Source organism: Rattus norvegicus, chromosome 10 (genome assembly GCF_021556685.1).
Source record: "Rattus norvegicus strain SHRSP/BbbUtx chromosome 10, alternate assembly SHRSP_T2T, whole genome shotgun sequence".
Classification (NCBI taxonomy): Eukaryota; Metazoa; Chordata; class Mammalia; order Rodentia; family Muridae; genus Rattus; species Rattus norvegicus.
The window spans coordinates 91,131,721-91,203,809 of NC_141543.1; the positions used below are offsets into that span (position 1 = coordinate 91,131,721).

Sequence of the window (72,089 nt, forward strand, 5' to 3'; positions counted from 1 at the left end):
GTACTTTCCAGAAGCCTCAGAGTTGAATCTTATTATTTCTACAAATCCACCAGGGTTTGAAAACAGTTCTTGCAACTTCAGAAACCTTGCTTAAATGGAAGAAGATAAGGACGCCTTTGGGGCATGTAAAATTTATTATCTCCATGAGTCAGATAAGTATGCATATTTATCATGATTTTAAGTCTAAAACTGAAATTCTTCTGCTGTCTTAATAAGCCATGAATTCTAAGAGGAAGTCAAATAAATAAGGCCACTTATTTTTTTTGACCACAAGAATTACAAATATGTTTCAATCTCAGACCTGGAAAATGGACTATACGCAGCCTTCTAGGGTAAGAGAGGCGCCTTAGATGTTCTGACAGCACTGAAACTTTGGTTTCTTTTCAGTCGTGGGTGGAATATGAATAGGAAGGACATTGTTGCTTGGAGACATGTCATTTTCACGTCTGTCTGACATTTGCTTCTGAGAAACAATGCGGTATATCTCTGTTGGAATTGTCTGAAAAGCAGCTTCAACATTTGTCCAATCTAGAGCAGATGTCTCAACGAACGCAAACCATTCTTCTCTGCAAAAGCCCTGAGATGACGTAAATCACTCTTATTGCCCACAAGCATGATAACAATGTTACTATCAGCATGATCTCTCAGTTCTTCCAGCCACCGCTCTACGTTTTCATATGTGAGATGCTTAGCAATGTCACAAACCAGTCAGGCACCTACTGCTCCAAGACAGTATGCAGACAGTATAGCCCTGTACCACTCCCGCCCTGCTGTGTTCCATAGCTGTGCTCTTATTGGTTTCCCATCAACCTGGATGCTTCTTGTTGCAAACTCTGCTTCAATGGTACTCTTGCTTTCCAGATTAAACTCGTTCCGGGTAAATCGAGACAGGAGGTTACTCTTTCCAACACCAGAATCTCCAATAAGGACAAAACCAAGAAACTGAGGGGCGGGAGCAGGGGTAGCAACGGGGGCAGGACCGGGGATCAGTGGGTCATCTCTACAGAGGTCAATAAGGTCACTTTTTAAATGAAAGGCGAGTGCGAGTGGCAGCATTGTCTCCTGGAATCTCCTGAATTCATACTGAAACCCATTGCTTGCCTGAAGACCTGGAAGACTCAGAGAACGACCCCCCCCCCCTGTACTCCGTTTGGATAGGCAATGTCGGTGCGTTTATCTCTGCCTCCCCTTCATCAAAACTACCATAGTTCACTATTCCTCCCTCATCTAAGATACATATAGTATAAATTGCCAACTGAGCCAGAATGAGTTTTGCTACCCTCAGTGCTATTTCTTTAAAATGTGTCCTTGTCCGTTTTGTGTTGCTATAACAACACATCTATGACCAGACAGTTTATAGAGGAAAGAGGTTCATATGGCCGATGACTCAGGTGTCAGAAAACTCCAAACAGTATCAGAATCTGCATCCCAGGAGGGCTCCTCGGCAATCATAACGTGGCAGAGAAGTAGAGGGAGACAGTATGTGTTGCTTACCTAGTGCGAGACGAATCAAGAGACTGACTCGACGAAAAGCAAACTTGCTGCATGACAACCTGTTCTCTCAGGAGCTGGTTCAGCCCTATAAACCCCACCCATTTCCTGGAGCCAATACCAATCAATTCATGAGGGCCATTCCCACAATCTAATTATCTTCCACAAGACCCTACTTCATAAAGGCCCTACTGCTTTGGCACTACCCACCAGAGACCAAGACGCTAGTCCATAAACCTTGGAGAGATGAACCCTACCCCAGCCACAGCAGGATGTTGTTACATGACTCTGCAGTGTGTAACCTAATAATTACTGTCCACCATTCCACACTCACCCATAATACTGTTAGCCTGTGGTTTGGGCAGGAACGTGCTTTAGAAAAACCTACACAAAGAGCCACATCAAATCCAAACTGAATCATGGAAGACTGATTGAATCTTGACAGATTGGGAACCAATTTTATTGGAGAATGTGAGGGAAATATAAAACTGAAAGTTAAATTCTGGAATTAGAATTGTTCCATAAAGAGAAACAGCATAAAAGTCAGTCGAACTCAATGCCACAGACATGGGATCAGAATCACATTAAATTGTCCTCAGAGGTACAGATGAAGTGAAGATTTGGACATTGATATTTGTTTTTAAAAATAGTATCAATTATAACAACAATAATAATAAGATCACCCCATAACATAAAGAAAAGAATACTGTAAATTTCAACATTTTAAAGTTATAACAGCTAAGACAATAAGGAAGAGAAAAATCCTAGCTACTCTGATGAGAGAAATATATGACACAAAGTATTGTAATTGTGGAATATTAAGTTGTCCCTGCTGTATCAAGAAATTACAAATATGTCCACTATATTGACAGTTTAAGACAGGTTACTTAAAATTCTCTCAAAACTCTTCTTGGTAAATCGTTAAAATAATGAAGGAATTTGGATGCAAAACAATATACATACATGAGTTGTTTTCCACATTTCAGGTAGCTAAGAATTAACATTACAGTATGCATATTGGCACAAAAGATAGGATACCTACAAATAAATCTAATAGACATTATGCAAGGCTTCTCAATGTAGTATTATAGAAATTTGAATAAGGAATTTCTTAAATTTTTATTTTTATTTTTAATGTGTCTATGCATATGTGTGTGTATGCATGTGTGTGTGAGCCCCACACATGCTAAAGACAAAGTGTGTGCTCACTCATAAGTGAACGCTGGCAGTTAAAGGATAATCGTGTTACAATCCAAAGACCCAGAGAGGCTAAGTAAGAAGGACAGCTCAGGAGGAATACATGGATCTTTCCAGGAAGGGGAAATAGAATGGATTTTGCTAGTAGACTGGGGATGTGAGGGTGGATGGGAAGGTTGGAAGGAGAGACTACTAGGAGAGACAACAGGAGTTGGGGGAAGGGGCATTTGAGGGATGATGTGAAAACCTGTGATAACTTCCTGGAGTCTACAAGAGTGACCTTAGCAAAGAGTCCTAGTAACTGGGGTTATGGAGGCTGAACAGGCCACCTTCTATAACCAAGCAAGGCTCCCAGCATTGGAAGAGGGACACCAATCCAGCCACAGAGGCCTTGACCTACAATCTGTCCTGCCTGCAAGATGTGCTGAGGTGATGGTGGCGCAAAACTTGTGGAAGTGACCAACCAATGACTGGTCCAAGTTGAGGTTCATGTACTGCCTGGATGGCCAGGAACCAGAAGCAGGACAACCCAGAGAGCCTAGGCTAGAACCAAGCAGGACTGAAAGAAAATCGATTAAATGAGTTCTAATGATATTCTGATATGGTTATAGATCAGTGCCTGACCCAATTATCATCAGAAAGGCATCATCCAATAAATGATGGGAGCAGATAAACCAGGGCCAAGCACTCGGCAGAGCTCAGGGAACCCTGCAGAAGTGAGAAGGGATTATAGGAGCCACAGGAGTGGAGGACACCATGAGAACACAGCCCACAGAATCAACTAAGCAGGGCTCACAGAGATTGAAGGGACAGTCACAGGCCCTGCATGGGTCTGCACCAGGTCCTTTTCATATTCATTATGGTTGTGTAGCTTGGTGTTCTTGTGGTGTCCTAACAGTGGGAGAAGGGGTGTCTCGGACTCTTTTGCCTGCTCTTGGGACCCTTTCCCTCCTACTGGGTTGCCTCATTCAGCCTTGATATGAGGGTCTGTGCCTAGTTTTCATGTATCTTATGTGATGTTCAGTCAATATCACTGGGAGGCCTGCTTTGTTCTGAGGAAAAATGGAGGGGAAGTGCATCAGAGGAGAGATAGGTTGGGGAGGAATTGGGAGAAGTTGAGGTAGGGAAACTGTGGTCAGGATGTAAAGTATGAGAGAATAATTTTTAAAATGCTTAAAAATAAAAACTAATAAAAATTGTAAAAAAAAAAAAGAGTCAGAAAAGGTTGTTGGATCCCCTGGAGTTACAGGCAATTAGGAGCCATCTGAACTAGGTACTGTTACCTGAACTCAGGTCTTCTGCAAGGGTTGCAAGTGCTCTTAAGGGCCAATTCACCTCTCCAGTCACCAACTAAGCAAATTTATGAACAATTCTATTCCTAGGCATTTTACTTTTAAAAAGAAATCCATATATTAATGAAAATATCTCTTCACAACTTCTAGAACAGAATTATTTTAATATTTTAATAACCTTGAATTTCTAACTATACCGTGTGACCATGAACAGCAGAGGACAGAAATTATGTCCTATCCATTCACTGGGAGATTATAAACCAATGATAATGAATGAATTACCTGGATGAACTGACGGTAATAGTGTGTGTGTGTATATATATATATATATATATATGTATATATATATATATATATAAAATTCTGTACTACTTTGCTCATATGAAGTTTATACGCATAGACACAGCTGGCAGTAACGTATAATCTCACTTTATTAATAAGCAGATGTGAGGAGATTCTACTCTGAAAAGATGGTGCTAAGTTCAATTTCTCATTGTGCTCAGAGTGACTCAGGCATGTTCCTCTTGTGATGAGCTTGTAAACTAATGATTTCAACACTTTTCTAATGAATGGTGTGCTGGAGATAGTTTTATGTCAACTTGACACAAGGTAAAGTCATCTGAGAGGAGGGAACCTCGATTATTAAAATGTCTTCATAAAATTGGCTATTCAGAAGCCCAGAGGGTATTTTCTTAGTGATTGATAGAAGGCCCCAGCCCATTGGGGATGGGATCAACCCTGGGCTGGTGGTGCTGAGTTCTATAAGAAAGCAGACTGAGCAAGCCATGAGGAGCAATCCAGTAAGCAACATCCCTCCATGGCCTCTGCATCAGTTCCTGATTCCTGTCCTGTTTGGGTTCCTGTCCTATTTGAGTTCCTGCCCTCACTGTCTTTGACAATGAATGTTATATGGAACTATGAATGAAACAAACCCTTTCCCTTCACGACTTGCTTTTGGTTGTGGTGTTTCATCACAGCAATGGAAACCCTAACTAAGACAAATGCTATAATTCAGAAAAGTTTTGAATATACTGTAACTTACATATAATCCACACATCATCCCCCTCTAAAGTATTCGCTTGTTCACACGGAAGAACAAAGGAAAAGACAAGTCAGTCACCCAAGATCACTGATTGGTACTGTTCTGCATAGGAATGCATTTTACCTACCATCTTACCAGTGCCGGGGACACACGGTGGGGGTGGTGGGGAGGCTGATACATTCCCATGTGCATACACTACTCCTGGGATGGTAGTTGCAGGCACGAAGAGACATGGAAGAGAACAAGACATTGCATAGCTGGGAAGATCACACAAGACATTGCATAGCTTGCTGGGAAGATCACACAATCAGGCCCCTCCCCAGAAATGCTTCCTACTCTAAGCACAAAGAAACAAACCTGTAGAAAGAACAACCCTGACCCTTCCGGGCGGCAACCACCACGTAACCAAATGATGATGTGACTCTCTCCTTTGGTCTGAAACAGTTGTGAGTTCATCTCAACTCACAGATATAAATAGTTACCTTTGAAAACCCCATTAACATTTTGTAAACCATTTCCACTGTGTAGGTCACTGATCTGAATATAGGAAAAATAAAAACAGCAACAAGGAAATCACTCACTGGTTGGTGCACATCTTGAAAGCCCCAGGTGTAAAAAGGCAGTGAGAGGAAGTCATCCCATCCTAGAAATTTATAAACAAAGCCCACATCAACATCATGACCCACTCCTGCTGCTCTCCTTGCTGCCCTCCATCCAACTCCTGTAGGAACACCTGCTGGGAACCAACCTGTGTGACCATCTGCTGCAGGACCACCTGCTGCCAGCCCAGCTGCCTCCAACCAATGTGCTGTGAGGCCACCTGTCTCCTAAGACAACTTGTGCGGTTGTCTGCTGCAGCGCACCCTGCTGCCAGCCCCGCTGCTGTGCGCCCCTGTGCTGCCAGCCCTGTGGCTGCTAACCATCTTCCCATGTAAACACCAACACATTGTGTTTATGTCATTGCCAGCCTTGTCATATCAGACCAAATCCACTTTTGGTGGATTTTGAAAGCCACCATAATCCCAGCAGAAATCTTTAAATTTACCTCCTTTTTAAAAAAGAATGATTCCCTCACCCTCTTACCCTCCTCTTGCTGGGGATGGTGGCCCCAGTGACAGCTTCATAGATGACACGGTACTGGCCTGCCCTTACATTCTGAGTCAAGATCTTAACAGCTCCTTATAAGTAACTTTGGAAAACACTGTCATTAAAATTTCCATGGGTTGATGCAATCCTCTTTTTCAAACCAGAAACAAAGCATCGTCTCGCAGTCATGGAGGATGGAAATCCAATGGGCTAATATGACTGCACTGGAAGAGACATTCCATCCTGAAATCCAGAGAATGATGACTTCTACATTCTCACCTGTCCCAGCATCTAGACATCCCTCCCCGACCAGGATCATGACCTGTGCCCCCAGCTTCAAAGCCAGTAGCACTGAGTAGCTCTTTTTTTTTCCCCCCGGAGCTGGGGACCGAACCCAGGGCCTTGCGCTTCCTAGGCAAGCGCTCTACCACTGAGCCAAATCCCCAACCCCCACTGAGTATCTCTTGCTCTTCTTCCATACTCACCTCTCTTCCTCCGGACACAGCCACCGAAAGCCTCTACAACCAAGCATCGCCATAATCACATCTTCTGCACTGTATGCACAGCTCTTGTACACTATGTTCTCCTTCTTGTTTACTTTGTATTTCTTTCCCTGGAACTCTTAATTAATTGTAATGAATCCTTAAATTATTCATTCCAAATTATCTCCCATCACTATGCCCTATTAAGTCCCTTGACATGATATGTGCACATTGGTAGATGTTTAAGCATAAAATATGCTATATCACACTCTAGGCATGATACTGCCTGCCCAACAGATCTCTAGATGTTTGTGTCCTGGCTTAACTGAAAGTTAATACAGTTAATACCAGCTTTCCTTGGTTCCTCCTACTCCAGCCTCTGGAAACCGCCCTTTCTTCTCTGATTCTGACTCTGACTTTTCTAAAGATCATTGGAGTGGACTCAGCAATGCACCTTGTGTCTCGTTTCCTCCATCAACTTATCTGTTCATGGACACTTTGCTTATTCCCACATCTGGCCTGTCTTTCATGAACATGACAGGGCTAGATCTTTTCAAGATCCTGACTTCAATCACTGCTGGCCCATGTCCTGAAGTATGCCAGAGGATCATTCAGCATTGTTGTCTTTCGTTTTTTCCCTGAGGAACGTTTCTTTTCCCTTCCAGACCATTTCACATTCCACTCCCAGCATCTCCACACCTCACCAACACCTCTGTCCCTTGCTTTTCTGACAATAAGCAGACATACTACTTCAATCACTCAAGGGTTAAATGGTGTTCTAGTGTTGACTGAAATCCCATGCAGTGAAATCGAAGTATGCCCTATTATAATAAGATAGAAGACCAAGGAAAGATGCCCCTCTCCTGCACAGTGTTCAGCTCCTCACTACCAATGGTTCCAGGAGTGGATCATACAACCCTAAACTTCTGTCTTTCCACACCCAGCTCTTTTGAGATCTGGGTTTTTGTTGTAGTCTTCTGAGAAATACACATTAATTTTTTTATTTACCCTCTCATATATTCTCATATATTCATTTCAACTGCAGTTTCACCTCGCTCCACTCCTACAAGTCCCTCCTCCCACCTCTCTTCTGCCCAAAAACTTCATTCATTTTAACAAAAGCTTCAGACAGACTGGAGTCCACTCTATGAGTCTGGACACCATTCCTTCTCTTGAAGTTACCTTTGCACTAACCAGCCCTTCTCCTATTAGGGTTACTATTGAGTTGTACTTTTAAGGGGAGGTGTGGCTTTATTTCCTTATTGGAGATATTTCTTATGAGAATTTTTCTTACTTATTTATTCATTCATTTCATTTTACATCCTGATCATAACCCCTGTCCCTCCTCTCTTCCCAGCCCCACCCTTACAAATCCTTCCTTCCATTGCATCCTCCTCATCTCCTCAGAGAAACAGAGCACCCCCCTTGGGTACCACTCCACACTGGGACATATAGTCTCTATAGGACTAGACATATCCTCTCCCTCTGAGACCCAACTAGTCAGTCCAGATAGGGGGAAAGGGCCAAGAACAGAGACTGAGATAGCCCCCACATACCCTGCTCCACTGGTTAGGGGACCCACATGAAGACCAGTGGCACATTTTCTGTAAATACATAGGGAGTCTAGTTTTTGATCTTAGCCATTCTGACAGCTATAGGGTGGAATCTCAGGGTCATTTTGATTTGCATTTCCCTTATGAGTAAGGACATTGAACATTTCTTTTAGTGCTTCTCAGTCATTCAAGATTCCTTTGTTGAGAATTTTCTGTTTAGTTCTATACTCCATTTTTAAATTGAGTTATCTGATTTGTTGATGTCTACTTTCCTCAATTCTTTATAAATTTTTGGATATTAGCACTCTGTCAGATATAGGGTTAGTGGAGATCTTTTCCCAATCTGTAGGCTGCTGTTTTGTTCTATTGACAGTGTCCTTTGCCTTCCTTTTCAGTTTCATGATGTCCCATTTATTAATTGTTGATTTTAGAGTCTGCATAGAGAAAATGGCCATCTTTCCAAAAGAAATCTACACAGTCAATGCAATTCCCACCAAAATTCCTACACAATTCTTTACAGACCTTGGAAAGCAATTTGCAACTTCATATGGAAATGGAAAAGCAAACATAAAACAATAAAATAAACAAACAAACAAAAACCAGGGTAGCTAAAACAACTGTGAACAGTAAAAGAACTTCTGGAGGTATGACCATCCCTGATCTCATGCTGTACCAGAGAACAATAGCAACCAAAACTGCACTGTATATGTATAGGAACAGACAGCTTGATAGAAAGGATTGAGTTGAAGACCCTGATATAAAACCCACACACTCATGGACACTTGATTTTTGACAAAGAAGGAGAAAACCACACAATGGTAAAAAGAAAGCGTCTTCAACAAGTGGCGCTGGTTTAACCGGATGTCTGCATGTAGAAGAATAAATATAGATCCATCTTTATCACCCTGTACAAAATTCAAGTCCAAGTGGATCAAAGACCTCAACATAAAGCTGGATCCAATAAATCTTATAGAACAGAAAGTGGGGAATACCCTTGAATGCCTTGGTACAAGAAACAACTTCCTGAACAGAATACCAATGACTCAGGCTCTAAGAGCATTAAATGTTGATACAAGATAAAGACAGTCTCCACTTGTTTTATTTGATTCAGATCAGATCTACCTTTCCAGTGTTTATGGCTTTTCCTTGTGAGGCATAAAATTCATGCCACGCAGGACACTGACAGCAAGACAAAGGAACAATCCTCCCCATGTCCACCTTAGTGCACTGAGTGGTTCATTGGTGTTCTTTACAGAGCATGGACAACTCATAGGCCAGCATGGGTCACATTCATGAAAGCCACACCTTGGAACTCCCTTCAGAACACTCAGCTTCTGGCCTCAAAGGTCTTCTCTTCCTAGGATTATCATTGGTTCCAGAACCTTGGAGAAGGATCTTGCTACTCTTGTAACTTTCACAACCTACATGATTCTATTAAGTTTCGTTTATTCCTAGGCTAGGAAGTGTCACTCTGGGAGAGGAAATTTCAATTCTGAGTAGCCCGCCACACAGATGTTCAGGACCTGGCTATTCCTGGGAAGGCTGATACCAGGTCAAAGAGAGCTCAGGCCTAAGGATGCTCTGCTGACCTGTTATTCACCCCCAGACTCATTGTCATCTCATTTTAATACACTAGCCTAGTAAAATTCCTCTCTGACTGGGTCATCTTGGCCTAGCATCCTTTCAAACAGATTCTGACCAGTTCACATGAGCATTAAAGAAGAGGAAGTGTTACCCCTGAACGGAAGTGTTACCTGACTCTCTCCATAAAAAGTTCAAGGAAAATATCTCTGCTTGTTTTCTAAACACCTCCCTCACCTGAGTGTTAAAGACCCCCTCACCCTTAACCGGAATGAAAGACTGTTTCACTAATGACTGCTCCTTCCTCTAGCTAAAAATAAACCTTCCTTCATGGCTCAACTAAATCTCAGTTTTGCTATTGTGTCTCAACACCACGAAGAAGAAAGAACCCAGTTAGATGACTAACCCTTTTGGACTATTCCTTTGAGACATGGTGTTTAGAGCCAGTAGTAAAGGGACCTACTGTACTAATTGAAATGTTTGGTTTCCTTTAACAAGGAGTTGATATTACTATTTAGAGATGGGTTTAACTTCTCTTCTTTTTACGATTAATAATGTCTAGAAAGGGTTCCCTCTGTCATAGTCCCCCAAGTCAGAAAATAGCAGTTTATATTTGTTTAAAAATGCATGGAAGACCGAAAAAAGATAAAGTTTTTATCCCTCACAGGCAAATTAGATAAGATCTCAAGTAATCACAGTCCCTAATTCTAACCCAAAGATAAGAAAGTGATAATGCAGCTGTTAGAAAGGGAAAGAGAAATAACAAGGTGGAGAGATAGAGAGAAGAAAGAAAGATCCCTGCTGCAGAATGCACATTTTCTCAAGGGTTCATCGAAAAAAAAATCTCCAAAGTGATCATGTCCTAGCATATACCAGCAAGTCTGAATGATCATAAAGCCTTAAATATTTCATTATATCTCAATGCATCACTTTGGAATCATAGTGCAAGGTAGAGCAGAAGAAACAAGACAAACACATGAAAATGGAACAATTTGTACACTATGCACTGTGTGTGTGTGTGTGTGTGTGTGTGTGTGTGTGTGTGTGTCCCCTCATGTGTGAGTGCAGGTGATCACAGGCTGTGGTGAACATGAGGTTGGCAGAAGATAAGACAGCCCCACTTGTCAATCCTTACCGCTGCCTTGTTTGAGACAGTATCTATGGCTGCTTGATACACCAACCTAGTTGACCTTTCTGATGATTCTTCTGCCTCCACTTCCTGTCTTCTATAGGAGCTTTGAGACTTCAGATGTGTGTGCCCATGTGTCTGGCTTTATATCAGCCCTGGGGATCTGAACTCAAATTCTCACACTACCACAGCAAGGGCTTTACACACTAAGCCATCCCTCCAACTGAAAGATGCCTTTTTGAATCATTAATAGGTCACTAAAAAAATCATAGAGGTTAGTGTAAAACTTCTAAATGAAAATTAAGCATGAGACAATAAGATCTGAATGTACACTTAACAAAAGAGTTTGTGATTATGGGTGCTTACATTAATAGATTATTTCAAAAAAATAACCTTATTGTACATGGCAAGGTATTAGATAAACAATAATAATCCAAGCCGAACACTGGTAAAGGAAAGAATTGAGAGAGAGAAAGAGAGAGAGAGAGAATTATGAGATTAAATAATAAAAGAACACTATGCTCAATGAGGGAAAATGAAAATCAAGAATGGTGCAGAAATGTCCACTTTTACTATTCTCATTAAAAATGGTGTTTGGAGGGATGGAGTGAGGGCTCAGCCGTTAAACAGTGGAATAGAATTGAAGACCCAGAAATGAACCCACACACCTATGGTCACTTGATTTTTTACAGAGGAGCCAAAACCATCCAATGGAAAAAAGATAGCATTTTCAGCAAATGGTGCTGGTTCAACTGGAGGGCAACATGTAGAAGAATGCAGATCGATCCATGCTTATCACCCTGTACAAAGCTTAAGTCCAAGTGGATCAAGGACCTCCTCATCAAACCAGATACACTCAAACTAATAGAAGAAAAAGTGGGGAAGAGTCTCGAACACATGGGCACTGGAGAAAATTTCCTGAACAAAACACCAATGGCTTATGCTCTAAGATCAAAAATCAACAAATGGGATCTCATGAAACTGCAAAGCTTCTGTAAGGCAAAGAACACTGTTAGGACAAAACGGCAACGAACAGATTGGGAAAACATCTTTACCAATCCTACAACTGATAGAGGGCTCATATCTAAAATATACAAAGAACTCATGAAGTTAGATGGCAGGGAGACAAATAACCCTATTAAAAATGGGGTTCAGGGGGTTGGGGATTTAGCTCAGTGGTAGAGCACTTGCCTAGGAAGCGCAAGGCCCTGGGTTCGGTCCCCAGCTCCGAAAAAAAGAACCAAAAAAAATGGGGTTCAGAGCTAAAAAAAAAAACAAAAAAAAAACAAAAAAAACGAATTCACAGCTGAGCAATGCCATATGAATGAGAAGCACCTAAAGAAATGTTCAACATCTTTAGTCATAATGGAAATGCAAATCAAACAACCCTGAGATTCCACCTCACACCAGTCAGAATGGCTAAAATCAAAAACTCCAGCGACAGCAGATGCTGGCGAGGATGTGGAGAAAGAGGAACACTCCTCCATTGTTGGTGGGATTGCAGACTGGTGCAACCGTTCTGGAAATCAGTCTGGAGGTTCCTCAGAAAATTGGACATTGAACTGCCTGAGGATCCAGCTATACCTCTCTTGGGCATATACCCAAAAGATGCCCCAACATATAAAAAAGACACGTGCCCCACTATGTTCATAACAGCCTTATTTATAATAACCAGAAGCTGGAAAGAACCCAGATGCCCTTCAACAGAGGAATGGATACAGAAAATGTGGTACATCTACACAATGGAATATTACTCAGCTATCAAAAACAATGCCTTTATGAAATTCATAGGCAAATGGATGGAACTGGAAAATATCATCCTGAGTGAGGTAATCCAATCACAGAAAAACACACATGGTATGCACTCATTGATAAGTGAATATTAGCCCAAATGCTCAAATTACCCTAGATGCATAGAACACATGAAAGTCAAGAAGGATGACCAAAATGCAAATGCTTCACTACTTTAAAAGGGGAACAAGAATACCCTTGGGAGGGAATAGGGAGGCAAAGTTTAGAACAGAGACTGAAGGAACGCCCATTCAGAGCCTGCCCCACATGTGCCCCATACATATACAGCCACCAAACTAGATAAGATGGATGAAGCAAAGAAGTGCAGGCTGAGAGGAACCGGATGTAGATCTCTTCTGAGAGACACAGTCAGGATATGGCAAATACATAGGCGAATGCCAGCAACAAACCACGGAACTAAGAACGGGACCCCCATTGAAGGAATCAGAGAAAGGGCTGAAAGAGCTTGAAGGGACTTGAGACCCCATATGAACAACAATGCCAACCAACCAGAGCTTCCAGGGACTAAGCCACTACCCAAAGACTATTCGTGGACTGACCCTGGGATCCCACCCCATAGGTAGCAATGAATAGCCTAGTAAGAGCACCAGTGGGAGGGGAAGCCCTGGGTCCTGCCAAGACTGTACCCCCAGTGAACTAGTCTATGGGGGGAGGGCGGCAATGGGGGGGAGGGTTGGGAGGGGAACACCCATATAGAAGGGGAGAGGGAGGGGTTAGGGGGATGTTGGCCTGGAAACTGGGAAAGGGAATAACAATTGTAATGTAAATAAGAAATGCCCAATTTAATAAAGATGAACAAAAAAAAAGATTTCAATGTTGTAATCATACTAATGTCCAGTAACAAATCAATAGTGAGTGACATCTCATATGATCAAAGTCAAAGGTGCGATGTTCCTGATGACTTGGAAGACGCAGTAGACTTGTCTCTTCTCTGTCTCCTGCTCAGGTAGGTATCATCAACAAGTACAGGTATGGCTCACCAATGCTAAACATCCACAATGGACTACCCACACATGCTTTGAGTGATACATACTTATTTTTCAAAGTCCTCAATTAAAGTGTTGTACGCTCTACTAATCTTGAAGTCATTCGTTCTTTCAAGTTGTCCTTGCACAATTAGGCTTTACTCCTACCTACATTGCTGCTGAGCTCAACTTTCCAAGGATAATCTAACCTATTGATTTTCTATCTTCAGGCACCTCAGCCCACAGCCCTGGGGCTGATGTTTCTGATGTATAATAGGAAAGTAGTGCTATTGGGTAAGAATGCTCATGACCCAGAGAAATGATGCTTTTAGACAGAGTTCTCTTTCAGACCTATCACCTGCCTTGCCAGCACCACAGACAACCTGGGACCATGCAAAAGCAGGTTCTATGCTGCCCTGCTATTCACCACCAGGTTCATTACAATCTTCACTGGAATACGTTCTCCTAGTGCAGTCTTCCCAACAGTGTGTGTGTGTGTGTGTGTGTGTGTGTGTGTGTGTGTGTAACATATATGAGATTTAAATGTTAAAATCAAAAGAAAAGGTAATCCAATCACTAAATAGTCCTATTATTTGGAGACATTTTTAAAAACTACAAATGATTAAAAGAATACATGAAAAAATTGTTCAAATACATTAGCCATCAGACAATACAACCCAAAAGTTCCTTGAAATTCTATATCAATCCTGTCAAGAAAAGCACGCGCGCACACACACACACAGAGAGAGAGAGAGAGAGAGAGAGAGAGAGAGAGAGAGAGAGACCAATAAAGAACAAGAAAAAAACAATAACAAGTGTTGTTGAGGATACAGAGGAAAAGGAAATCTTTACACACTGTTGATGGTAATGTAAATTAGCACAGGCTATTTGGAAATTAGCTAGGATTTTTCAAAAAACTAAAATTAGAACTACCATATGACCTTCCTAAACTACTATATAGTACATACAAGAAAGAAGTAGGTATACATAAAAGAAAAGGTATACATAAAAAAATGGTATACATAAAGAAGGATAAAAAATAGGTGAAATTTGGAGATCTTATTAAGTGAAGTAAGTTGAATTCAAAAAGCAAAATATTATGTTTCACTAATGTAAGGAGGGGTGGGTACACGAAAGGACAATAAGAGTATTTGGGAAGAGAAAATGATTCAGAAGGCAGCCATGGGGGCCATAGAGATGGCAGCAATGAGTGAATTTGATAATACTATGCTATATGCGTAAAGGAAAACGCGATCAAATGCACTATTTTGTAGAATCAATGCATGCTAGTACAAACTGACCATTTTCTCTACGTCATAAGAAATGAAAATGTTTTAAACTAAAACACATGTAGTATAATTAAAAAAGAAAATATCCGAGAATAAACCTAGTGAAAAGGGGTTAGGCTCTTGCAAAGGAATGTACAAATATCTCATGAGAAGCAAGTTTCCAAGTACCCAGTCCTGTGTACTCTGGAATAGTGCTTAAAACAGTAATGTTTGTAGCAGGGCGCTTCCGTATAATTCCAAACTGTAAACAGCTCATAAGGTCATGAGGGTGAAGACTGTCCCCTACACACAAAGACACAGACTTAGTTTGGTTTGCAAAGAGGTTAGAAGTGATGTCAAGTGTTCAAGACAGACCCTGGATGGCAGTAAGAAACAACCTTTGGGGATGGGCAACAGGAAATGGTTGGTAGGAACTGGATTAATTTCCATTATTTTCATACTGGTATGGCTGTGTTCGCTCTTTATTCTCTCAAGTGAGAAATTAATAATCTACATTTTTTAATATGAATAGTAGAAAAAGAGGAGAGCATGTATTAGTCCTCATGGATAAAATGGGTAATGAATTATTAATTATTATTATTATTAATGGGTAATTTTTCCATTGAATAGAAAGAAAAGAAATAAAAAACAGAAGGAAAAAGATCAGACAGAGAGATGGGATTAGACAGAGAAAGCCGGGCACAGGGAAGGAACGTCAGGGAGGATCACCAGTCTGAGATTGCTGACACTGCAGTCAGCCATTGTTCACTGGAGAACCCTGCTCACCCTCATTTGTCTGGATCTGAAGGTATAAGGTCTTCCTGCCCAGGACAGGCAGTAAGGCTGATGTCGACCACACATTGCTCGCTGATGCCGTCTTATTCTCAACGGGTTCGTTCTTTTTATTCCCACCTGGTTGTACTCTGCTTTGGAACATTATTCCAGACACCACCAGCACACGGCACTTTCAATGAGCCACAGACACACAGGTACAAGAATTTATGAAGATATTGATACCAGAGACAGTTTGGAATTGGGCTCTGTGGGCAAATAGACAGGGAAATAGGCCTTGAGCCCATGATTGTGAATACAGCACATTCCTGTGCAGAGACATTTATACTTCTAACTGTGGATACTAGGAGAAAGTTGCAAGAACAAGATAATCTTGACTTTCTCATAGAGTCAGTCAGAAAACTAACAAAGGCCCAGCTGACCATCAGAGTTACAACAAAGCTGATGGGATAAACACCTGATTTCTTGGAAAAACTTCAAGCCTGTTATCACCAGATAAGTAATGGATGCTTTCAAATGATTCAGAGCATTGGGTGAGAAATTCTTCCTTGATGAACACAAATTAAATATGGAAAATTATAAACAAGTCCTTCTGATTGGTCCAAACCTTGGAGGCCTGTTGTATAAAAGGCCCTGACTGGAAGACCTTGCTATATTGTAGAAGCCTCACCTGGGAACAGACTCTCACCCTCCACTCCTGACAACATGACCCACACCTGTCAGCCAAGCTGCTGCAAGACCACCTGCTGCAGGACCAGCAGCTCTGAATCCAGCTCTGAATCCAGCTGCCCTGTGCTCATCTGCTGCCAGCCTTGCTGCTCCCCAAGTTGGTGCAGCATTCCCTGCTGCTGCAAGTCTATCTGCTGCCACAGCACCAAAACTGTCAACAGCTCTTCCCAGCTGTGCTGCCCACCAGCCTGCTGTGACAGCAAATGTTGCAAACCAACCTGTGTGAGCATCTGCTGCAGCACACCCTGCTGCCAGCCCAGCTGCTGCGTGCCCAGCTGCTGCGTGCCCAGCTGCTGCCAGCCCAGCTGCTGCCAGCTCTGCTTCCTACCAACTTGCTGTGAAACCAGCTGCTGCAAGACCACCTCGATTAAACCCACCTGTGTGGTCCTTGGCTGCAGCACACCCTGCTGCCAGCCCTGCTGTGTGTGCCCACCTGAGGATGATGACCAGTTCCCAAAGGAGCCGCCAGCAGCAGCCGCCACACCATGTGGCCACAAAACCACCTCTTAAGTGTTGCCTGGCCAACTTCATGTTATCACCAGGAGACCTGACAAAGTCTTTCTTAGGAGATGAAATGAATTGAGGAAGGATGGAGTCCCTCACCCTCACCCTCACCCTCACCCTCTCATCTCCAGAGATTGTGGATCTTGTGCTATCTTGTGGCTGATGTGAAGATCTGGTATCAGCTTAAGTTCTGAGCCAGGATCTGTACACCTCCCACTTCCCCCCTAAGAATAACTTAATCTAACTTGTTATCTTCTCGACTGTATTTTCTTCTTAGTCACCCCAGATTTTTTGTGTACCATTTTCTTCTTTCTGCTCACTTATGAGTTCTGTACCTAGAAGCGAGCACTTTTAATAAACTCTGTGCTATCATTCACTCCATTTTGTCCATCATTGTATTTTGGTAAACCACATAATAAAATCCACACAACCAATAGATTTTTAAATGCTCCATATGGTGCCCTTGTATCAGTGATACTATGAGCAGTGTTGAACACCAGATCCATGAATGGTTTTTATCTGGCATAACTGAAGTTTCACACTAACTGATTGCTATCTTCCTAGCTCATCTATCTACAGCTGCCATAATCCAATGGTCTGTTCTCTCCTCTTCTATCTTTGGCTTTTATAAATATTGTTGGTGTGGGATCACATGGCAATTGCCTCCTGCCACACTTTTTTATCCATTTGCTTGATGATGGGCATCCCAGTTTTGACACATCCATTGTTAATGGGACTGGCACAAATTTTCAAGTGCCAATATTCCAACCATATCATTGCTAGGAAATGGCTGCATAAGAGATTATCATATGGAGTGAAACAAAAGAACTCAGGAAGACAAATTGCCGACTAGGTGCTTAGACACTTCAAATCTTATGGACTGTCTGTGAGAATAGGGTCAACTAGTACGACGCGGAGGAACAAATGTCATCAGAGAGCATGAGTACATGGTGTACTTAAAAGAACTATAAAGTCCCTCATTACATTCAATAAATGGGCACAAGTAAAAATAAAAGTATAAATTTAAAAAGATCATGATTTCTATTAAATTAAATATCCTGATACAGCTTCTGAGTCATAATGGACTTTCATATTTCTGGTGAGGTTGTTTTGTTTTGCTTTTTTTAAAAGAACTCTCTGTAGTGTTCTGCACCCCTATTGTTCTACTTCAAATCCTACTGTTGTGTAAGAGTCCATATTTCTGGGCTAGAGAGATGGCTCGATGGTTAAAATCCCACATTGTTCTTCAGGTAGACCTGTGTTCAGTTCCCAGCATTCACATAGCAACTCACAACCACCCATAATTCTAGTTCCAGGGCAGCTAATGCCATCCTCTGACATTCCTGGGCACCAGGCATGTATGTACTATACATACATACATACATACATACATACATACATACATACATACATACATACAGGCAAAACACTGGGGTTATCTTGTGTGTGTGGCATGTGTAGCCACCTAAGGCCATGTTGAGGCATGTGACCCTGTATAGGTGCTGAGAACCATGAGTTAGTGGTTGTGACACAGCCGAGGGCTCTGTTAATGTCTGAAGTCTTTGTTACCACTAAAGCTCATATGCATGTCTGAGCTTACATGAGGCTGCCTGAAGCCTTGTTAATGACAATGGGTGCTGAAGAGCAGGCCCCACTCTTTGATGGAGAGCTGGTGCTCCCCCTTTCAAAATCAGCACAGGTCTCCTCAGTTCATAGCTTCTGGCTTGGATGCAGGAAGAGAAAGGTGCATTCTCCCTGTCATATGCTGGCCATTGGGAATTTTACCATGCTCCTGTAGGTACATGGACTTACACACAAAATAGACTCTCTTTAGAGCTTTGTGTGTTTGTTTTGTTGGTTTGGTTTATTGGAGAGGAGGAAGTAATGGAGGGGTGGGGCTGACATGAGAAGACTGGGAAGTAAATGCAATTGGAGGGCATCCTGTGAGATTTTAAAGTAATCAAACTAAAATAGATTTAAAAGATTTTAAGAAGAAATGATGTATTACAGGACTGTGTGTATAACAAAGAAAGAAAAATGGGATGTTACTCAGCTATTTAAGACAATAACATCATGAAAATTGCAGGCAAATGGATGGAACTAGGAACTATCATCCTTGATGAAGTAACCCAGACCCAGAAAGACAAACATGGTATAGACTCACTTATACATGGATATTAACCATAAAATAAAGAATAACTATACTACCATTCACAGACCCAAAGAGCTAAGTAACATGGAGGGCTCAGGGGTGGGCTCCCTCTCATGGCATGGGTTTCAAGCTAGACAAGTTATTTGTTGGCCATTCCCTTAATTTCTGCTCCATCTCTACCCCTGAATATCTGTAAGCAGGACAAATTATTGGTTGAAGGTTTTGTGGCTTGGTTTGTATTCTAATCTCTTCATTAGAAGTCTTGCTTGATTACAGGAGATGGCCAGTTTAGGCTCCATATTTTTGAAGGATATACAATCATATTGTGAACCCCAAGATTGTGAAGTAGAAAAACTGTTGTGGTATGGTTCAGCCCTAGTACCCATCTTTAATCTAAGAGCTAAACAAAGTCAACTCTAGGTCAAGGAGCAGAGCAAGCAACCAGTTGACAAGTAGTGAACATAAGCAAACAGAAAGAAAAGACATTGAGTGGGGAGTTATTTAAGACAGTGTAGACAAGGGGGGGATGCTTTTTCCCTCTGGGACATTAGTTGAGTAAAAAGGTCAGCTCAGTGCTGTCTCTGCCTCTCTGGACTAACAGGTTTTCACCCCAGTATCTGGCTCCTGGGTCTTCATTGGTAAAATTAAATGACTGAGATTTTTATTTAAAAAACAACATTTTATGTGCTCCAACTTGTAGCATTACTCCATGATAAGAAGATCACTCCAGCTGTAGACAAACTGAGAAGCCATCAGATTTGGTAAGTCACCTGGAAGTCCTCAAGGCAAGAGTGAAGAATAGGAAGTACCATAATAGAAGGCTTTAAGACCCTGAACAGTGATACATTAGATGGCTTGAAAAATAGAAAAAAAAAAAAAAACTTCCCTGAATCAGTTGCTAGGTGAAGGCCAATATGCAGAGTTAAAAAGTCTGCTTGAATTTGATGATCACACCTTAATACTACATTATTTAGCAGATTTAAATGCTTGGGATAAGGTTAAAGAATCGTAAAAGAGCTCCTAGTCATTTACTAAATTATACAAGGCCCAAAAAAATCCTTCACTGATTTTTTGCAAAGATCAACTTCAGCTGTAGATAGAATAGTGTCACATTCCAAAGTCAGAAAAATACCAATTGAATTTTTGGCTTTTGAAAATGCTAATTTAGAATGGAAAGGGGTGATTAGGCCTTTAAAGGCAAGAACAGAACCAATGGAGCAACGGATTAGAGATACAGCAGATATTGGATCTCACTTTTATGATGCTAATCTGAGAGGAGAAATAATTTCTAAAACTCTTAAGAAAATTCAAAATGACAGGTGTTTTAATTGTGATAAGCAAGGTTATTTGAAAACAGATTGTAGGCAAGGCATTTCTAGAAACAATGTTTTCGTTTTTTGTTTTTTGTTTTTTTGTTTTTTTCTTCTAGAAATATTCCAAAAAGAAAGTCTCAGCCTTCTGGAGTATGCAGAAGGTGTGGCAAAGGTCAGCATTAGATTGATGAATACAGATCAACAAGGGATAGGATTTCCCTTTACCTTTGGGAAATGCCCTAGAGGGCCTCCTGCAGACCCCAATATCAAGTTAAATTCATTCTTTCCCTGTCAGCAATGGAGAAACTCAGTCACATAGCAATGAAAAGATTTAATGCTTGCTGTTAAAACAATACTGCTCTTGATATAATCAAGGTCAGAAAAGCTTCAGTAGATAAAACAAAAAATTCAGGAGAGACAAGAAAACAAGTACTATGGCAAAGTGCTGAAAATGATCAGAGACTTAAGCCAAAAAATACTAATAAATAGCATTAAAATTGAAGATTTAACAGACACAGGAGCAGATGTAGAAATAATTTCACCAAAATCTTGGCATTCAGACTGGCCTCTTCAGGAGGAAAATATTCAGCTTCTAGGGATTGGAACTTTATGCCAGATCAAACAGTGTGCATGATGGGTCAAGTGATAGAGCCAGGAGAACAAATAGGTAAATTAAAACCATGTAGCTAATATAGCCATGGATTTACAGGATTTGACTTGATGCAGCAATGAAAAACACAGATTAACATTCCGCCAATCTAAGAAGCAAACCATAAAATAAAGAAGGCTTCTGAGAAAAGCATTAAAAGATATTAGCAGTCACATACTGCCCAAGTTGTCCATAGTCAGGGCACAATATAAGTTGATCTGCTGAGGGTTTCCGTTTGCACCCTGAGCTGACCCTGTGCAACATGAGTTGATCTTTCATAGATACCAACTGCCCTGCCTTTAAAGTTAATTTAACAAAGGCATACTTGCCTTACTGACATAAAATGAAAAATAGGTTTTCTTAAATCATCTGTTCTAATTCTGTTAGAATGTTAGAATGTAGATGGCCACATAGCCCATACCATCCACACCTTCTTAGACATCAGTTCTTGAGTTTTCTTCTTTAAAAAAAAAAAAATGATACTTTTGTTGTTTATCATTAAAAGTGCAGGTAAGAGATTTAAAATGTTTTAAGAAAATTCAAAGGGTTACTACAGTGCAAACTTGTTTAAGATTTGGAATGATTTGGAGATAAGGTAAAATATTTGAGCAGGGTGGTGATAGGCAACTCATGCCTTTAATCCCAGCACAGACAAGCAGATCTCTATAAATGAGTTGGTTTCCAGATTCTAGAACTACAGTGAACAAGGTGGTAGTGGTTCCCATCTTTAATCCCAGCACTTGCAAGGCACAAACTATGACCCCACACGTGGGAGGCAGAGGCAGTCATTTATGAATTGCAGTGATTCAAATTTAAAAGCTGCTTGCAAAAGGTAGACTGAAATTTTAAAAAAGTCCTTTGTGATCTAAAAATATACTTAAACCTTGAATATATAGATTCAAGAATGAATCTATATATTCAAAAGAAATTTTAACTTTGATCGAAAGATTATACATTTCTATTGCCAAAAAGCATTTTTCTCTAGGAAAGATATAACCTGCCAAAAAGGAACCCCCATCCCCAGAGTTAGGGTTAGGGCAGGGTTTTGTTTTTATCTTTCCAGGAGAATAAAGCGTCCAACTAAGGAATCTGGAGGCCACTGAACAAGTGAAGAAAAAGGATGGATAATCAAGAGAAAATGTCCCAGGGTTGGGGATTTAGCTCAGTGGTAGAGCGCTTGCCTAGGAAGTGCAAGGCCCTGGGTTCGGTCCCCAGCTCCGGAAAAAAAAAAGAACAAAAAAAAAAAAAAAAGATAAAATGTCCCAAGAAAAAGAGTAAATAGCCAAGTGGTACCACTGCCCACTACAGACATAAGGGGTAAATAATTTTTATGTGATCCCAATTCAATTAAAAATTAAGGCTGACTTTGTGGTTGGAGCATGGCTATCTCCTTCTCTAAATCAATACATTCTTGTTAAAGGAAAATTCAAAATCTCTATCTCGTATCAGAAGAGGACATACCATATCTGCTATAGGACAGAGAAAAAAAATAAGAGACTATTCTGTTGCCACTAATCTACTAATCGTTTTGACTCTCCAAAACTTTTCTCAAAATGTATATAATTTTATTACAAATATAAACTTTTCTCATGATACTGGTAGTCATACAGAGCATTAACTAATTCTAGAAATAAATTTCATTTAGCTTTCCATACTTGTTTTCAGGTGTGAGCCTAAAGCAAGTAATTAGGAACAAAGTTTGTGTACTTTGAATGTACTTAATAGATAATAGTCCTCAACCCTTTTGCGATCTGCTGAATATGGCATTTAAAATATATAGATTTTCTACCATTCCTAACAGTTATCTTTTAGGTGTTCAAAAAGGTGATGGGTCCCACAATAACAAGTCTACCTGAATTAGGTAATGATACCACTGGGTAAAACCACCCCACTTCATATGAGACTGACAAGAACATTCTACAGAACACTGAACTCAAACATACTTAATCCTGAATGCCAAATACAACTAAGCTGGGCATTGTGGAAAGCTTGGCAGAAATAGCTTCATTATTGTAAGTAGTTTTACTGTATTTGAGCTAAAATCTTTCCTTTTTATTTAGACAAAAAGCAGGATATAGGAATAATATAGGATCAATAGGAAAAGGGCATACATTATTGAATCTACGCTTATAGATCTTTGTATATTGACATGAAATTAAAATTATATTTTGGTTAAAACATACTATATATCAACTCTTTTTAAGGTATTATACCCATATAATTCTGAAAAAATGCAATGTGGAGTTCTAGGGTTTTTTTTTTTTCTGAAAGCTACCATTACAAAAAAATGTTTAGCTTGATAAAGAAGTGCAAGTTAATAGTTGGCCAATCAAACTTGTGGTTTTGTCAGGTACTAGTTTAGTTAATCAAAGATGCTTTCTAAGTTAATCAGGCGGCAAATAGCTAGAGACAAGCAACATTTGCCTATTCAAGTTTATTAAGATAGTTAGATGGTCTTCAAAAACATCAGAAATCTGTAGGATATGACATTTAAAGATGTTTTATTAATTTAGGACTTTTTGTTAAAATGAGACATGTCAGTTCCTGGCAGTACCTCCATTTTGCTCAAAGGAGATGATGTGCATTGAGGAACATCCATGCATATGGAGTTTGCTTCAAATACAGCAAGCTTTCACTGGGCAAGAAACTGCCCTTCCTTCAACTGCTGACAATATGTTGTTGAAGCTGTGGACAAGCAGGACACAAAGAACTCTGCCAGGATGAGGTAGAGAAGTCCTTTACAATTCCTGCCTCACAGAAAAGTCTGTCAGATATTCTGGGCCAGTAAGCCGAAGGGATGGGTGCTCCAACATTGCAAAGGAGCCTTGGGAAACTGTTAGGCATTTCTGCCATTTGTATAGTTTTGGAAGCTGCTTGTTCTGCACTTCCTGTTTGTTTAGGAAATATTTATCCTTTTCAGGTCTCTGATGGGGTTGAAGACTACATGATGATAGTCTCACAGTTAACTTGTTTAGAATTTAAGAAAATGTTTTAAGGTGTAAAAAGATGCTTATGCTTTGAGGTTGGTAAATGCAAGTTATGATAGAAAGTGATTTAGATACAGAACTTTAGACTCAGTAAGATAGGATAGATAGTAAAGTACTTTCTCCATGGTTGCCAAATACAAATTGACTAGACACTGTTAACGTAATTCTTAACAGATAGTATATAGTGTATTGATGTTAGAGAAAGAATCTTTTATTTTAGACAAAAGGGGAAATGTTGCAGGATATTTGATCATATTGTGAACCCCAAGATAGTGGGAAAACTGGAAAAATCTTATTGGGGTGCTGCTCAGTCCTAGCATACAACTTTAATCCAAGAGCTAAATAAAGTCAACCCTAAGTCAAGAGGCAGAACAAGCAACCAGCTGACAGGGAGTGAACATAAGTGAACAGAAAAGGAGGGACACTGGGTAGAAAGGTATTTAAGACATCATGGAGAAGGAAAAGGAACCTTTTTCTTCTGGGACATTAGTGGAGTAGGAAGATCAGCTGAACTAGTAAGTTTTCACCCCAGCATATGACTCCTGAGTCTTCACAGGTAAAATCAGACTGCTCAGATTTTTGTTTAAAAATCAACACCATATCCCCCACTGCTTAGGAGGCTTAAGTAGAGTCACCCTCACAGATTTCTGAGAATTTGTTGGGTCCACCCAGCAATAACATTTAAAACAGAAACATTCTGAATAGCATAGATTTTTAATAGCCCCAAACTGTAAACAACCTGTTTTCTCAGAAATAAACAAACAAAAAACACCAACTGATGAGCTGTGTCAAATTCATTCAGTGGAAGATTACACAGAAATGAGAGGAAATAAACTACAGGACATCAGGGAGAAGACAATCCCAACTATCCTATAAGCAAAGATGCAGACTAATTTTGACTGGCAAGTATGTTAAAAAGTGATGCCACGTTGGAAGATAGACGCTGGATGGCAATAGAAACAGTCTGTGGAAATGGGTGACAGGAGATGATTTGTAAGGGCCAGTGATGATTTCCTTTCCTTTGATAATGGTATGGCTGTGTTTGCCTTTATTCTTTTAAATGGGAAATTAATCTCTTATGTCTTTTGTAGTATGAATAGTAGACTGTGAGAGAATGGTATGGCTGTGTTTGCCTTTATTCTTTTAAATGGGAAATTAACCTCTTATGTCTTTTGTAGTATGAATAGTAGACTGTGAGAGAAAGACAGAAGATGAGAGAGGAGAAAGAAAAAATATGCACATCCTAGTTCTCATAGATAAATAAGATAATAAGTTAGGCATGTCTCAAATAATCATAATTCTCTCATTGAATAGAAGGAAAAGAAATAAAAGTGTGAAGAAAGTGAAGGAGAAAGATGAAATGGGAGAAATGGGAATACACATAAAGAGAGTCGGGCAGAATGAAAATCAGGAAAAGATCACCAGTCCAAGATCCCTGACACTACTTCCAGCCAGGTGTGCCCTAGGGTCACCTGCTCACTCTGGTTTGTCTGGATCTGAAGCTAAAAGCGCTCCCTCCCCATGATGTCCCCAGTACTGTGCAGATTTTGGAGATCCTGCTTGAGATTTAATAATACAAATGGAGATGAGATATCTGTATAGTTTAAAGCTGTTAGACTTTTGCTAGAACCATCACTCAGCTAGATTCTAACTTAACCAGACTTCTCTACCATAGCCTCCCTCCAGATGGTTCTCATTGTTCTACCTCCCTGCCTTGTCCTAGGACCTCATTGTGCAAAGCAATCAATTTCTCTCTCTCTCTCTCTCTCTCTCTCTCTCTCTCTCTCTCTCTCTCTCTCTCTCTCTCTCTGGCACACACACACACACACACACACACACTGTCTTCTGGTTCTTCCTGCCACCCTGGCTTCAAGCTTCTAACCCTTTATTATGCAAAAGTCACACTCCTTACACAATCCCTTGGCTTTGGGGGCTGTATGACCTCAGCACAGCAGCTTGTCTCTGTTTTATAGGCATTTGAAGAAGCTACATTTACATATCCTGCTAGCCTCTTGCTGGCCAGTTCCAATTAACAATTCAGAACTCATGAACACACTTTTCATAGCCAGAAAATACATATCTGTGGGTCATCCCACCATCCCAGGAGTAGACAGAAAGTCAGGATTGATGGTCACCATACATCCTCTGGTGCCTCCTTATTCCTAACGTGCTGTTTCTTTTCATACCCACCAGTCCTGGTTTACACTGCTATGAAACAGGTTATTCTAGACACCCTTCTCTCACAGCACCTTTACTGTGCCACAGATACACAGATACACAAATTTATGTAGATATCAACAACTAAGACAGTTTGGAATTGGACTTTGTGGGCAAACAGACAGGGAAATAGGTGTTGAGTGCATGATTGTGAAGACAGCACACTCATCCCCAGAAACATTTATGCATCGAAGTAGAAATAAAGGAAGAAAGTTGCAAGAACACAGTAATCTTGACCTTCTCATACAGTCAGGAGCTACAGAGTTACAATATGATGGGATGAAACCCTGATTTCTTGGGAAAACTTCAAGCCTGTTATCACCAGATAAGTAGTGGATGCTTTCAAATGATTCAGAGCATTGGGTGAGAAATTCTTCCTTGATGAACACAAATTAAATATGGAAATGACAAACAAGAAGGAAAATTCCTTCTGATTGGTCCAAACCTTGGAGGCCTGTTGTATAAAAGGCCCTGACTGGAAGACCTTGCTACATTGTAGAAGCCTCACCTGGGAACAGACTCTCACCCTCCACTCCTGACAACATGACCCACACCTGTCAGCCAAGCTGCTGCAAGACCACCTGCTGCAGGACCAGCAGCTCTGAATCCAGCTCTGAATCCAGCTGCCCTGTGCTCATCTGCTGCCAGCCTTGCTGCACCCCGACTTGGTGCAGCATTCCCTGCTGCTGCAAGTCTGTCTGCTGCCACAGCACCAAAACTGTCAACAGCTCTTCCCAGCTGTGCTGCCCACCAGCCTGCTGTGACACTGCCTGCTGTGACAGCAAATGTTGCAAACCAACCTATTTGACCATCTACTGCAGCACACCCTGCTGCCAGCCCAGCTGCTGCGTGCCCAGCTGCTGCCAGCCTAGCCTCTTCCAGCTCTGCTGCCTTCCAACTTGCTGTGAAACAAGCTGCTGCAAGACCACCTCGATTAAACCCACCTGTGTGATCATTGGCTGCAGCACACCCTGCTGCCAGCCCTGCTGTGTGTGCCCACCTGCTGCTGATGACCAGCTCCCAAAGAATCTTTGCAAAGCCATCCTCCAGTAAGAACTGTCATGGCCTGTCTGCTCAAAACCACCTTTTAACCTTTGCTGCCTACCTTCATGCTCTCACCAGGGGACCTGACAAATATAGACTTTCTTAAGAGATGAAATGCTTTGAGGAAGGATGGAGTCCCTCACCTTCACTCTCCTCATTGCCACAGAATGTGGATCTTGTCCTGTCATTATGGCTGCCTGCTATGAAGGTCTGGTATCAGTTTCAGGTCTGAACCACATTCTTTACATCTCTCACCAAATAACTTACAAAAACACTCTTGCCCTAAGAACTTTATTTTACCCATTATCTTCTCATTTTCTGTATTTTCTTCTGAGCTACCCCAGATCTTTGTGTACTATCTTCTTCCTTCTGCTCACTTAGGAGCTGTGTATGTAGAAGCGAGCAATTTTAATAAACTCTGTTCAATCATTTGTTTTATTTTATCTGTCATTTTTTATAAGTCACTTAATGAAGAATCTATATAAGCAATAGACTTTTAATTGTTCAATGTGGTGCTCTCATACCATTGACACTAAGCACAATGTTGAACATCAGATCCATGGAAGGTCTTTATCTGACATAACTAATGCTTAATAACCATTAATAACTATCTTTCTGGTTCCTTTAGCCTCACTCCCATAAACCAATGTTCTCTCCTGTTCTGTTCTCTCCTTTTCTGTCTTTGGCTATTATAACCATCGCTGGTGTGGGATCACATAGCAATGGCCTCCGGTCACACTTTCTTTATCCTTTTACTTCTCAATGGGCATCTCAGTGTCGGCATATTATTCATGGGATTGGCATAAACTTGCAAGTGTCAATATCCCTTTAAAGGTGTGATTTCAATCATATCATTTCCTAGGAAATGGGTGCATATAAGATGAACATATTGACGAAAACAAACCGAAATCCGAAAAACAAATTATCAACCAAGTGCTCTCGTTTGTAAACCCAGGATTTTATACAGAAACTTCAAATCTGATGGATTGTCTGTGAGAGAGAGGGCAATTAGTGGAGCACGGAGGAGCAAATGTCATCAGAGTACATGAGTGTGTGGTATCCTACAGAGTCCCTCACTACAGTCAATAAATGGGCACAAGTAAAAATAAAAATTGAAAAGGTTTTGATTTCAATTAACGTAAAAAATATACTGAGACACAACAACTGAGTCATAAAGAACTGTTATTTCTATTTTTTTTGGAGAAATCTTCATTGTATTCTTCAAATCTATGATTCTAGTTCATATTCCCACTGCTGTGTAAGTTTCTAGGGCTAAAGGGATGGAAATGTTTAAGAACATATGTTGCTCTTAAGAAGGATATAGGTTTAGTTCTCAATGTCCACGTACCAGCTTACAACCACTCATAACTAGTTTCAAGACATCTAACACTGTATTCTGACCTACATGGGAGTGAAGTACGCATGCTGGCAAACATGGGGAGCATTGTATGTGAATGTAAATCGTCCCTTAATGAAATATAATCAAACAGATAGAGGAAACGAATAAAATTGATCAAGACCTGAAAATGAAAATAGAAGCAACTGAAACAGAATGAAAGAAAGAGAGAAAGAAAGAAAGGAAGAAAGAAAGAAAGAAAGAAAGAAAGAAAGAAAGAAAGAAAGAAAGAAAGAAAGAAAGAGAGAGAAACTGAGGGAATCCTAGAAGTGGAAAATCCAGGTAACTGAACAGGAACTACAGAAACAAGTATCACCAACAGAAATCAAGAGATGGACAAGAGACTCTTAGGCATAGAAGATACTGATAATTTGGTCAAAGAAAATGTTACATCTAAAATGTTCTTGGCCCAAAACATTCACTACAAGTTGGACACTATAAAAAGACCAAACCTAAGAATAATAGGAATAGAAGAAGATTCCCAGCTCAAAGGACCAGAAAATATTTTCCACAAAATCATAGAAAATTTTCTGCCCTAAATAAAGAAATTTTTATAAACATACAAGAAACTTACAGAACACCAAATAGATTGCACCAGAAAAGAAAACCTCCTCACCATACAATAACCAAAATACTAAATGTATAAAACAAAGAAAGAATATTAAGAGTTGCAAAGTAAATGGCCAAGTATCATATGAAGGTAGATGCATTAAAATTACACCTGATTTTTCAACATAGACTTTAAAAGCCAGAGGGGCCTGGGCAGATGTCTTGAAAACTCTAAGAGACCACAGATGTTAGTCCAGGCTAAAAAGTAGCCCAGCAAAATTTTCAATCACAATAAATGGAGAAAAAAATATCCATAACAAAACCAAATATAGATACATTTATCCATAAATCCAGCCCTACCAAAGATAGTAGAAGAAAAACTTCAATTCATGGAGGTTAACCACACTCAGGAAAACACAGGATATAAATAAATTTCCATCAGCAAAACAAAACAAACAAAGAAGGGAGGAGTACACACACACACACACACACACACACACACACACACACACACTCACAAAACCAACAACAACATCAAAATAACAGAAATTAGCAGTCATTGATCATTAATATCTCTCAACATCAATGGTCTCAATTCTACAATAAAAAGACACAGGGTAACAGAAGAGATGAAAAATCATGTTCTATCATCCTGCTGCATACAAGAAACATACTTAAATATCAAAGATAGACATTGCCTCAGAGTAAAGGGCAGGAAAATAATTTCCAAGAAAATGGACACAAAATGATGCATCCATTCTATTTTAATATTTAAGATCATAGACTTTCAGCCAAAATTAATCAAAAGAGAAGGCACTTCATACTCACCGAAGAAAAAGTCCACCAAGATCAATCCTATATATCTATGCCCCAAATGCAAGGGCAAGCATAATTGCGAAAGAAATGTAACTAAGACTTAAATCATACATTGATCCACATACATTGATAGAGAGAGACCTCAACACTCAACTCTCAACAGTGGACAGGTCAACTAGACAAAAACTAAACAGAGAAATGGATATAACAGACATTATGACTCATGTAGACCCAATAGATTTCTATATAACATTTCACCCAAATACAGAAGAATATACCTTCTTCTCAGCTCCTCACAGAACCTTCTCCAAAATTGTTCATGTACTTGACCGTGGAGCAAGTCTCAACAAATTCAAGAAAATGTAAATAACCCCCGTACTTTATCAGGTCACCATGGATTAAAGCTGGACTTCAAAAACAACAGAAACAAAGGAAAAGCCTATATACTCATGGAAAATGAACAACTCTCTACTCAGTGACCACTCAGTCTAGGAAGAAATAAATAAAGAAAAACCTCTCTAGAATTTAAGGAAAACGAATGCACAATATACCCAAGTAGTGTTAATAGTAAAGTTCATAAAAGAAAAAAAGTTACTGAGATCTCATACTAGTCACTTAGCAGCACACCTGAAAACCTAGAGGGAAAAAAAGAAGCAAACACAGCCAAGAGAATATACAGGAGACAATAGTCAAACTCAGAGCTGAAATCAATACAATAGAAAGAAAGGGAACAATTAAAAAAAATCAGTAAAATAAAGAGTCGGTTGTTTGTGAAAGATCAACAAAATAGACAAACATTTAGACAAACTAACCAAAAGGCATTGAAAGAATATCCAAATTTACAAAATCAGAAATGAAAAGAGGGACATAACAGACACAGAGGAAATCCAAAGAACCATTAGATCTTACTTTAAAATCCTGTACTCCACAACATTGAAAAATCTCAAAGAAATGGAGAATTTTCTTCATAGATTCTACTAATGAAGTAAAATCAAGATCAGACTCACAATCTAAATAGATCTATAAGCCCAGAGCCAGATGATTTTAGTGAAGAATTCTTTCAAAGAAGAAATCAGACTTTCAAAGGAGAGCTAATACAAATTCTCCTCAAGTTATTTTTGAGAATAGAAACAGAAAGAACATTGTTAAATTCATTTTATGTGACTACAATCATGCTGATGTCTAAACCACAGACTCAACAAAGAAAGACAATTTTAAGCCAATTTCCCTCATGAATCTTAATTGAAAAGTACTCAATAAAATGCTCATGAGTCAAATTCAAAAGCACACCAAAGAGATCATTAACCATGATCAAGTAGTCTTTCATCCAAGAGATGCAGGAATGGTTCAATATAAGAAAATGTATCAGTATAATCCACCATATAAACAAACAATTTTTTAAAAAACCACATGATAATCTCATTAGATGCTGAAAAGGCTTTTGATAAAATTCAACACCCTTTCATGATAAAAGTCTTAAAGAGATCAGGAATAAAAGGCACAGATCTAAACATACTAAAAAATATATACACCAAGCAGATAGCCAGCATCAAATTAAATGGAGAGAAACTTAAAGTAATTCCACTAAAATTGGGGGCAGCATAAGTCTTTCTACTTTCTCCATAGCTATTCAATATGATACTTGATGTTTTAGCTAGAACAATAAGAAAACTAGAGGAGATCAAGAAGATACAAATTGAAAGGTAATAAGTCAAAGAGTCAATATTTGCAGATAATTTAATAGTATGTATAAGTGATCCCAAAAATTCTACCAGGGAACTCTTACAGCTGATAAACACCTTAAGCAAAGTATCTAGATACACAATTCACTCAAAAAATTCAGTAGCCCTCCTATATATAAACAATAAATGGACTGAGAAAGAAATTCTGAAAACAACACCCTTCACAATAGCCACAAATAATATAAAATATTTTGGGATAACTCTAACCAAGAAAGTGAAAGACATGTAGGACAAGAACTTTAAATCTTTGAAGAAAGAAATTGAAAAAAATCAAAAAATGGAAACATCTCCAATGCTCATAAATTTGTGGAATTAACCTAGTAAAAATGGCCATTTTACCAAAAACAATCTACAGATTCAAGGCAATTCACATCAAAATTCCAACACGATTCTTTGCAAACCTTTAAAGAACAACATTCAACTTCATATGGAAAAAGAAAAAAACCCACCATAGCTAAAAGGATCATGTACAATAAAGGAACTTCTAGAGGTATTACCATATCTGATATCAAGCTGTACGACAGAGACATAAGTAAAAACCTCAAGGTACTGGCATAACAGACAGGTTGATCGATGGAATTGAATCAAAACCAAGAAGTAAATCCACACACAGCAATGGACACTTGATTTTTTTATTAAAAAAAAGCCAAAATTATACAATGGAAAACTAGAAAGCATCTTCAACAGATGGTGCTGAAGGTCTTCATATAAAATATTGCAAATAGATTCATATCTGTCAATCTTCATAAAACTTAAGTCTAAGTGGATCAAAAACCTCAACATAAAACCAGATACACTTCACCTCATAGAAAGGAAAAATGGGGAATAGCCTTGAATACATTGGTACAGGCAACAACAGAACACCAACAGCTTAGGCACTAAGATAAAAAATTAATAAATGGGACCTCATGAAACTGAAAAGCTCCTGAAAGGCAGACATCACCAAAAGGACAAAGCAGCAGCCTGCAGGATGGGAAAGGATCTTCACCCACATCTTGCAGAGAACTGATACAAAATACAAATAAAGAATACAAGAAACTAGATGTCAACAAATCAAACAACTCAATTTAAAATTGGGGTACAGATCTAAACAGAGAATTATTACTGGAGGAATCTCTAATGGCCAGGAAGCACTTAAAGAAATGTTCAGCATCCTTAGTCATCAGGGAAATGCAAATAAAAATGACTCTGAGACTCTACCTTAGACCTATCAGAATGGCTAAGATCAAAAACTCAAGCTACAGCTTATGCTGATGAGGATGTGGAGCAAGGGGAACCCTCCTCCATTATTGATGGGTGTGCAAACTTGTACAGCCACTTTGGAAATCAATTTGATGGTTTCTCAGAAAATTAGGAATAGAGCATGTCATTGGTGTTCTGTTCAGGAAAATTTCCCCTGTACCCATGTATTCAAGGCTCTTCCCCACTTTCTCTTCTGTTAGTTTTGGCATATCTGGTTTTATGTGGAGGTCTTTGATCCACTTGGACTTGAGCTTTGTACAAGGAGATAAGAATGGGTCAATTTGCATTCTTCTACATGCTGACCTCCAGTTGAACCAGCACCATTTGTTGAAAATGCTGTCTTTTTTCCACTGGATGGTGTTAGCATCTTTGCCAAAGATCAAGTGACCATAGGTGTGCGGGTTCATTTCTGGGTCTTCAATTCTATTCCAATGATCTACCTGCCTGTCTCTGTACCAATACCATGCAGTTTTTATCACTATTGCTCTGTAATATAGCTTGAGGTCAGGGGTGGTGATTCCACCCAGAAGTTTTTTTTATTTTGAGAATAGTTTTCACTATCCTGAGTTTATTTTTATTCCAAATAAATTTGCAAATGGCTCCTTCTAACTCTATGAAGAATTGAGTTGGAATTTTGATGGGGATTGCATTGAATCTGTAGATTGTTTTACGCAAGATGGCTATTTTTACTATATTAATCCTGCCAATCCATGAGCATGGGAGATCAGTCCATCTTCTGAGATCTTTGATTTCTTTCTTCAGAGACTTGAAGTTCTTGTCATACAGATCTTTCACTTACTTGGTTAGAGTCACACCAAGGTATTTTACATTATTTGTGACTATTTGAAGGGTGTCATTTCCCTGATTTCGTTCTCCTGTTTATCCCTGATTTGTTTGAGTTAATTTTATATCCAGCCACTTTGCTGAAGTTGTTTACCAACTGTGGGAGTTCTCTGGTGGAATTTATGGGGCCATTTAAGTATACTATTATATCAGCTGAAAATAGTGATATTTTGACTTCTTCCTTTCCAATTTGTGTCTCTTTGACCTCTTTTTGTTGTCCAGTTGCTCTGGCTAGGACTTCAAGTACTATATTGAATAGGTAGGGAGAGAGTGGGCAGCCTTGGTTAGTTCCTGATTTTAGTAGTATTGCTTCAAGTTTCTCTCCTTTTAGTTGGAAGTTGGCTACTGATTTGCTGTATATTGCTTTTACTATATTTAGGCATGGGCCTTGAATTCCTGATTTTTCCAAGACGTGTTGAATTTTGTCAAATGCTTTCTCAGCATCTAATAAGGTGATCATGTGTTTTTTTCTTTGAGTTTATTTATATAGTGAATTACATTGATGGATTTCCATATATTGAACCATCCCTGCATCCCTGGGATGAAGCCTACTTGATCATGATGGATGATCATTTTGATATATTCTTGAATTCGGTTTGTGAGAATTTTATTGAGTATTTTTGCATGGATATTCACAAGGGAAATTGGTCTCCCGAGAGGCTCTGCCAGAATCTGACAAACACAGAGGTGGATGCTCACAGCCAACCATTGAGAATGGCCTCCAATGGAGGAGTAAGAGAAAGGACTGATGGAGCTCAAGGGGCTTGCAACCCCATAGGAAGAACAACAATATCGACAACCAATCAGACCCCCATAGCTCCCAGGGACTCAACCACTACCAAAAGAGTACACATGGAGCAACCCATGGCTCCAGCCACATATGTACCAGAGAATGGTCTTGTTGGGCATTAGTGGGAGGAGAGACCCTTGGTCCTGTGAAGGCTCGAAGCCCCAGTGTAGGGGAATGCCAGGGCTGGGAGGTGGGAGGCAGGGTGTGGGTGGGTTGGGGAGTACCTTCATAGAAGCAGGACGGGGGGGGGGGAGGGGGGGCGGGGCTGGAATAGGGCATTTCCAAAGGGGAAACCAGGAAAAGGGATAACATTTGAAATGTAAATTAAAAAATCAACAAAAAGAAAAAAACAATCAGAAAGAAAGAAAGAAAGAAAGAAAGAAAGAAAGAAAGAAAGAAAGAAAGAAAGAAAGAAAAAGAAAATTAGGAATAGATCTACTTCAAGACCCAGCTATACAACTCCTAGGCATATACCCAAAGGATGATCCACCACACCATAAACATACTTGCTCAATTATGTTCATAACATCTTTATTCATAATAGCCAGAAACTGGAAATAATTTAACTGCCCCTTATCAGAAGAATGAATGAAGAAAATGCGATGCATTTACACAATAAAGTACTACTCAGCTGTTAACAACAATGACATTATGAATTTTGCAGGAAAATGATGGAACTAGGAAAGATCATCGCTAAGTGAAGTAACCAAGACTCAGAGAAGCAAAACTGTGTGAACTTATTTATAAGTGAACATTAGCCAAAAAGTAAAGGATAGTCATGTTAAAATGCACAGACCCAAATAAACTAAGTAACAAGGAGGGCTCAGGGGGATGAAGAGGTTGGGGGGATTACCCGAATCTCATTGAGAAGTGGAAATAGAGTAGACATCTTAGGTTGATGTCGATAGAGGACTAGATCGGGTTGTGGGGATGGGAATGGGAGGGATCAGGTAGGGAGAAGGAAGGCGAGAGTACTGAGAGGGCCCATTGGAATCCTGGAGGTGGATTTATAAGGGTAACCCTAGCTAAGATTCCTAGCAATAGGGTATATGGAACTTGAACCAGCCATGTCCTATAACCAGGCAAGACTTCCAGTGGAGGGACTGGAACACAAAACCAGCCACTTGAGTTCAAGAACCTCATGGTCTCTTCTGGTTTTACTTGTCCCCTGTACACACACAGTGAATTCAAACTCATACAGGTGCGAACACAGAGACATACATACATAATAGCCAAATAAATTTTTAAAACTCTTGAAACTGATGAAGAACTATAACAGAGTGGAAAGATACAAGTAAACAATCAACACACCAGAGGCTGAGTTCAAGGCCAGCCTTGACAATTATCCGTAGAGTTGGCATGAAATGGAGATTCTTGTATTTCCCAAAAATTCTTATTTCTGCTATTTTATAAAATTTCTTGAAATGCAGATTGGGGGTCACATGTACCTTTTCCTTTTGATTGCGTCCATAATCATTTACATACCTGCTGTAGCATTCCACATTGCTGCCAACATAAAATGTATTCACCTCCTTGTTAATACATTTATTCTTACTTTACTGATATTAGGAATAAAATTTCAATGTTGTAATCATCTTAACATCAAGCAATATATCAATAGTGAGCGACATCTCACATGATCAAAGTCAAAGGTGCAATGTTCTGATGACTAGGAGGACGCAGTAGACTTGTCTCTTCTCTGTCTCCTGCTCAGGTAGGTATCATCAACAAGTACAGGTATGGCTCACCAATGCTAAACATCCACGATGGACTACCCACACATGCTTTGAGTGATACATGCTTATTTTTCAAAGTCCTCAATTAAAGTGTTGTACGCTCTACTAATCTTGAAGTCATTCGTTCTTTCAAGTTGTCCTTGCACAATTAGGCTTTACTCCTACCGACATTGCTGCTGAGCTCAACTTTCCAAGGATAATCTAACCTATTGATTTTCTATCTTCAGGCACCTCAGCCCACAGCCCCGGGGCTGATGTTTCTGATGTATAAAAGGAAAGTAGTGCTACTGGATAAGAAAGCTCATGACCCAGAGAAATGATGCTTTTAGACAGAGTTCTCTTTCAGACCTATCACCTGCCTTGCCAGCCCCACAGACAACCTGGGACCATGCCAAACAGATTCATGTTTTATGCTGCCCTGGCTCACCACCAGGTTCACTATCATCTTATTGGAATACATTCTCCTAGTGCAATACTCCCAGCAGTGTTGTCTTGACCTAGAATGTTTCTAACTCAGAAAAAGTTCACGGCACTTGAAGGTAGAAGACATAGGATGCCCACCCAAGAGACTGGCATGAACCTCTCTCATGAAAAGTTAAAAGAAAAAGCATTCCATTGCTTACAACAAGTCTCTCCCTTTCCCCTTGCCCTAAAATAATCCTCATCCTTTGAATGAGAAGTTGATTTTCCCATCACTTCTCTCTCCTCCTAACATCTACCAAAAACTAAACCTTTCTAACACAAATACATGAGAGGAGAGTCTCTACAGAGCCAAGATACAGGCTAGATGTCAATCATTCGTTCTATTACTATGGATACCACAGCAGCATGTTCATCTTGCAATGAACTCTTAAATCTAATTACAGGTAAAGATCAACATTGGAGAAGATCACAAAAACCCTTCCAAACAGCAGATGTGTGACCACATGAACAGACAATGATCTGAGCAGGAATGCTGTCAACTAGCTACCAAACAGACAGTTAATATCCATGTGTGTGTGTGTGTGTGTGTGTGTGTGTGTGTGTGTGTGTGTGTGTATGGATGTATATATGTATTCACATATATATTTGTGTATCCATGTATATGTATAATATAATACATATATATTTATATATACACACATATGTATATAGATAAATAAACTCCATATAAATTGTTTGTAAATAAATATATTGTATTATACACACATTGATATAAATAAATATATATGTGTGTGCATACATAAATATATATTGTATTATACACGCATCTATACACATATGTGTATATATTCACATGTATGTGTGTATATACAAATATATAAATGTATAAATAAATAAATATATATATAAGAACTTAAAAGTTTACATTTAAAAAGGTAATGCAATAACTAGTCATATTTATTTGAAGACTTTTTAAAACCAAAAATTACAAATGATTAAAAGAACACATGAAAAGATATTCAACACCATTAGCCATGAGAAAATACAAATCAAAAGTTCTTTGAAATTCTACCACATTCTTGTCAAGAACAGCTATCATCAAGAAAACAAACAATAGCAAGTGCTGGTGAGGATATGGGGTGGGAGGGGGGAAACTTTACACACAGTTAATGGGAATGTAAATAGTACAATTGTATGGAAATTAGCTTGTGGGATCTTTAAAAAACTAAAATTAGAACCACCATATGAGCCATCTAAACTACAATGCATAAAATACAGAAAATACATAAAATACCGAAGCAGCTGTGTGTCTGTTGGTAGATGAATAGACGAACGAATGCATAAATAAAACGTAGTCACATAAGGAAGGACAAAATGATGTCACTAGTCAGGAAAATGGGTTAAATGTGGAGATCATCTTAAGTAAGTCAGACTCAAAAAAAAAAAAAACAAATTTCATGTTTCCTCCTCGAAGGAGGGGAGGGCACACAAAAGAACAATAAGACTATTTGGGAAGAGAAAATTATTCCAAAGGCAGCCACAGGGGCCATAAGAGAGGGTAGTGACTTTCCATATGTCATAAGAAACAAAAATGAAGGTTATAAATTGAAACAAATGCAGTGCAATAGAAAAAGAAAATGTTCAAGAAGAAATCTATTGAAAAAGGAGCTAGGCTCCTGCAAAGGAAAATACAAACATTTCTTGAGAGGCAAGTTTCCAGGTACCCAGTTCTGTACAATTGGCAGTAGCTTTTAAAATAGAAACACTTGTAGCAGCACGGTTATAAATCGTCCCAAATTGTAAAAACAACCTGTTTTCTTTTAAAAAAATCTTCAGCCAATGAGCTGTATCAAATTCATCCAGCAGAAGTGTACACAGGAATCAGAGAGCCCACACTTGGGGTCACGATAGTGAAGATTGTCACAATCATCCCATGACCAAAGACAGACTAATTCTGATTTGCAAAGAGGCTAAAAGTGATGCCCAGATTGGAAGACAGACCCCGGTGGCAGAAGGAAACAGCTTTTGGGGATGGGTGACAGATTTGTAGGAACTGGGTTAATTTCCATTTCTTTGACACTGATAATGGCTGTGCTTGCTCTTATTCTTTCAAATGAGAAAATAATATTTTACATTTTTAGCATGAGTAGTAGAAAAAAAGACGGGGGCAGGGGGGCGCACATCTCACTCCTCACTGGTGAAATGGGCAATAAATTAGTACATGAATTTTTTTCATTGAATAGAAAGAAAAGAAATAAAAACTGAAGGAGAAAGGCTAGAGAAAGAGATGGGGATAGAGGTAGATAGGGAAGATAATGGAAAAGACCTAAGATCCCAGAGGCTGTAGTCACCCTTTGTGCACGGGCGTTACCTGCTCACCATGATTTGTCTGGATCTGAGACTAAAAGTACATCTTGCTCAGCAGCTTCCCAGGTGAGAGTCAGGACTGAGGCTCACCCACACATCCTCCCATGTCTGTTTACTCCTAAATGCTGGGTGTTTCCTTCTGTGTTTCTTTTCATGCCCTCCAGTCCTGCTGACTCTGCTATGAAACAGGATACTCCAAAAACCCTATCTCGCAGCACTTTTATTTTGCCTCAGATACACAGGTACAAAAAGTTACGTAGAGATTGACAACTAAGACAATATGGAATTGAACTTTGTGGGCAAACAGACAGGGAAATAGGTGTTGAGTCCATGATTGTGAAGACAGCACACTCATTCCCAGAAACATTTATGCATCTAAGTAGAAATAAAGGAAGAAAGTTGCAAGAACACAGTAATCTTGACCTTCTCATATAGTCAGGAGCTACAGAGTTACAATAAAGATGATGCGATGAAACCCCGATTTCTTGGGGAAACTTCAAGTAAGTTATCACCAGATAAGTAGTGGATGCTTTCATGATTCAGAGCATTGGGTGAGAAATTCTTCCTTGATGAACACAAATTAAATATGGAAAATTATAAACAAGTCCTTCTGATTGGTCCAAACCTTGGAGGCCTGTTGTATAAAAGGCCCTGACTGGAAGACCTTGCTACATTGTAGAAGCCTCACCTGGGAACAGACTCTCACCCTCCACTCCTGACAACATGACCCACACCTGTCAGCCAAGCTGCTGCAAGACCACCTGCTGCAGGACCAGCAGCTCTGAATCCAGCTCTGAATCCAGCTGCCCTGTGCTCATCTGCTGCCAGCCTTGCTGCACCCCGACTTGGTGCAGCATTCCCTGCTGCTGCAAGTCTGTCTGCTGCCACAGCACCAAAACTGTCAACAGCTCTTCCCAGCTGTGCTGCCCACCAGCCTGCTGTGACACTGCCTGCTGTGACAGCAAATGTTGCAAACCAACCTGTGTGAGCATCTGCTGCAGCACACCCTGCTGCCAGCCCAGCTGCTGTGTGCCCAGCTGCTGTGTGCCCAGCTGCTGCCAGCCCAGCTGCTGCCAGCTCTGCTTCCTACCAACTTGCTGTGAAACCAGCTGCTGCAAGACCACCTCGATTAAACCCACCTGTGTGGTCCTTGGCTGCAGCACGCCCTGCTGCCAGCCCTGCTGTGTGTGCCCACCTGAGGATGATGACCAGTTCCCAAAGGAGCCGCCAGCAGCAGCCGCCACACCATGTGGCCACAAAGCCACCTCTTAAGCTTTGCCTGGCCAACTTCATGTTATCACCAGGAGACCTGACAAATGTAGTCTTTCTTAAGAGATGAAATACTTTGAGGAAGGATGGAGTCCCTCATCCTCACCCTCTCATCTCCAGAGATTGTTTTCCTAAACGGCTGGTGTGAAGATTTGGCATCAATTTAAGTTCCGAGCCAGAATCTTTACATCTCTCACCAAAGAACTTCGCAAAAAAAAATCTTTATTTAACCTGTATTTTCTTCTGAGTTACCCCAATTTCTGTGTATGCTTTTTCTTCTTTCTGCTCACTTCTGATTTGTATCACTAGAAACAAGCAATTTTAATAAACTCTCTGCTGTCATTCATTCCACATTGTCTGTCATTATAGTTTGATAAATCACTTACTGTAAAATCTACTTAATTGATGCTTAAGTACTCAACAAGGTGCCCGTGTGTCAGTGACACACAGCATGGTATTGAACATCAGATCCATGGAAGGTTTTTATCTGGCATAAATGAAATCTAATACCAACTGAATTATATCTTCCTAGTTCCTCCAGCCTCAGTTCCCATAAACCAATGGTCTGTTCTCTCCTTTTCTGTCTGGCTTTTATACACATCATTTAAGTGGATCACATAGCAATGGCCTCCTGTCATATTTTCTTTATCCATTTATTTGTTGATGGGCATCTCGGTTCCCACACATCTTATCTATTGGTTAAGAGGACGGGCATAAACTCGCAAGTGTCAACCTCCTTTTAGTATTCTGATTTTAGCTGAATCAATTGCTAGCAAATGAGTGCATCTGAGATTATCATATTAAGTGACACAAATCAAACGCGGACCGACAAATTATCAGCCAAGTGCTTTCATTTGCAAACCCAAGATTTTGTAAAGAAACTTCATATCCTATGGGAAGTCTGTGAGAAGCAGGGCAGCTATTTGGGGTATGTGGGGACAGAAGAGCAAATATCTTCAAAATACATGAACGCATGAGAGATTAAAAGGGCTGTATAGAGTCCTTCACTACTTTCAATAAATAGCCATAAGTAAAATTTTTAAAAGATTTAAAAAGATTTAAAAAGATTCGGATCTCTGTTAGCTGAAATACCCTAAGATACAGCTACTGAGTCACAAATTACCTTTATGTTTTTTTGTTTGTTTGCTTGTCTGCCTGCCTGCCTGCCTGCCTGCCTGCCTGCCTGCTTGCTTGTTGCAGAATCTTTGTAATGTTCTGCAGCCCCACCACTCTACTTCATGTCCTACTGCTGGGTAAGAGACCCAGTTTCTGGGACTAGAGAGATGGCTCAGTGGTTAAGAGTATATGTTGCTGTTAAGAAGGACCCAGGTTCAGTTCCCAGCATCCACATAGCAGCTACAACCACTTAGAGTTTTAGATCCAGGGCACCCAATCCCCTCTTCTAACATCCCTGGGTACCAGGCACCATACATACATGCAGGCAGGCAAGACATTCATAAACATAAAATATAATAAATAAATATTTTTTAAAGTTTTAAGAGTCCTAATCTTCACATAACTGTCAATACTTTTTTATCTCTTCTTTTTCTGATACTAGACAGACAACATTCTAACACTGCGATTTTTATCCAGCTAAATAATATTCAGTGTTTGGCTTATCTCATGCTAGCAGGGCCAAACGAAGGAGCCTACAAAGGAACAGTGTCCCTCCTCTGTGCTGCCCTGAGTGGGGCACTAAGATTATGTAACTCCACCCTCTCTCTGTATCTGTTATCTGTGGGGAAATGGTATTCCTTCCTATCGACCACACCAGAGCCTGCTCTCCTAAGACCAGAGTTGTGAATCTGATGATAATCTTGTAGCATCAGCTTTTTCGCTATATTTAGTGACCAATAATACTTCTCCAACTTCTCTCCAGTTAGTTTAGCTGACAAATCCCTAAACAGAGTTTGCCTTTTTAAGTGAAAATAAGACCAAAGGTAGAATGCTATAACATGTACATATTCAAAAGAAATGTCAGCATATGCAAAACATCAGTGTGCTACTAGGCATCCAGGCATAGACCCTTTACAGAATGGCTAGACCTCCATAATGTGCCTTTGCACACGATAGTTCTGTAGAAACTTGTGCTACTTTTCTTTCCCTTTCCCTCTCCCTCTCCCTCTCCCTCTCCCTCTCCCTCTCCCTCTCCCTCTCCCTCTCCCTCTCCCTTTCCCTCTCCCTCTCCCTCTCCCTCTCCCTGTCCTCTCTCTCCTTCCTCTCCCCCTCTCCATCTCTTTCTCTAGCTCTATCTCTCTGAGACAGGGTCTTTTTATGCAGTCCTGGCTGTCCTGGAGTCTGCTATGGAAACCAGACAAGTCTTGAACTCACAGAGATCTGTCTGCTTCTGACTCCTGAGTGCTGGGATCAAAGATGTCCATCACTATGCTTGGCTAACTTGTGCCACTTTTAAGTTGCACCCACCAAAGGGAATCTGAACTCTTGATTTCTGTCTTGGGCTCCTGGGTGTGCAGTATTAATGGCACTATTTCTGACTTAGTGTAAACCTATGTTACCATTTAGAGCCCTCCCAAACACAGAAAAAAAATCTCTTTCTTGAAGCCAGAATTCTGCTTTCATAAATGACATCTCTTTAGCCAGCCATGAAGACATCCAGGACCTTGGCTATTCTTGGGAAACCAAGTACAGTAAGAAGCTAACTAAAACAGGTTTCTGCCCTAAATGACATTCTGCTGGCCAGATGTCCACCTCCAGATTCATTAGCATCCCATTGTACATCGCCCTTGTACATTCCTGCCTGGCAGTATCATCTAGTGCAAACCAGCTTTCAACCTAGATCCTTCAAGGTCATAGAAGGGTTACAGGAAAAGGAAGTCTGCCGATGCTGTATTCCCATCCTGGGAAGTTCAAGGAAGGTGTTCTTATTCATTATCTAACATCCTTCCCTGTATTCCCTGACCTTCAGAAGAGCCTTTCATCCTTTGTTTATATGAAAAGTCACTTAGCCAATCATTTCCCCCTTCTTGTTCTCTGGCCAAGAATAAGGTCTACCATGGCTCAGGAGTATCTCAGCTTTTTCCATGATTCCCAGAGAGATAAGATGGCCTGGATTGGTGTCAGAGAATAGAAAGCCTTTTATTTTATCCCTTCACTACATGCTTTAAGCCAATGATGAGTTTGTCTGTGAGGCAAGTCAAAGATTTATGAACGTATAGATGTATGAACGTTTACCTACAGGTATTATGTGCATCCTATGTGTATGGTGCATGCAGAGGCAAGAAGAGGGCATCTCATTCCCTGGGACTAGAGTTACAGGTGGTTGTAAGTTGCCATATGGGTGCTGGGAACTGAATCTGGGCCTTCTGTAAAAGCATTCAATGCTCTTAACAGGGTCATCTCCCCAGCCCCAAAATATATTCTTCAGCATCTTAGAGTTTCATCTATGATGTCTTTGAAAATCTGACTGTCTCTGTCAGTAGAGTAGCTAGCTGTCTCCCCAAAGACCTGGGAACTGCTTGTTTTATGTGGTTGTGGATCTGGTGGTAATCTGGTGGCACCAGCCTTTTGGCTTTATTTAGTTAGCAGGAAACACTTCTCCAACTTCTCTCCAGCAAGTTGAGCTGACACATCCTTTTCTAAAACCTTTAAACAGAGTTTTACTTTATAAGTGAAAGAGACCAAAAGCAGAATGCTATAACATATACATGCTCAAAAGAAATATCAACATATGTAAAACATTAATGCATTTCTATGCATCTAAGCATAGACTCTTTCAGAATGGCTGAATTCCCTCTTTTACTTTTTGAGTAGTAGTAGTAGTAGTAATAGTAATAATAATAATAATAATAATAATAGTTTTATTCTATTATAATTAATAGTTTTATTTATATACTTATTTTTATTATTGTTGCTATTACTATTAAATTTGCTCTCTGAAAGTTTCAAACAGGTATAGAATACACTGATTTCTCTCACCCCCTACTTTCCCTTACTTTCCTGCTGTTCATTTCTACCCATCCTCTTCCATAAAATATCTTTTTCATACTCCTTTTTATTTGTCTTGGTTTGTGGCCCAAAGAGTTTGACCAGGGCTGTCCCTGTGATCACAGGCTTAAAGCTACCCACTGGAGCCTGGTGGGTGCGTAACTGAGGACAAAGACTCTTCGTCTCCCAGAATCTATCAAAAGTTCAGCAAAATCAAGAGGTCGGCAATAAAGCATAGGGTCTTCTGAGCCGCTCCACCACCCAGCATTAGTTATTGGCAAGACCAGTCTGGGGCAGGCCCAGTGAACGCACCCACAGCTGCTGTGCTTCCAGCCTTTCTCCCTATTTCCTAATCATAAGCTCTTGCACTCTTTCTGCCTCTCCTCTGAAGCATTCTCTGAGTTTTATAGGGAGTGCTATGGTTGTCTTGCTTAATGCTGGCCTCCCCATCATTAGGTAGTCTCAGTATCTTGGGCAGCCTTTGAGTCCCTGCATCCCTGCCATTCACTCCTGAAAGACTCCTCTGATTAGGGCTAAGAGTAGCTTTTGTCTATGGGTATGAACACAGAGACTTGGGAGGCAGTTTCATGGTATGTCAAGTTAGTTAAACAACAGTAGTGTAAGTCCCTTTATTTTCCCAAGGCAGGGTATCTCTGTGTAGCCCTGACTGTCCTGAAACTTGCTCTGTAGACCAGGCTGGCCTCAAACTCACAGAGATCCACCTGCCTCTGCCTTCTGAGTGCTGGGATTAAAGGTGTGCACCAGCACCACCTGTGAACATTCCAGCCTTGGGTGGCTGGATGGATTTATAATGCGAGGAATGGATTCCTTTCTGGGCTGTAGGCCTTCTTGTAATTGAAGAGCATAAATATTTGTGTCCGCTGTTACACAGGTAGACACATCTGGCCAGGCGGGTTGGTTTGGTGGTTTGTAGTGTTCACAGCTAGGAAAGACTATTGATAACTACCGCCACCATCACCAGTCCAGGGACATATATACCTCCTCCTCCATAGGAAGGAAGCTTCCAGCTCAGTTCCACACTGCTTTCTCTGTGTCTTTGCCCAAGGTATGAGCTATCTGCAGTCATATGATCTTATTCTCTATTTCTGATGGCCACCTGAGAGGACCAATAAGAGCTTCTACAGTTCAGGGAGCCTCTGTCTCAAAAGAGATAAGTCTGATAATGACACCTGAGATTGTAGGCTAGCTGCTGGTGTGTACACACACACACACACACACACACACACACACACACACACACACACAAGTACACAATGTGTATACATACATGCATGCAGTGGAAAGTACTAAAAAATATATTGATGAAAAACACAGCCCCTTTTACCATAGCACTGAGAAATTGTACAAGACATAAACTATATCCCTGTCTCTCTCTCTAGGCTGAAGCCAGCTTAGCCTCATTCTAGCCGCAATGCATGCCTTTTCTCACATGTGAATCCAAGTTTTGAAATTTTTACCTTTTTATCTTGGGTATTCTATTTGTTTATATTTCAACTGTTATCCCCTTTCCCCCCTCATCCATCCCTCATCACCCATCCTCTCTCCCCTCCCTCTGCTTCTAGGAAGATGCTCCCACTCCCACCCACCCACTCCTACCTCAACACCCTGGCATTCTCCTCCACTGGGGAAACAAACCTTCACAAGACGAAGGGCTTCTCCTCCATTGATGCCAGACAATGCCATCCTCTGCTACTTATGCTACTGGAACCATGGTTCCATGTGTACTCTTTGGTTGATGGTTTAATCCTCTGGAACTCTGGGGAATCTGGTTGGTTGATATTGTGGCTCTTCCTATGGGGTTGCAAACCCCTTCAGTTCCTTCAGTCCTTTCTCTAACTCCTCCATTGGAGTCCCCTTGCTCAGTTCAACGGTTAGCTACAAGCATCCTCATCTGTATCAGGAAGGCTCTGTCGGAGCCTCTCAGGAGACATCCATATCAGGCTCCTGTCAGCAAGCACTTCTTAGCATCAGCAATAGTGACAACTGGGTTTGATGGTTGCATATGGGATGGATCCCTATGTGGGGCAGTCTCTGAGTGACCTTTCCTTCCGTCCCTGCTCCACTCAATCCCTGTATTTCTTCTCGTGAGTATTTTGTTCTCCCTTCTAAGAAGGAATGAAGCATCCACATTTTGGCCTTCCTCCTTCTTGAGCTTCATATGGTCTGTGAATTGTTCCCTGGGTATTCCAAACTTTTGGGCTAATATCCATTTATCAGTGAGTGCATACCATGTGTGTTCTTTTGTGACTGGGTAACATCAGTCAGGATGATATTTTCTAGTTCCATCCATGTGCCTATGAATTTCATGAAGACATTGTTTTTAATGTGCTCCATTATGTAAATGTACCACAATTTCTGTATCCATTCCTCTGTTGAAGAACATCAGGCTTCTTTCCAGCTTCTGGCTATTATAAATAAGGCTGCTATAAACATAGTGGAGCATGTGTCCTTATTATAGTTTGGAGCATCTTTTGGGTATATGCCCAGGAGTGGTATAGTTAAGTCCTCAGGTAGTACTATGTCCAATTTTCTGAAGAACCTCCAGACTGTTTTCCAGAGTAGTTGTGCCAGCTTGCAATCCCACCAACTGTGGAGGAGTGTTCCTCTTTCTCCACATCCTCACCAGCGTCTGCTCTCACCTGAGTTTTTGATCTTAGCCATTCCGACTGTTGTGAGGAGGCATCTCAGGGTTGTTTTGATTTGCATTTCCCTGATGACTAAGGATGTTGAACATTTCTTTAGGTGCTTTTCAGTCATTTGATATCCTTAGTTGAGAATTCTTTGTTTAGCTTAGGACCTCATTTTTTAATACGATTATTTGGTTCTCTGGAGTTTAACTTCTTGAGTTCATTGTCTACCTTAGATATGAGCCCTCTATCAGATGTAGGACTGGTAAAGATCTTTTTCCAATCTGTTGGTTGCCAGTTTATCATATTGAGAGTATTTTTTGCCTTACAGAAGCTTTGCAATTTTATGAGGTCCCATTTGTTGATTCTTGATCTTAGGGTATAAGTCATTGATATTCTGTTCAGGAAATTTTCCCCTATGCCCATGTGTTCGAGGCTCCTCCACACTTTCTCTTTATTAGTTTCAGTGTATCTGGTTTTATGTGGAGGTCTTTGATCCACTTGGACTTGAGCTTTGTACAAGGAGATAAGAATGGGTCAATTTGCATTCTTCTACATGCTGACCTCCAGTTGAACCAGCACCATTTGTTGAAAATGCTGTCTTTTTTCCACTGGATGGTGTTAGCATCTTTGCCAAAGATCAAGTGACCATAGGTGTGCGGGTTCATTTCTGGGTCTTCAATTCTATTCCAATGATCTACCTGCCTGTCTCTGTACCAATACCATGCAGTTTTTATCACTATTGCTCTGTAATATAGCTTGAGGTCAGGGGTGGTGATTCCACCCAGAAGTTTTTTTATTTTGAGAATAGTTTTCACTATCCTGAGTTTATTTTTATTCCAAATAAATTTGCAAATGGCTCCTTCTAACTCTATGAAGAATTGAGTTGGAATTTTGATGGGGATTGCATTGAATCTGTAAATAGCTTTTGGCAAGATGGCTATTTTTACTATATTAATCCTGCCAGTCCATGAGCATGGGAGATCTTTCCATCTTCTGAGATCTTTGATTTCTTTCTTCAGAGACTTGAAGTTCTCGTCATACAGATTTTTCACTTACTTAGCTATAGTCACACCAAGGTATTTTACATTATTTGTGTCTATTGTGAAGGGTATTGTTTCCCTTATTTCTTTTTCAGCCTGTTTATCCTTTGAGTAGAGGGAAGCTACTGATTTGTTTGAGTTAAGTTTATATCCAGTCACCTTGCTGAAGTTGTTTATCAGCTGTAGGAGTTCCCTGGTGGAATTTTTGGGGCCACTTAAGTATACCATCATATCATCTGCAAATAGTGATATTTTGATTTCTTCCTTTCCAATTTGTATCCCTTTTTGACTTCTTTTTGTTGTCTAATTGCTCTGGCTAGGACTTCAAGTACTATATTGAATAGCTATGGAGAGAGTGGGCAGCCCTGTTTAGTCCCTGATTTTAGTGGAATTGTTTTATGTTTCTCTCCATTTAGTTTGAAGTTGGCTACTGATTTGATGTATATTGCTTTTACTATGTTTAGGTATGGACCTTGAATTCCTGATCCTTCCCAGAGGTGTTGAATTTTGTCAATTGCTTTCTCAGTATCTAATGAGATGATCATGTGGGCTTTTTTCTTCGAGTGTGTTTATATTGTGTATTATGCTGATGGATTTCTGTATATTGAACCATCCCTGCATTTCTGGGACGAAACAAACCTACTTATTCATGGTGAATGATCATTTTGATATATTTTTGGATTCAGTTTGTGAGAATTTTATTGAGTATTCCATAGATATTCATAAGGGAAATTGGTCTGAAGTTCTTTTATAAAGTCTTTGCATGGTTTATGTATAAGAGTAATTGTGGCTTCAAAGAACAAACTGGCAGTGATCCTTCTGTTTCTATTTTGTGGAATAGTTTGAAAAGTATTGATATTAGGTCTTCTTTGAAGGTTTGATAGAATTCTGCACTAAAACCATCTGGTCCTGGGCTTTTTTGGTTGAGAGACTTTTAATGACTGCTTGTATTTCTTTAGGGGTTATGTTTAGACAGTTTATCTGATCCTGATTTAACTTTGGTACCTAGTATTTGTCTAGAAAATTGTCCATTTCCTCCAGATTTTCTAGTTTTGTTGAGTATAGGCTTTTGCAATAGGATCTGATGATTTTCTTAATTTCCTTAGTTTCTGTTGTTTTGTCTTCCTTTTCATTTCTAATTTTGTTAAATTGGATACTATCTCTGTACCCTCTGGTTAGTCTGGCTAAGGGTTTATCTATCTTGTTGATTTTTTTCAAAGAACCAGCTCCTGGTTTTGTTCTTTGTATAGTTCTTTTTGTTTCTACTTGTTGATTTTAGCTTTGAGTTTCATTATTTCCTGCCATCTACTCCTCTTGTGTGTATTTGCTTCAAGAGCTTTTAGGTGTACTGTCAAGCTGTTAGTGTATCCTCTCTCAGGTTTCTCTTTGGAAGCACTCAGAGCTATGAGTTTTCCTCTTAGTACTGCTTTCATTGTATCCCCTAAGTTTGGGTAAGCTGTTCCTTCATTTTCATTAAATTCTAAAACAGTCTTTAATTTTTTCTTTATTTCTTCTTTGATCAAGTTATCATTGATTAGAGAGATGTTCAGCTTCCATTTATATGTAGACTTTCTGTTGTTTTTGTTGTTATTGAAGACCAGCCTTAGTCCATGGTGATCTGATAGGATGCTTGGGATTTTGGAATTCCTGTAGATGGCAGGGGGAAGACAGGGGACAGGGGTGTGGGAAGATCTTTAAAAAAGGGAAGATTAGAATGCATGCTAAATAAAAATAGAGAAGAAACTAGAGTAGAAATCTTTCAGGGGAGACAGGATTAGGGTGATAAGGAATAAGATGGGGTTGAGGGGAGAGTTAATCAAAACTAAGGGTATATTAAAGGTCATGTGGAGATCTATTATTTTGTAAGCTAGCTAGCAAGTATAATCAAAGAAGACTCCGGAATAGTGCAGCTCCAAGAAGCTATAGGCAATTAAATAAAAATCTTAGTGTCAGGTATGTTATCCAACCCTACGGGAAACCCTAGGTCTCCAAAAAAATAATACACACTATTAGCATTCTGTTTGCTTGTCCACCAGACCCAGATAGTAAGACCCTACTTACTGCTAAAGCCACCATATACTTTGGTTACAGGAATAGAGAAACCAAAGTGGAACTGAACTGGGTGCTTCCTTCCTGCTAGGTAGCTTCATGGTGCGAGAAAGATGATGCAAGTGGTCAGGGAAGAAAAGTCTTATCCAGCTACAAATCCTACAAGCTACAATATCAACTTATCAGGAAAGATGTACCCACTGGGGCAATGGTGGCATGAGTATTATGGCAGTGACCAACCACTGTTTCACTGGATGAAACTCCTTTCAGAAGAGAAATTCTTACATGACAGGTACTGTAAACCTGGTCAGAAGCCCACAGCTGGGAGCTCAAAGACCCTAGGACAGAAACTACATTTCAGTGGATAATGATGGTTATGACAGAGACATATAACTGCTTAGAGTGCTCAAAGTAATCAATTGCCGAGTGCTCAGCCCTAAACAGGGTATCCATACTATCCCCTCTAGGTCTCAGGGGACAGCTTGAAAGAGGGGACAGAGAGAATGGAGGATGGGGAGGAATGGTGTGAAACACATCCTTCTGGACAAGATAGGTCCCATAATACGCCATCATAGGTAAAGGAGAGACCTGTGAGAGACCCATGAGACTCCTCCTTGAAGAACTATGGCTGCTGGGGGAGAAAGAGTACTCTTCTTTAGCAGTGTAACCAGGGTCATAATTCATGCTCATGAAACCCTAATTAAACTCAGTGGGATGGACACAGGGACACACACATACACACATTTAATATAGGAGGGAGACTTTGAGGGAAGAAAAGGGGTTCAGGGGAAGAGAGATTAGAGAGAGTAGTGAGAAAATGAAGTAATCAGGATAGCGTGTGTGTGTGTGTGTGTGTGTGTGTGTGTGTGTGTGTTTGTGTGTGTGAAATTGTTACCAGGCATAGTGAAATGAGTCTTTAATTCCAGTATTCAAGAGACAGAGGCAAGCAAAGTTTTGTGAGATTAAGGCCAGCCTGGTCTGCATAGGGAATTCCAGCCAGGGCTATATAGTAAGATCTCGTGTTGAAAGAAAAAAATAAAAGAAATAGTGAATCAAAGAATAATGAGGAAAATAGAAGAATCTTATATAAAACTTACAATCATGAAGCAATTTGAAAAAAAGAAACACTTCAGGGCATGGGCACAAGCAGTAAGATTTTCAACAGCTCTGCAGTAGCTCAGAAAATAACAACAAGAAATGATAGATGTAAGCGCATCAAATTAAATAGCTTCTCCACAAATAAGGAAACAATGAACAAGCTAAAAGACAGGCAACGGAATGGAAAAACAGAAAGAAACCCATTCTCAGCTACCCATCCAGGGCACTACTATTCAGAATATACAAAGAGTTAACAAAACTAGCAACAGAATAGAAAGTAACCCAATCCATAAATGGGCCAATGATCAGAATCTTTCTTAAAAAAAAAAAAAAGAAAAGAAAAGAAAAAGTACAGATATCCAGCAAACGCATGAAAAAATTGACATAAGTGGTCATCAGGGTAATGCAAATCCAAGCTATCTATGAAATTCTGTCTGACTGCAGTCAGGAATGTGGCCATCAAGGAAACAAAGAATAAATGCTGAGGATAAAGGGAGGGGGAAAATTAAAAAACAAAAATCCTCTTACTCTGTTGTTGAGAATGTAAATTTGCATAATACCTATGCAGATCAGTTTGGAGTTTCCTTCAAAAGCTAAGAATAAAACAGCCACATGATCCAGCTGCGTGACTCCTCTGTAAGCACTCAATTAAGTCAAAGTCAATCTACGATGGAGAAATGTCTGCTACCGTGGCCTGCGAGGGACCATTACATTTTTCAGTTTGTGAAATCGGCCAGGACTTAGCGGATAAGTAAGATGTGTAATGTATAAGTGACCGAAATAAGTTAGGCTAACGAATAAAATTATGTGATTGGTGGAGAAATGGTTGGAAATAAGGCTGCCATATTAAATGAAGTAAACCAGACTCAGCGTGGCAAGTAGTCATATGGAAATGAGAATAAAAGAGTGATTGTTTTTATAAAAATAACAAGAGATAAAAATAGAGCTGAGAGAAGCAGAGGCGAGCGAGGCAGAAGGCAGCATGCCAAGGTTGAGTGTGGTAAGAGTGTGCTGTGCACAGGGAGAGAGGTGCCACAATCAACTATAGAATTTTGTAAAATTAACATATACTAATAAACACTAATAAAAATTAATCTTTTGATACTTCAGAAGCAGCAGAAATGAGCTTTTTGATCAGAACACATCTTCTAGCAGAAAAGTTAAATATCTAAGAATAAATCTAGTCAACTACATCATATCAACCCATTTAGAAGACATGATTATTTTTATAAACGCGTTTGAGGATGTGGAGGGCACAATAATATGAATTTTTTCTTTCTTTTGATTAAAACTACATCTAATCATTTTCGTGCAGTGTTATTTAATATGTAAATTCTATTGCTTTACATGAAGTATGACTAAAAATACACAGAGGAATAAACATTTCATAAAAGAATCTTATAACTAATTATCCACATACATAGTTATGCATGCCAGGAAAATGTTCAACTCTACTTGCCAAAAGTAGCATATAAGGTTTTTGTCATGCCATTAATTTTAATTGACTCAAGCTGAAAACAGCTGCATTTTTTGTAGAAGAGAGATCCACACATAGATTGTGTCAAATGTATCCTTTGGGAGATTACAGGCCAATGAAAAAGAGAAAGAATAGGTCATCACAGTGAAGGGTTGAACAATCATAAGCTGAATGGAGATGTCAGTTATAACTTTGATTTGCAAAGAAGCCAAAGATGGCACCATTGGCCAAAAAGTAAACTTGATACAAAGCGATCATCTCTCCTTGAGAAAGAGTGAGAGGATGCTATTTGTAAAAATTAGATGAATTTATATTTCTTACCTGATTAGTAATGAAACAGGCATGTTCATTTTGGGATATCCTCTCCACCATAACTTAATTTGTCCCTTTCAACATGTACAGTAGACCTTCCAAATGTTTTAAATACATTTGCCATCGCAAACAAATTAGGAATCATTTCAACCTGTTTTTAACCCATCTTTGTGAGAAAGAGAATAAAGAAAGGATAACAAAATGAGAGAGTAGGAGAGAAGGACAGGCAGGCAGACAGAAGGAAGAAGATTAAAAAGACCAGGGAAGAACACTGTGTATGTGCACTTTGGTATCTTCTCATCCCATGTCCATATCACTCTAGTCTGCCCTGATAAGGAGCATATTGGGTCAGATATCTTCATCCCAAGTACGTTTGGTTAAAAAACAAATGCCTGGGCTAATCTGAAGTGAGGATTTGTGAAAAAGGACAGAGACGCAGCCTGGTTGTCACTGTGAGTATAGCACTATCTTTCAGAGATACCTCATAAGCTAAGTATGGATGAAAGGTTGATAAGCAGGTACTCTGACTCTCCCAAGACTTCAAGGGCTACCACATGATCAGATGACGATCAAGGATACAATGAGACTAGTAGTACAATACCCTCGCCTCTGTTGAAAGAGTTCCCATGAGTTACTCTGGAATAAGAATCAACTTACAAATGATGCATAACATTGAGAAACACTTCCTTATAAAACACAAACTGAATATGGAAAACAGTGTAAACAACATCAAGGAAAAGTCCTGCTGATTGGTCCAAACTTTGAAGGCCTGGCATATATAAGGTCCAGAATGCAAGAACTCATCATACTGTAGAAAACTCACCTGTTAACAGGAACACACAACCACCCTAACACCATGGCCAACTCTTGCTGCTCCCCTTGCTGTCAGCTTACTTGCTGCAGGACCAGTTGCTGCAGACCAACCTGTGTGGCCAGCTGCAGTCCATCCTGCTACCAGCCCAGCTGCTGTAAAACCACTTGCTGTAGGACCACCTACTGTAAGCCAACTCCTGTGACCGGCTGCTGCAGCACACCCTGTTGTCAGCCCAGCAGTTGTAAAACCACCTGCTGTAGCACCATCTGCTGTAAGCCAACCTGTGTGACCAAGTGCTGCCAACCCAGCTGCTGTGAAACCACCTGTTGTAAGACCACCTGCTGTAAGCCAACCTGTGTGACCAGCTGCTGCAGCACGCCCTGTTGCCAGCCTAGTTGCTGTGAAACCACCTGTTGTAAGACCACCTGCTGTAAGCCAACCTGTGTGGCCAGCTGCTGCAGCCCAATCTGCTGTGAAACCACCTGCTGCAAACCAGCCTGTGTGACCAGCTGCTGCAGCCCACCCTGTTGCCAGCCTAGCTGCTGTGAAACCACCTGTTGTAAGACCACCTGCTGTAAGCCAACCTGTGTGGCCAGCTGCTGCAGCCCAATCTGCTGTGAAACCACCTGCTGCAAACCAGCCTGTATGACTAACTGCTGCAGCCCACCTTGCTGCCAGCCCAGCTGCTATGAAACCACCTGCTGTAGGACCACCTGCTGTAAGCCAACCTGTGTGACCAGCTGCTGCAACCCAATCTGCTGTGAAACCACCTGCTGCAAACCAGCCTGTGTGACCAGCTGCTGCAGCACACCCTGTTGCCAGCCTAGCTGCTGTGAAACCACCTGCTGTAAGACCACCTGCTGTAAGCCAACCTGTGTGACCAGCTGCTGCAGCCCAATCTGCTGTGAAACCACCTGTTGCAAACCAGCCTGTGTGACTAACTGCTGCAGCCCACCTTGCTGCCAGCCCAGCTGCTGTGAAACCACCTGCTGTAGAACCACCTGCTGTAAGCCAACCTGTGTGACCAGCTGCTGCCAGCCCAGCTGCTGTGAAACCACCTGCTGCAAGCCAGCCTGCGTGACCAACTGCTGTAGCACACCCTGTTGCCAGCCTAGTTGCTGTGAAAGCACCTGCTGTAAGACCACCTGCTGTAAGCCAACCTGTGTGACCAGCTGCTGCAGCACACCCTGTTGCCAGCCTAGCTGCTGTGAAACCACCTGTTGTAAGACCACCTGCTGTAAGCCAACCTGTGTGACCAGCTGCTGCAGCCCAATCTGCTGTAAAACCACCTGCTGCAAACCAGCCTGTGTGACCAGCTGCTGCAGCACACCCTGTTGCCAGCCTAGCTGCTGTGAAACCACCTGCTGTAAGACCACCTGCTGTAAGCCAACCTGTGTGACCAGCTGCTGCAACCCAATCTGCTGTGAAACCACCTGCTACAAACCAGCCTGTGTGACCAGCTGCTGCAGCCCACCCTGTTGCCAGCCTAGCTGCTGTGAAACCACCTGCTGTAAGACCACCTGCTGTAAGCCAACCTGTGTGACCAGCTGCTGCAACCCAATCTGCTGTGAAACCACCTGCTACAAACCAGCCTGTGTGACCAGCTGCTGCAGCCCACCCTGTTGCCAGCCTAGCTGCTGTGAAACCACCTGTTGTAAGACCACCTGCTGTAAGCCAACCTGTGTGACCAGCTGCTGCAGCCCAATCTGCTGTAAAACCACCTGCTGCAAACCAGCCTGCGTGACCAGCTGCTGCAGCACACCCTGTTGCCAGCCTAGCTGCTGTGAAACCACCTGCTGTAAGACCACCTGCTGTAAGCCAACCTGTGTGACCAGCTGCTGCAACCCAATCTGCTGTGAAACCACCTGCTGCAAACCAGCCTGTGTGACCAGCTGCTGCAGCCCACCCTGTTGCCAGCCTAGCTGCTGTGAAACCACCTGTTGTAAGACCACCTGCTGTAAGCCAACCTGTGTGACCAGCTGCTGCAGCCCAATCTGCTGTAAAACCACCTGCTGCAAACCAGCCTGCGTGACCAGCTGCTGCAGCACACCCTGTTGCCAGCCTAGCTGCTGTGAAACCACCTGTTGTAAGACCACCTGCTGTAAGCCAACCTGTGTGACCAGCTGCTGCAACCCAATCTGCTGTGAAACCACCTGCTACAAACCAGCCTGTGTGACCAGCTGCTGCAGCCCACCCTGTTGCCAGCCTAGCTGCTGTGAAACCACCTGTTGTAAGACCACCTGCTGTAAGCCAACCTGTGTGACCAGCTGCTGCAGCCCAATCTGCTGTAAAACCACCTGCTGCAAACCAGCCTGTGTGACCAGCTGCTGCAGCACACCCTGTTGCCAGCCTAGCTGCTGTGAAACCACCTGCTGTAAGACCACCTGCTGTAAGCCAACCTGTGTGACCAGCTGCTGCAACCCAATCTGCTGTGAAACCACCTGCTACAAACCAGCCTGTGTGACCAGCTGCTGCAGCCCACCCTGTTGCCAGCCTAGCTGCTGTGAAACCACCTGTTGTAAGACCACCTGCTGTAAGCCAACCTGTGTGACCAGCTGCTGCAGCCCAATCTGCTGTGAAACCACCTGCTACAAACCAGCTTGTGTGACCAGCTGCTGCAGCACACCCTGTTGCCAGCCTAGCTGCTGTGAAACCACCTGCTGTAAGACCACCTGCTGTAAGCCAACCTGTGTGACCAGCTGCTGCCAGCCTAGCTGCTGTGAAACCACCTGCTACAGGACCACCTGCTGTAAGCCAACCTGTGTGACCAGCTGCTGCCAGCCCAGCTGCTGTGAAACCACCTGCTGTGAACCAGCCTGTGTGACCAGCTGCTGCAGCCCACCCTGTTGCCAGCCTAGCTGCTGTGAAACCACCTGCTGTGAACCAGTCTGTGTGGCCAGCTGCTGCCAGCCCAGCTGCTGTGAAACCACCTGCTGTAAGACCACCTGCTGTAAGCCAACCTGTGTGACCAGCTGCTGCAGCCCACCCTGTTGCCAGCCTAGCTGCTGTGAAACCACCTGCTGTGAACCAGCCTGTGTGACCAGCTGCTGCAGCCCACACTGCTGCTGTGAGTCCAGCTACTGCCAGCCTAGCTGCTGCCCAACCTGCTGTGAAACCACCTGCTGCTAAACTGCCTGCTCTAAACCAACTTATATGACCAGCTGTTGCTGTGATTCCAGCTGCTATAAGTCCTGCTGCTGATCAACTTTCCAACTGAACAATACGACACAACCATACTTCTGTCACACCAACCTTGCCGTGTGGGCATAGGCTCACATCTTAGCATGAAGTTATCACTACTTTGGAAACCTATTCATCACTGTGATGGGTTGCAAGACTGCCCCGCTCTGTCTCCTTCACACTATCCCTCTCCGTCCCCTCTCCCTCCCCCTCTCCTTCTCCATCTTCCTCTCCCTCTTCCTCTCCCCCATCTCTCTCCTTTTCTCTCTTTAATGTAGATCATGTGCTGGCTTCAGAGTCAGATGAGGAAGCCAGTCCTCAGCTTCTCTTTTGAGCCCCAGATCTTTATCTTTCCCTCTGAACAACTGAAAGACACTTCAATTAAATAATCAAAAATATATGAAAACTTAATAAATTCTGAACTATTATTCATTCGGTATTGTCTGTTGTTATTATACTTAGATAAGTTACTTGAGGGTAGAGCCATATGCTCAAAAGACTTTTTGTTGTACAATATAGTCTCTGTGTGTGTCTTTACGTCTCTCTCTCTCTCTCTCTCTCTCTCTCTCTCTCTCTCTCTCTCTCTCTCTCACACACACACACACACACACACACACACACATTTTTGTTATCCTTCTTTCCCAGCAAGGGACATAAACTACATGTACTCCTCTTAAGGTTCCACCAACAAACCAAAGCAGGATGCCACCAAAGTAGATTCTGAGGAGCCAATGAGGTTTTTGGGCTTCCTTACAGAGTATAGATGAGGGGCTGCTTTATAGAAGTGTGGATGTGCCTCACTGTAAAGTTTACACTGGAAAGCCTTTATCCAGCAGGAATAAGTGCTTTCTGATAGCTGCACAGGTAGCTTCCCACCCCTAGTCTTCCCCTTCCTAGATACTCTAGCCCCTCTCACCCATAGTTTGAGCAGAGTGGTATAGAACAGCTGGATACTCAAGTGACAGTCTCCTGACCCTCCCATCCCTCTGTGACATATGTAAACAGTAAACAAGCCCAGATGGAATGATCTTTTACAAAGGGTTCCAAGATGGCAGTTGTTTAGCTCTAAGAACAGACCTGTAAAACACACACACACACACACACACACACACACACACTCGCATATACACACGGACACACAAGAACACATACAGAGAGAGAGAGAGAGAGAAAGAGAGAGAGAGAGAGAGGAGGAGGAGAGAGAGAGGGAGGGAAGGAGCGAAGGAGGGAGGAAAGGAGGGAGCGAGGGAGGGAGGAGGGAGGGAGGGAGAGACTGGACCTAATAGCATCCATCAGATCTCTGGAACACTTGGAAGTTAACAGCCAATGTTTCCCAGCTCCCCATTTCCCTTTCTCCAAGTAGTAAAAACCATTCTGCTCTTTCTTTCCCTAAGTCTGCCTTTCAGAAACCTCACCATTCTGCTCTTTCCTTCCCTAAGTCTGCCTTTCAGAAACCTCGTTTGTCTGGAATCACACAGCACTGTTTTTCCTGCCGTGCTTACATCCGTTTACAGTTGTTTGGCGTTAAGGTTGCTCACATGGCTTATCCATTGTGAGTAGGTTTGGTGTGAGCATGGAAGTGCTACTGTCTCAGCTCCTCCTGAATGTCCTGAGATGATCTCTGAAAGTAGGCTGCTACTCTCTTGACCCAGAAACCCTTCAAAAGCATACAATTAAGACCTTCCAATGAACACGTGGAACTGACTGGTAATACAATGGTGTGGAGATGGTCCCAGCATCAGTAATATAAACAAGTATTGTTCTGCTATTGTGGCTTTAAAATACAAAAACTAATGGTAAATTTAAGGAGTGAGATGTACATTCTCAGTTCATTAAATATATCCAGGTGAACAATCTGCACATGGTGGACTATGGTAGGATTGAGCTGACATCCTCTCTTAAGAGTTCAAGTACTCCATGATCTTCCCACCCCAATACACAAACACATATACCTTCCCCATCTGTGCTGGAGTTCTGGCTGGCTTGATCTTGTTATGCAGGTCTTGGAGCATGGGAGAGTCTGTTTTCAGGGATGAGGGTTCTACTCAAGCACCAGTACCAGTCCCACATCCATGCACATGCAGGCAGCACTAAATGATTTTAGTGGGTATTAAACTAAAACAACAACAAGCTAACTGAATCCGTGATTTTTTATTCCACTGGTGTTTATGAGCAAAAACCATAAATTAGCGATAATCATCTCGTAAAATGACAATAACGAATGCTCAAAAATTCCTATGCACTATCCAAACTCCTCTTTTCTCTATTTATTTTCACAACACTCTCCTTCTTTGTTTGGATGGAAAACTGATTTGCCAGTCATTTCTCCCTCCTTCTTAACTCTAGACAAAGAGCAAAATTACCTTTAGTTTTCTTGTCCATCAACATTGAGGTGGGTGTCAGTTACTCATAGTAAGACATACATGAACCTGTGAATATACAAGGACTTTGATGGATGAACAGAGGGCAAAACTAACTCAGCACTGGGCAGAGGAAATGTATGAGAGTGTAGGAGAGGGGGGGGAGATAGATAGATAGATAGATAGATAGATAGATAGATAGATAGATAGATAGATAGATAGATAGATTGGAAGGGTATTTTAAGATTTTCCTATCTGATACAACTAACATTAGCAATATAACCTTTATTATTTTAGAATAGGGCTCATCTATTCCTAGTTTTCCCAGAGCCTTTATCATGAAAACCTGTTGAACTTTATCAAATGCCCTTTCTATATCTTTCCTATATGATCATGTGCTTCCCACCTTAAGATTAGTCATAGGATGAATTCCATTTATTGATCTGCATGTTGAACCAACCTTACATTCTTTGGATTAAATCTCCTTGGTCTTGGTGGTTGTTGTTGTTGATGGCCTTGCTGTTTTTGACGAAAGTTCTCACTATGTGGACCAGGTTGGCCTGGAACTATTCACCTGCCTCTGCCTCTCAAGTATTGGGATTAGCTGCCACACCCAGCTAAATCTCCTTATTCTTGATATATGATTTTCTCAGTATGTTCTAGGGTTCAGTTTGCAGGGGCAGGGATTCAGTATATTGTGCTTATGTTCTTAGGAAAATAGGTCTATCATTTTCTTTTTCATTCCCTCTTCGATGTTGGTGTCAGGAGAACACTGGCTTCATAGGATGTGTTTGGTACCGTTCCTTCCCTTCTTCTTTCATAGGAAAGTTTGAAAAGTATTAGCATTTGATCATCCTGAGGTTTTGATAGAATCCATCAATGAATTTTGCTTTTATTCCACCATGGTCTGGTAGGATGCAAGGAATTAATTCCTTTTTTGTACTCATTGGGGCGTTTTAGGTACTTGTTTATGGCCTCTATCTGATGAAAGCTCAGCTATGTTCTGAGCTTTTGTGAGAAGAACTTTAATTACTGTATCAATCTCATCATTCATTATGGGTCTATTCTGGATTTATTTTAGTTAGGTCATACATATTTAGAAGTGTATCCATTTTATCTAGGTTTTCCAACTTTGGGGAAAATAACTTTTGCAGTATCTCCTAATGATCTGAATTTCACTGGGGTCTGTTGTAACTTCTCCATGTCTTCTCTTGTTTTATTATTTTGATATTCTCATTCTTTCCTTTTGATGAATTGGGCTAGAGGTTTGTCAGTGCTGTTAAGCTTTTCAAAGAACCAGCTCTTTGTTGGTTGATTCTGCATATGGTTTTAGTCTCTACCTCATTCATTTCCACCCTACATTTTGGGGTTTTGTTGTTGTTTTAGTTTGGTTTGGTTTTTTTGTTTTGTTTTGTTTTGGTTTGTTTTGTTTGCATCTACTACATTTTGAATAGATTTCCATAGAGTGTCAGGGTGCATCAGTAGGTTATTTGAGACTTCCCGAGGGCTCTGTGTGTGGGAACACTTATAGCTGTAAACTTTCCTTTTAGGAATGCCTTAAGTGTTCTCCAGAGAAGCTGGTATCCTATACATTGGTTCTCATTTATGTCTTAAGAAATTTTAATGTCTCCCCTACTTCTCAGCGATCCATTTTTTCACTCAAAAGCATCCTGTTCAGCCTCTAAGAATCCGTGTAGTTTCTGCACACTTCCTTGCTATTGGTTTCTACTTTTGTTCCTCTATAATCTGATAGGATGTAAGGAATTAACTCCTTGTTTACACTTGTTAAGGCTTGCTTTGCGGTTTATGATGTGATGGATTTCAGAAAGATTCCATGTGCTGCTGAAGAGAATGCGTGCTCCTTCTGAGTTGGGGGGAATATTCCATATATGTCTGTAAAGTTAGTATATGGAAGAATTTAACCTTGAAGTTAAATTCTGAAGGAGACCTTTGCTGAGGTCTACTTTGGTAATCTATGATGTGATCATGGTAAAACATGAGAGAGGGCACTAAACTCTCCCGATAGCTTTTGTGTTGGGAACATTTCCTCTAAAACATGGGATGAGACAAGAGTCCCCACCATCTCCCCTCCTGTTCTGTATTGTGTTCAATCTTAGTCAAAGTGACAAAATAAGAGATGATATACAAGGGACAACAACATGAAAGGAGGAAGCAAAACTATGTCTATTCCCAGACACATGATTCTATAATTAAAAGGCTATACAGAATCTACCAGAAAACTCTCATGCTTACTAAACACTTTTAATTTGCAAGATACAAAACCAAAATACAAAATTTGGTAGCATACATAGCAATAATGAACCCATTGTGAAGGGAGTTATGAAAACATTGTATTCACTATAGCTCCCACACATAAGTTCTTATAAATGAACTTCACCAAAGATGTGAAAGATCAACACAATGAAAACTTCAAGACACTGAAGAACAAAATTAAAAAAGATGTCAAATTATGCAGAAATCTTCCAGTAGGTTGATATTGTGAAAATGCCCATAATACTAAAGATTATTTATAACTAAACCCTATTTCCATAAAAACTCTAGTCACAGTCTTCATAGAATCAAAAATAGTCAAAATATATTTTATATGAAAAACAAAAGAATATATATATATGCAAAGCAATCCTATACAGAAAAAATATTACTAGAAGTACCAAAATGTATGTCCTTGAATTATGCTACAGAGCAAAAGTGATACAAATCATTTGTATAGGAACAAAGATAGACAGTAAGACCAATGGAGTAGGATAAAGGACTGAGAAACATATACACAGATATACAGCCACCAAATACCATCTCCCCAAGTGTACTTGACACAACTGGGACCCAGCAGTAGAGCTTGTACGAGCGTAGATGCCTGACTCATCTGGAGGTAGGTTTTTGTAGATGAATAGACAAAAAGCTAGGCATTCTTTGATGTGAGCATAGCACCCTGTCAGCCTTCTCCATAGCTACTTCCTAGTCCAAGTCCAAGCAAAGGAAGAAAGCTACAGAAGCAACACTCTCCCTACCCTCTCTGCCTTGAGGAGCAAACACATTACCGCATGATATTCAGAACTGTGATGAGGTTAATGGTGCATGTGACTCTTTCCTTTTATCTGAAAAAGGTCTTGTGAGTTACTCCCCGAAAACAAACAAGTTAAATACATTTAAAAAGATTCCTATTAAGGAATGGCTTCTTCCTTGATACATAAACTTTGAATATGGAAAATAGTGTGATGAACAAGGAAAACTGCCATTGGTCCAAAACTAGGTGAGCTGATGTACAAAACACTCAAATGAAATGAACTCAGAGTATTCTAGAAGACTCACTAGTAAACAGAACACCACCACCCCCACACACTCCTGATACCATTATCAACTCCTGCTGCTCTGCTCCCCTTGCTATCAGGACAAGTGCTGCAGGACCAGCTGCTGGAAACCAACATGTGTGACCAATTGCTACCACCACAGCTACTGTGGGTACAGCTGCCACGGGTACAGCTGCTGTGGTCAAGTTAACAACAACCGAAGCTTCTATCAGCCCTGCCAACATCCAACTTGCTGTGAAACTACATGCTACAAGACCACCTGTTGCAAGCCAACGACTGAGACCACTGCTGCCAGGTGTGCGGCATCCCCAGCTGGTGCAGCACATCCTGCTGCCAGCCCTGCTGTCCATCAACTCGCTATGAAACCACTTGCTGTAGGACCACCTATTTTAAACCAGTCCGTGTGACCAGCCACTGCAGTGAGCCCTGTAGCCAGCCCAGTACTGTGTGTCCAACTGTTGCCAGCCCTGATGAGGATGATCAATCCCGCAAGGGACAAATGTCCACGCAGCTTATGTAAAACTTTTTGCTTGTGCTAAAAGACATTATTAGCCTAACAACAAAAATCCTTTTAATAATCAATTTTTTATTTAAACATTAATTTTCTTAAGTGGTTTCAGAGTTCTTGCTTTCACTCACTTCCTACTATTTCAGATCCTATGCCACCTCGTGTGGAAGCCTCACTTCAGCCTCAATTCTATGCCACAGTCTTTACCCCGTCTTCTAAATAACTTAGGAGAGCATGTTCACTAAAATGTCATAGATTCATGCATCTTTTTAAACACACTTCTTTCTACAGTGTGCTCCATACTCTTATGCTACTTTCTTCCCCCCGGTCACTCTGAGCTACCTCATAAAACATAGGCAGCCTTCACAAATTCTTAATTAATGCACCATATTCCACCCCATATTGTCTGTCTGTATTATTCTGGGGTGAAGTTGTTTGATAGGAGATCTACACGTGCAATCAATTTTCCCACGTACATAGAAGGTACAATGTTACAAAGCAGATCACTTAAGTTACTCATCTTGCATACCTAATGACCAACTCACCATCACGAACTCCTTCAATGAAGCCAGGGTCACTCTAACACCAAAGCCATGCAAAGACACGACGAAAGAAAAGTACAGGCCAATATCCCTGATGAACATGGACTAAAAACTACTCAATAAAATGTTTGCACATGGTACAGACATACATCAAAAGGACTCATTCACCATGACCAAGTGGGTTTTATCTGTGAGATTCAGGGATGATTCAACACACAAAAGTTACTAAGTAGAAGAAACCACATATATGGACTTAGAAACATGAACCACAAGATAATCTCAGTGGATGAAGAGAAAGCCTTCGGCAAAATCCAACATACCTTCATGATAAAAGCCCTAGAGAAAATAGGACTGCAGAGAACACATCTCAACATAAAGACTAGTACAGTCATTATGGAAATTGGTTTAAAGTTTTTCTAAAAATTAAAGTAAGCATTTCCTTGTGACCCACATTTACCCTCTTAGGCATGTACCCAAAGGACTCCATACTCTACCACAGACACTGTTTTGTTTTAAGATTGCTTGAAAAACATCCATAGAGTTTTTCTACTAGCTACTGTCTCCTTTTCCATTCCCACTACTGTATAAAGATTCTCATTTCTCCACATCCTCGTCAACATCTTTGTCTCTAGTTTTTCTCTGATAATAGATGGATATAGTGTTCCAATGTTACAATTACTGAACAAATCCCAGTCATTACCAGTCTGGGAAGAGTGTGCAATCTGACTAGTAAACTAGATAGCAGATCTTGTGCTCAGCTTACCTGACGTCACCTTTCTTCAAACTGCCTGTGCTTCTAACTATGTCACTACAAGTGTCTCTTGCTAAAACTAATCTACATTCTCTTGGTTTGTTTGTTTGTTTGTTTGTTTGTTTGTCCTAAGGTACTGTGGTGCACAGTTCTTATGCTGATCTTTCTATTTGTTACCAAAACAATACCCCTCAACCTCAGAGAAAGAAATTTTTCTGTTAACTAGAATTCTGTTTCAGACACCATACCTTCTTATCCTGCTAGGACAACATGGAGGATCTTGACGGTCCTGGGAAAGACAGGAGGTAGAAAAGCACCAGGTAAAACAGGTTTCATCCCCAGAGGATACCTCACTGACCTGCTATTCACCCCCAGACTCATTACCATCTCCCTGTCATACATTACCCTAGTAAAATCCCTGCCCAACCATATAATGCAGATGCAAACCAGCTCCTGAAGATTAAAGGACAGGACTCTCTCATCTCCAAGATGGACTCTACCTCCTCCACAAAAACTTGGTGAATAATGTTCTCATTCATATTCAGTATCTTCCCCTTTGTTCCTTTACCTTCGGATCCATTGTTCAGGTGACAGCCTGATTGGCCAATCATTTTCCCCAAATTTTTGGCTCCATAGAATCTGGATTTGGGGCTGGAGAGATGGCTCAGCAGTTAAGAGCACTGACTGCTCTTCCAGAGGTCCTGAGTTCAAATCCCAGCAACCACATGGTGGCTCACAACCATCTGTAATGGGATCCGATGCCCTCTTCTGGTGTGTCTGGAAAAAGTTACAGTTGTTCATATAAATAAAATAAACAAATCTTTAAAAAAAAAAGAATCTGGATTTTGCTCTTACTCCCATGATACCTAAAGGGGAAAGCAAACCAGTTTGGGATAAAATAGAAAAACAAACAAACTGGCAACATTTTTATTTGGTCCTTTTTATAACATTTCAGAGTGTGTTAGGACATTGTCACACAAATATAATTACTTTTAATAACTTCCACAAGCATTATGAGCTAAATATTAGTCTCAGAATAATAAAGTTTAGGTAAATAAAGGTGTCAAAATAGTATTTTTTCCAAAAATGTCAAGAGCTCTCATATTTTCTGTAATTTTTAATCAGGTAATACTCGACATACCTTGTATGTTCTTTCTCTATTTAATAAGCACACTCTCTCCTGAGCTTACCTCAGAAAGTTTGGTTGGCACATACAGCGAAAATAAACACCTGTTCCGGTAATTCTGTAATGACAAAACACACTTCACTCTTATTCTTTGGAATAGTTCAGTATTGCATGAAGGACTATGATTAATCTCATAAATTTAGTTGATACTTTATTTTCTGTGTTCCAAATGTGTAAGGCACCTCGGTAACTTGGTCACGTGTTCCTTTCTGGGACTCCCCCACAGCATCTGTACAGAAAGAAACCCATGATACGTGCCAGCGCACCCACCAAGGAAACACCACTGCTCCCTACACCAGCTCTGAGTCACTGAAGTGTTTTCTGCAGCCATGAGAAGTCTTAATGAAATTAAAAATGGGGAGGGGTTGGAGAGACGGCTCCATAGTTAAGAGCACTGGCTGCTCTTCTCGAGGACCTGTGTTTGATTCCCAGCACCCACATGACAGTTCGCAATTATCTGTAACTCCAGTTCTCAGAGATCCAGCACCTTTTCTGGCCTCCTGGGCACCGGGTTTACAAGTAATGCACAGACAGTGCATACACTTGAAGCACGCATACACATGAAATAAAGTAAAGTACTTTTTAAAAAAATAAACATAGGGAAACAAAGCAAAGCCACATTATGTTACAAAAAAGTTTGGTACATAGATAAACTCAGAACAGACTTAGTTAGATGAGCTAGAGGAAATATGATAAAAACAGGAAGAATGGAAAATTACATTTAGGAATATATCTGTATAGTCAGTATGCATTCCAAATAAGTCATACATGGGTCAAATCCTGTGCCACATAGACCAATCGTAACCAAACTGAATTGGCTTCAGCATGGCTGTCTCAGTCTAACACTTGAAAAGGCCTCATGTTTTAACCACCTTTACTAAAAAAGAGGCTATAATCAAATATCTTGAATTTTCAACTAGAATCATGTTGTGAAACATGAATACATTTGGGATTGATGATTTGGGAGTGGGGGGCAGACAAAAATAAGAATCTAGTTTCCCAGTACCATTTGTTAAAGATGCTGTCTTTGGTCTGATGTGTATTCTTGGTATTTTTGTAAAAAAAAAAATCACGTGTCTAAAGGGGGGGGTGCATGAATCTGATGAACAGTAAGGAGGGGTATACTGAAAGATTTAGAGCAAGGAAAAGAAAGGGAGAAATGTTGCAATTAAAATACAATCTGAAAAAATCAACAAAAATACTCATAAGCTCAAAGAACTATTTAAAAAAAAAGTCATGCGTCAGAAATTTTAGGATCTCAGGCTTATATGTGGGTCCCTAATTCTATTCTGCTAATTACTGTACCTCTTTTTAGGCCTATACCAGAATGTTTTATTACTATAGGTCTGTGGCGTAACTTGAAATCAGGGATGTTGAAGCTTCCAGTGGCATTTTTATTGTTCAAGGTTGTTTGGGCAAGCTGGAGAGATGGCTCAGTGGTTAAAATCATTGGCTGCTCTTCCAAAAGACCAAAGTTCAATTCCCAGCACCCACATGGCACCCGCAACTGTCTATAACTCCAGTTTCAAGGGATCTGGCACCCTCACACAAATATACATGTATGTAAAATACCAATGCACAAAAAATTAATTTTTTTTCAAAAGGTTGTTTTGGCTATCCAGAGTCTTATGTGCTTCGATATGAATATTAAGATGGTTTTCTTAATTTGTGTGAGGAATTGTGGTGAAATTTTCATGGAGATTGCACTGGATCTGTGGACTGCTTTTGGTACAGTGGTCATTTTCTCCATATTAATCTATGATTGTGGAAACCTTTTCCATCCCCTAGCATATCAATTTCTTTCTTTCATGTTTTATAGTTTCCATTGCACAGGTTTCTCTTTTGCTAGCTCTGGAGGTTGGGGACAATCATTGTGAAATAATGCCTTTAGGACAGGATGACATCACTGCATGCATAAACTCACAGGATCTGTGATTATCTATCCATGATCTGCATGAGATCAAAGCAGCCGTAATTTCAGCATATTAGGAGAGGTCGTCATGAAGCCCTCTCCCTAGCTGACAATCTTTGTCAGCTGAAGGCTGCTGGGGTAGGGAATATAAAAGTTCTTAGATTTTTAAGGGAATAGCCCGTACTCCAGTGGATAGCGTTGATGTTGATGATAGGCGTGGCCAACTTTAGAGGTCGTGCTAAACCATGCTGTTGGATGCCCACCAGCTTTGCTATCGACAATACCGATGATGATAGCATTTGCCCAAGATACTTTCCACGGACAGATTTATCTAACTCAATGGGCTTGAAACCACTGATACCTCAGTTGGGCCTGTGGACATTTCCGGTGGACATCTCCATTTGCGTCAGCATATGGACAGTACTGATTGGACTCAGTGGTCCAGAATGAAGACATGAAGTTGGAAGGGAGACACAGTGGAGGAGTCTGGAAGAAGTTGGGGAGGGAATGGGTTATCGACCAGATTATTTAATATGCATATGTGGAATTCTGAAAAGTTGAAGTTTTCTTAAGTCAACATATTTCCCAAATACAATATGAAAAATGAGAAAAGTACTGTTATCTTTGTAAACCAGCACCACACATCATAGAGCACGCCTGTCACTCAAAGGAGGGACTTTGCAAAAGAGAAAGGGCTAACTCACAAGATAGTCAAACAAAGAGACAGGAAGAACTCCTCAAGTCTGCCTTTTCTGGGATACAGTCAAGGAATATTGATGGGATAAAGACCATAGTGACCCATGGTAGAGGCATAGCAGGTGGATGCAAAGTGAACTCATCCAGTTTGAACATGGGCAATCAAACGCCATGGCCTTTCCAGGACACGGGTGAAGAAAGCAACATACCAGGGTGGTTGTCCACCCTCTTATCTTGAAGAAATCACCCACAGAAATGTCCACAGTCCCAGTTGAAGTATCAATGGCTTCAACCCCATTGGGTTAGATAAGAAATCTGTCCCTGGAAAACATCTTAGGCAAATGCTATCATGAAGGCCCACACATCATCATCAGTGTTTTCTATAGCAAAGTCAGTGGTCATATAACAACACGGCCTAGCACAACCTGTAAAGTTGATGACCTCTAAGATTAAAGTCAGCTAAAAGAGAGTCATTGAAGGAAAAAAAGAAGATCGAACTGACTGTCAAGCTTCAAGTCAGCATTAACCTCGGTTCCTCTAGGGAGGATGCGAGGATGTGAGGATGCAATTCGGAGATTTTGGAGTTCATTTCGATTTCTTACTTCAGCCTTAACAGCATGGTTGTGTCCACTTCATGCTGTTCTCCTGAATTGGAAATTAATTATTATGTTCATTTAAGATGATTGAGAGTTCTGAGGAAACCTGTCAATGTCCCTGGTAAGTTGAGGACCATAGCAGCAACCCGTAACTCCTCCCTTGAATAAAAAGAAGATAGAATGGTAAGGCAAACAGAGTAAAATACAGATAGACAGGAAGAACACTGATCTAAGATCACTAGCCCTACTTCCACACAGGTTAGAACTGTATTTGTCTGGACCCCAGTTTGTTCAGGTCAGCAGCAGTTATACGACCAAACATCCTCTAGACTCATCTCATTTTATCTCAGACCTGGGAAATGAGAGCAAGACTATCACTGTATCCATTAATACCTCCCCCCTCCAGGGTATCCTGCTGCTTCAACGTCCTTGCGCTGACTGGCTAGGCTCTACTATGGAAAGCATTGTGCTTGACATCCTCTTCCCAATTTGCCTTTTGTTTTTCTTGGCAGCATCTCATATAGCCCAGGCTGATCTCAAACTCCCTATGTATCCAAGCATAACCTTGAACTTCTAATCCTCCACCTCTAACTCTCAAGTACTGAGACGTTAGCTATGCGCTACCATGCCTGGTTAATACAGTATTAGGAATTCACACCCTAACCAAGCATCCTTCCAACTGAGCTACATCATCAGTCCCTCACCCCAAACTGCCTTTGATGCATCTGGAACAACCAAGCAGAGGAGCTGGTACTGAGACAGATGCCCAGATGAGCCTATGGAGTCAGGCTTCTGTGAGTGAACAAGGAGCTAGTCATTCAGGTCATTTCTGAGCACCGCCAAGCCTCTCTCCTGAGTCTCTTCCTAACCTAAGTAGAGCCAAAGGAATAAAACTTTAAAGGGAGCCTCCTAGGGTTCAAGAGTGATCACACCATCAAGTGCCTGCAACGGTTTTTATTTTTTTAAATGAGTTGTTCTCAATTAAGGTCCTTACTTTGAAAAACTTCATAACATTGAGAGAGCAATGCTTTCTTTGACAACATCAAACTGAATATGAAATATTACAGGAACAATGAAAGACATGCTGGTATGCAAAAGGCCTACACAGAAAATTGTCATTGTATTCTTGAAAACTGACTATTGAACAGAAGGCTAACCCCCCACTCTTACTGTTCCTCTGGCCGACAGCCTAGCTGTTGCAGAATCACCTGCTAGAGACCAAGCGGTGAGACCAGCTGCCGCCAGTCCGGCTACCAGCCCAGCTGTTCTGGGTACTCCTGCTGCCAACCCCAGTTGCTGCAATCCCAGTTGCTGCACACCCTGTTACCAGGCCAACTGGGCCAACCAACTTGCTGTGAAACCATCCGCTGCAAGACCATCTTCTGCATCACACCCTGCCACCATCTCTGCTGCTGTGGGTCTAGCTGCTGGAGGCCATGATGGTGATGGTGATGATGATGATGATGATGATGATGATGGTGGTGGTGGTGATGATGGTGGTGGTGGTGGTGATGATGATGATGATGACGATGGCATCTTACTTGCCACACTGACACAATTCACTTCTTACCTTTCTGGTAACCACCAGGCTAGCACAGATAGTGTTCATCATCTCTGTTTTAAGAGATTCTGAGCCACTCTGAGGCAATGCAGAGATCTTGCTCTTATTTCCTTACGACTTATGGATGCATATTTTATAACCACATGTCCTTCATGTGGTCATATTCTAAAACCAAGGTCTTTAAGAAAACAATTCTTTATGACAATTGCATAGTTTTATGCAACCAACCCATCCCATTTAAGACTACCATTTCTTCTACAGTGAATTCTAGATTATACACTACTCTCTCCTTCCTGTCTACTTTAAGTTGTCTATCTAGGTGCGAGAATCCTCTGTAATTCTTAATAAAATCTATCCAATGATTTGGTCTGTTTATTTTTCAGTTGGAAGAACACTCAACATGAGGCCTACATATTCAAAGAGTGCGGTGCACACCTGGTCATCTCTTTATCACACACCATAGATGTCACATTATGCAGCTATCCTGCAAGTATCTGTTTTGCATGAATTAAAGTTCACATCCATTGACTTCCAGCTCCCCATTTCCCTCTATGCTTAGCCTCTGAGAACCGCCATCTAATTCTTCTTCTGAACTTTGCTATTTATTCATGTTATTTGGATGAAGTCAGGTAGTATATGACCTTCGTACATATCACAAATGGGAGGATTTCTTTCTCTTTAAAGGCTGAAAACTGACAACATCTCTCTCTCTCTCTCTCTCTCTCTCTCTCTCTCTCTCTCTCTCTGTGTGTGTGTGTGTGTGTGTGTGTGTGTGTGTGTGTGTGTGTGTGTGTATGCTGCCTGCATGTATGTCTGTATATGACATATGTGCCTGGTTCCTGCAGAGGAACAAAGATGGCATTGAACTCACTGGAGTTGCATACACACAACGTGAACCACAACCTGGTAATGGAACCTGAGTCTTCTGGATGAGTACTCAGTGGTCCTAATGCCTCAGCCACCTCTCCAGACCCTAATGAAGTTCTAAGCTAATCATTCATGGTAGAAACTTGAATTGCTCCCATATCCTGACTGTGGCTATTACTAATGCCCTGAATAATTCAATGCTTTGATTTCTAGAGTTACCTGTACATTCCAGATATTAACATCTTCTCTGATTGGCAAAGGTTTTTCCCATTCTATAGGCATTTTCTTTACTCTCCTGATTGGCTCCTTTGAGGTGGAGCATTTACATTTTCTGTCATCTCATTTGTCAATTCCTGGGATTAGTTTCTTGCCACCAGAGTCTTTCTATGTCTGTATCTTGAAGCGTTTTCCTTATATTTTTCTTGAGCAGGGCTAATGTTGCTGCCTTTCATTGAGGTTTTTGATCTATTTTAAATGGTTTTTACGTAGAGTGAAAGACATGAATCTAGTTTTATATTTGACATGTGACCACCTAGTTTTGCTGCTACCACTTGTCAAAGAGATTAATTATCCTTTAACCACTGTGGGCTTTGGGTGCTTTTGCCAAAGATTAAGTGCCTGTAGCTATGCGGTTTTATCTGTGGGTCCTCTCTTCTACTTTGTAGTCTGCATGTCTGGTTTTTCTTTTTTGGGGGACGGGGGTTATTATGTTTTGTCTGTGTGTGTGTGCCAGTACACGACCTAAACTATAAAGCTC

At 40.8% G+C, this 72,089-nt stretch overlaps 2 protein-coding genes and 3 pseudogenes across 2 annotated transcripts; 4 read left to right on the plus strand and 1 right to left on the minus strand.

Moving 5' to 3' along the window:
- Positions 1-346: 346 nt before the first annotated feature.
- On the minus strand, positions 347-1,056 carry Rab11a-ps1 (RAB11a, member RAS oncogene family, pseudogene 1; annotated as a pseudogene).
- Positions 16,343-17,197, plus strand: LOC680428 (hypothetical protein; annotated as a pseudogene).
- Positions 26,732-27,715, plus strand: Krtap31-2 (keratin associated protein 31-2; annotated as a pseudogene).
- On the plus strand, positions 39,881-40,814 carry Krtap31-1 (keratin associated protein 31-1). The gene is given in 1 exon segment (NM_001109409.1): positions 39,881-40,814. A coding segment is annotated over 1 exon segment (549 nt). The 5' UTR covers positions 39,881-39,912; the 3' UTR covers positions 40,462-40,814.
- A 13,048-nt stretch (positions 40,815-53,862) lies between these two features.
- Positions 53,863-56,992, plus strand: Krtap9-5l (keratin associated protein 9-5 like). The gene has a single exon (XM_087574817.1). It carries the CDS (start codon positions 53,887-53,889, stop codon positions 56,971-56,973), a length of 3,087 nt encoding a protein of 1,028 aa, XP_087430943.1. The 5' UTR covers positions 53,863-53,886; the 3' UTR covers positions 56,974-56,992.
- The last annotated feature ends 15,097 nt before the right edge of the window (positions 56,993-72,089 follow it).

Coding starts and splice junctions, on each gene's coding strand:
- Krtap9-5l (XM_087574817.1), top strand. CDS start 53,887: ATGGCCAACTCTTGCTGCTCCCCTTGCTGTCAGCTTACTTGCTGCAGG.